This window comes from Poecilia mexicana, unplaced genomic scaffold (assembly GCF_051168715.1).
Source record: "Poecilia mexicana isolate PSO_F unplaced genomic scaffold, ASM5116871v1 scaffold_14, whole genome shotgun sequence".
Lineage (NCBI taxonomy): Eukaryota > Metazoa > Chordata > Actinopteri > Cyprinodontiformes > Poeciliidae > Poecilia > Poecilia mexicana.
Window position 1 is genome coordinate 20,933,759 of NW_028263383.1, and position 72,089 is coordinate 21,005,847.

Sequence of the window (72,089 nt, forward strand, 5' to 3'; positions counted from 1 at the left end):
ATGCTCCAGAGCAAGAATCTTGGCAATGCTTCTGCCTTCAAGCCCACATGCTCATCTCACTAACCCGTTGGCTTGAACAATGAGCTTATTCTGATATCCATGGGCTTCCTTCCTGTGTGGGAAAATTCAGCTGTTTGCCTTTATGACTCCTGTAAAGTCCAGGAGATTTTTTTTTGAGTGTTTTTCTATCTAAATCTACCTCTTCTAACGGCAACATCCTGTGAAAATAACAACACAAAGCACAGCAATATTTTGCTCCTCACTAAATTCACGTTTTGTACATTTTTGTAATTCCATTTGAGTTTCTGCTGCTTCTAGAAACAGTCTAACAAATCATCCAGCCATTTTCTGGTAAAGTTAAGGTTCTTTATGGAAGTTAGTGCTTGCCTGAAAAACAAACCGATTCAAAAACCTCCCAATTATGAAGTCACAATCAGCAGGCATAGACCACTCCAGCATGTTTGGTCAGCTGGTTTAACCACTGTACGTACAATGGCTGCTGAAAAAAGACAAGTGTTTTGTTGTTGACTTATCATCCAGAAACCACTTTCTGAATTCTTCTCGGTTGTGCTGGAGGCTCTTCCTCTCCTGCTTCTGGATATGATTCAGTGTCAAAGATGTTTGTTGTACAATCAGTTTGTCACCATTTTCACATAGATAAAGGCTGACATTGAGTTGGGGGATTTTTGTGCAAACAAAGTAAACAAACTAACAGTGCTATGAACTGAACCACCATGAAGTCCACAGTAACAATTCCTGATATGGATCATTCCTTTTGAAGAGTGTATTGTTATGTTACTTGTGTTTCAATATAAGTTGTCAACCTGCCTGATTTTTTTCCTTGCCTGTTCTTTTCTGTCTTTATCTTTATTTTTATCTTGTACTTAAAACTGCTTTAAACTTTGCTCTCCAGTCTGTTGCGTTTCAGAGCCAACTAAGCTTTTATTACACTGAAATGACTTTAAACCCTTTCTGAAATGTTGCAACTTGTATTTGTATCTTCTTCTTTATCTCACTAAGGATTTGATGTTAAAGCCCACAGCACATAATTTGCAGGCAGTGAAGAATAACAAAACAAACACAAAGAGCAGCAAAGTCAACTTTTGTGATTAGGTTTCTTTATTACATATTAGAAAAAAAAAACATTTTTACTGTAAAGATGAATATAAACAAGATGTTGCTCCTTTAAAAAAAAAAAAGGATACTCTGATTCACTGGGCAGGAATGAATCAATTTTTCAGTTTCTGCTTTCACAAGCTGTTTAGCACCATAAATGACAAACATGCCAGCAATAGAAAAATACAAGACCAAGGAATGCAAAAGAACAAATCACCCCTCCAATCCACCAGTGTGTGCAGACAGATGCACCCTGTCAATGAAAGGAGCGCGCCTCTCAGCAAATATTTGCCGTCTTTGAAAGTCTCTGAAAGCTTTTCAGGTTTCCCGCAGGTCAAACAGATCTCACTGCGGTCCTCCCACCCTGGAGAAGGACAGAATACAATTCAGATATTTTTTTTTAATTTTTTTTATTGAATCAATTTTTATCTTTATTTCTTGGCAAGTGAATTTCAGTGGGCAGAAGATAGACTGAGTGAGGAGTAGCTGGTGTTCAGGGAAGCGTGTCTCTCTTTTACCTCCTTCCACATCACAAGCTTGAGCTGCATGATTGGATTCTGGGTGTCGAGGCGTTTGGTCTGAACAACGCTTCAGCTGTCAGCCGGGGCGCTGGATCTCTGCTGTACCACGGGAAATGATCGGGAAGCAGCAAACTTCTGTCTTGGAACTTCCAGTCTTATCTTGGAAACAGACAAGGAACAAAGATAGATTTTTTTCTATATTTCTCATATTGAAACAAACTTTCAAAAATGTCCTTCTTACCAAATTAAAAATACATTAAGAATTGATTCTCCAAGTATTTATGTTAATCTTACAATGTGTGCATAAAAAACTAATTATCTAAGGGAGAACAGGTGCTGAAACTGGAGAAATAATTAAGAATAAAATGTTGCTGTAAATGTAGGAAAAAAAAAATATTTTCTCTAATTTTCTCTTTCTTGTTTATTTTTTACCTGATGGCCTGGAGTGATATAAATATAAAATAATAATAGCTAATACTTAAATTAATTCAGTAGATTTAACCAATTTAAATCATTGTGGTTTAAAATGATTACACCTTAGTTATACATTTTGTTTATCCACTATATTTATTTCCATTTTTATTTAAGTGGTGTAAATTTATTGGTATTTATTTAAAGTCTTATTGGACTATGGGACTTTTGTCCCTCTATGTCTGCTGGTGGTGCTGTGTGTGAACAGCCTGGTCTCACTGTTACAATCAGTTATCTGCTTTCTGCCACTTCTAATTTCCTATTTCAGACCATTGTGTGTTTAATCGCAGCCAAATTACTATTGACGAACGATATATCAGCATTAACATCAGTTTGTTGATTTAACTGTCATTTGTTTACATATCCGTATCGCTCCAGTGAGTGAAATTGAGCCTATAATAATAACTGATGGAGGTTTTTGTTTGTGACAGTGATTGTGGATATTTAGCTGAAGCAGAATTTTAAGGGGTTGTTTTAAAAAGTGTGAAAAGGGTAGAGAAATATATGTAATATAGATTAATATTGGTAGCGTCCATAAGAGCAAAATAAAAATCCGATATCAATATCACTTATACTGATATCTGATATTAAATATTGCTTTTTTAATTATGATTCGAGACACTTGATGCCACAAAGATGCTTTAATTGGCCAAGTTTATGCAAGGGGCAGGAATCCTCTAAACAGACAGAGATTTGAATATATTAAGTTTCATACAAATTGTATAGATTTTGTAACTTCTGGATACATAGTTTTTTTTGTTTTGACACTCACTTGAACAAAGGCGATCACAGTTTCATGATCTTTTCCTTGGAAGATGCCTCGTCTCGCTGCCCCCTGACCTCAGTCGGTGCCCCGGTTGAAGTGCTCCAGCACGGTGGCGTTGGTTCGCTCAAACAGCCACTGCTGGCTCAGAGAGGTGGGGTCACACGTGTTCATGAACACTCGGCGCTCACTGGTACTGCTGTCGATGCAGCTGTTACTAACGGGATGGTAGAGACTCTTATCCTGGAGAACAGGAAACAACCACAGATCTTAAAATACTTTGTTCCTTCTTCTCAAACTACAGCCAGTAGGAATGCATGCTTAAGCAGTTAAATTTAGCATCAAAGCCGATACTCAGATATCTGGATTCAATTTTGGTTCTTTATAGAAAATCAAGAGCAGTTTTGGAGCTCTGTACCTTTCTGTAGCGCCAAAGCTGATTCCCCTTCATGCCATGACAGTCGTACAGAGTAACAGGGCTGTTGTGTGAGACGGCATCAAAGCAGACCTTCCTCGTGTGATTGGGTTCACCCACCCGGATGTCTTCCCTCCAACCAAATGTCAAGACCTGTGCAAAACAAAAACACTGAAGCCGTTGAGCATTTCCTCACTGCATAAGTGAGTGCTTATTCAGTGATAATAAGCATTTGCTTATTATCACTGAATAAGTGATAATACAAACAACTTTGCAAACAACTTTTTCCCTAAGTTGTTTGTAGGAAAAAAAATTTCTAAATTTGACCACCAACATAAAGTTTATTGGATTTATAAATAGCAACGCATATCGACAGCATCAGTTCAAGCAATAAGCCCCAAACTTTTCACACACACAGCCGACATCAGCTGTACCTTGTCTGTGGGTGATGCTCCAAATATTGCTGGACACTAAATGACCCATGTACTTAATGTGATAAACAATGATCGTGTTGTACTGAAACCATTTTCAAATAATATCTTGATAATGGTGAAATAATGCAAGCTAGTCCTCTAAAAGACCAACAAACTTACATTTTATTAATTATATTAAGTGACACTGACATGTCACTTAAAGATTATTTCTTGGATTTGCATAAGCAGACAGTTTTAAGTGATTCAACTTTAAATTTAAAAGCTAACAACACACATTATATCCAAGATGATGTAAATGTTTGGTTAATGGACAGCTACCTGTCCGTGGCTCCAGCTGATCTCCCCTCGACTTTTCACACAGGTCTCCAGCCGGATGGGACTCCCAGACACAAAGTGTTTGATCTCCATACACATCCCACTTCCCACATTTCTTATCTAAACACAAACAAATAGAAAAATATAGAATATGATTTGCACAAAATGACAGTCTTTTTACTTACTTGTCTGACATTTCTAGAAATACATAAAATGTGGAATAAGCCCTCGTTCTGCTGTTTTGAAGTTTAGTTTTAATTCATTTCACATGTGAGGGGTCTGGGCTTTCCTTTGGATCCTGGCTGTGCAGCTCAGAGTCCCTGATGGGAGCCACAGCTTGTGGGTGAGAGGTCAGGAATTCATGTTATTGCAAACAAATGTCATCACTATATCGCCCATGCAATTAAAAGCTTGAATTTGACTAACACTCAATCTAAACAGCAGCAGGTGTTTTTTCTGGAGCAGTTAAAGCTGTGGCTGCCTTATTATGCAGGAAAATGATTGAAGAAGGAGATTAAACACAGAACATGGTCAGCAGCGATCCCCCTCCAGGCTTTGGGGTTTGCATTACATTTCTGAGCTTCTGGGGTTCAATGGATAACTTTTATCACAATGATTTATGTTGGGTAGTTAGCTATGTAGATGTTTAAATATCAGGTTTGCTTTGTGAATATTTTAAAGAACCACTGTTTGAAGGAAATTAAAAACAGAAATCATATTTCATATTTCTCCCTCTAGTGCTTCCCTTCATTGGCTTTTGGTTAAATCCAGAAAAGAAGTTCAAATTCTTCTTCACATTCATAAAGTGTTTGATAATAATCAAACCCCTTCAGCATGCTGTGTAATGATGTGCTGTTGTGTGCATCTGATGTTAGCCTGTTTGTGATCGTAAAGATTTCAGATGGGAATAAATTGTCCTAATTTTAAAGGGGCAGTAGTATGTAAAATTCACTTTTTGAATTGTAATGTTATAATCTTATTCCTTCATCAGACCTGGAGTCTGATGAAGGAATAAGATTCCAGGTCTTATTCCAATTCAGGTGTGCAAAAAGCCTGGTTGGCCCTAGGTCCGCCTCCAAGGATGGAGCTCCTCTTCTGTGTTTCAGTTTCCAAACTTCTGAGCTTCAGCCCCACAGATCAGCCCTTCCCCGTTACTCCACCACTCAACTCCTTCAGACTAGCCAGCAAGAATTAGCAAACACCTGATGGAACTGTACATCTGTTTAGCTACATCTCAGTGCAACACTGGCAAAAATGTTGTTAAAGGGTTAATAAGAGGAGGGACGTTGTGATGACTTCCTGAAGGTGGTGTTTCAGAAAGAGCATGAGTTTTTAAAGAAACAGAGACCCAATTTCAAGGCGTTAAATTACCAAGTAAAATTTCATTTAAGTCATATTTGATAGATATAATAAATGAAGGCAAAGTAGTTACTTGATTTTTCTATGAAATGTCATTATGTGTTTGGAAAATACACAACACTGCCCGTTTAATCATCAAGCTACACTTCCCTTTAAAAGTTGCTCTTCTGGTTTTCCTTAATTCATCTTTCTTGAAATTTGAAGCATAATTAAAGTTGATGTGAAATATAAATAATTCCATAAATGTTAGTACAATTATTAACTTAATGCCTTTTTCATGGCATTGAGTCATTATGGACTCTCAATATGGATGCAGTGATGCAACTTTAAAAGACATCTTTGCCTTTACCTCCCCCCATGCAGCGGCGGGGGGCTCCACCGGTGGGTAATGTCTTGGCAGGTCCCAGGCCACCTCGCTCATGAACCACCTGAAGTTTTTGCAGCCCAGTCGGCTCCGCAGCTCCTTCTGTGCCGTCATGTCTCCGGCCGACAGGTGGCGGTACTCGGGCCGATGCTGGTAGACGTACTCGGCGTACTCGTCCATCCACACCTCCGCCACCCGTTTGAGATTCTGCAATCCATCGAATCGCTCCGTGTTAACACTATATTAAAGTCATATCATCATACAAACGCAACAATTCATTGATTTTTTAAAATTCTACCAGCATGTTTTGCTTTATTGAATCTTATGATACTGAAAGCAGTCAGCATTGAACCAAAGTGAGCCTTTAAAAAGGAGAAAATCACTTAAAGCTGTGAGAAACAACAAGACAAGGCCAAAGTTTTCTGCATTACAAATAGTGACATCACAATTTCATGTTAAAAAGGCCGACTGCTAACACCATTGGTTGGAATAAAACAACAGAGCTGAACCTTCAGCTGCATTCCAGCCTGAGAGGCGAAGGGCATACATAATGAATGGTGCTCGGCTGAATATCAGATGATTTAGCTCTTTAGGAGAATTATCCATTCTGTGGCGGTGCTTTAAAAACAAAGGAACTGAAGCACATTCTTCATCGCTGCACCTGCGTAGGCCCACAGAGAAGATCTCACAAATGAAAGACCACCGAGAGAGAGAGAGAGAGAGAGAGAGAGAGAGAGAGAATAATGCAAACCGCACTGCATTCTTTATCTAACTCCTCTGCAACCGATCACACTTTCCACCGTCTTTTTCCTGTTGCAGAGTATTTACAGCCTGTTTTAAATCTGTTTGCTTAATTTAAGGCAAAAGCACAAAAGTTTGTCCAGTTTGGTTCATGGATTCATTTATCTCTGTGGAGAAACTCAGATGTTGTTTGAGTATTTATGTAAAATCATTTTTTTTATGTGATGGTTTTGCACCTAGAACACAAAAACTCTCAGGTAATATTCACATTTCCAAGTTCAACAGATACATATGCTGATTTGTAGCTGTATTGTAAACATAAATTGTGTAAAAACAGCTTTTGAACTTGGTTTTATTTTTGCCGTGGATGAATCTTATTTCCTATATTCCAACAGACTAACATTTTACTTATGTTTAATGAACCAAATTCAAGTAATAATTGAAGGGAAATGGATTAGGAGCACAGGTTATGTATTTAAAGAAACCCTGCATTAATAAAATATGCACAGGCTTAATTTAACAAGAAAGTGGACATTTGATGATGCAATAAAAATAATTTTAAATCTTATTTCCGTTACATGTTTATTCTTTTTTTCTTTGAAAAGTTTTGATCTGCTGAAACAAATTTTGACTCACATTAAAATAAAAATAATGGAAGATTATTATGAAAACAACATTAAAATATATCCTGTATAATCTATATCTTCACCTTCCTAAAATGATGTATTTTTTTTGCCAAAAGTAACTTGTTTTACTTAAATCATGACATTTTATGCGGTCTCTAGCATCTTATCTCCCCACTTAGTACAGTTAATCTCTGCCCTCAGACCTAATATCTATAAAATGAACATTTTATTAGAAAATGTGCTGCACTACCTTTGCCAAGCTGATCCCGCCGGGAATCTTATAGGGGACATATTTCCGGTAGATGTGCCCCACCCTGGAGCAAGGGATGTCCTCCATCCGGCCACCACACATCCACACCTACAAAAACACACACATGGGCGTGTTGACTGAAAAAAGCTAAAATAAGGTGTGAAATTGATGTTAAGGTTTTATCTGACTGGCTTGAAAATCTCTGCTGATGAGACGCAACTTCAAGGCAACAAAAGAAGGCAGGTAGTTTACACAACACAAGCAAAAGCTGCAGAATCTGTTAGGAGTAAAATTCCTGAAATATCTTTCAAATTCTTCAACAAAGGTTTAAATTCCTTTTAAATCACAATAATGCAAAAACAATTCTCCCTTTTAGAAATTGTTCTTGGTTTGTTTTTTGTGACTCATTATGTGACATAGCAGACACTGAAGTGCGCTTTCTGACTTTAATCCTCCTTCAACGTAAAGAAAAGAGTCATTCTTCTCCCGCTTGGCTCCTGATGCTGAAAATAAACCAGGAGAAACAAAAAGGATGAGAAAGAAAAGACGACTTAACCAAAGCAGGCAAACTGGAAAAAGGGGCTTTGTCTTTCACAACAAAAGCAAAATGGAAGAAAGAGAAGCTGGAGGGCAAAGAGAACATGGAGAGAGTCAGAAGGAAGGAAGGACAGAAGGAAGGACGGAAGGAAGAAGACAGACAATGAAACAGAGTATTGTGGATTAGATTCCATACTTTTCAACCCTTTTCCAGATGGAGTAGAAACCCTGAACTCTGAGGAGGTTTGCACTGCAATACAAATAAAAAAGATCTTGAATTTTGAGCTTTTACGTAATTGCTGAGGTCATCTGCTGAGGTTAAATTGAGCTTTTAGAAGCTTTTCTTCTCATTCACTAAATAAACACATTTTTGGATCTTTAATGTTAGTTTAATAAATCGTGTCTGAAGAGCGGCTCTGTGTGTGTGTGTGTGTGTGTGTGTGTGTGTGTGTGTGTGTGTGTGTGTGTGTGTGAGATGCGTGAATTGTGAAAATGTCTTATCCCTCTACTATGCATGCAAGTCTGTAATATGTTCAGACATTAGCTCGCTGTGTGAGCTGGAGACATTCAGCGCTCCCACACCAGTGTTTCCAGTATGGAACTCCAGATTAACCAACTAAACGATTGTGTTCCACACACAAGCAGGGCCTGGTTTGTCGGTGGGAGCAGCAGTTTGCTTGTAGGGATTAGTATGAGAGCCTGTTAATCTCCTCACCTCAGGAGACTGGCTGTCTGTGGCGTATCAGCTAATGGGGATCTTAATAAAGACGAAACCAAATTGAATATCTGAGCACATAAAGTAGACCTAGGAGGCACAGCAAGGCATGTGCTGATAGAATAATTTCTTACCATGATAATCCTGGCTGAAATAATAACCTTGGTGTGGGATATTATCTCACTAATTACTTAAATAAGATGAAAAGCTTCAGATGAGAGTTAAAAACATCAGAGCCTTTCTGGCTGTGCCCGTCGCTGGGTCAGGAGGAGGTTTGTCATTCATTTCACACTCAAAGCTACAAATAGAAGGAATTTTCACTTCTTACAGAGCGCTTAGCTCCAAGGCAGACTTATTTGGATTACATGTGTGTAATACAGATATTTTCCATCTAATTTTAACTGATAATCAATGCCAGTACAGACATTTAATTATGAAACCACTGCTTGAGTAATGTGTCATTTCAATTTTTATGCTATTTCACCAAAATTAAGAGACATTTAAGGGTGTGTGTGTGGGAGGGGGTGGGGAGAAGGGGGCAATTATATTTAAAACACAAGTTCATATTTTTGCTTATTCAACATTTTTAGGGAAAATTGTGACCATCATCTGATTTTAACAGTTGAATAAGTCCTTGTAATTGGTCGCAGCAAGGAAAAAGATTAACTTTATCTATATCCTCTTGGTAAATAATAAAAAAAGGGCAGACAATCACTAACAGTCAGTTTGACAATAAGTCAAATGAGTGGCTTCCAAACCGTTCAGCTTATGACCCAAACAGACTGAAAGTGATTTGATCTTTTTACCTTAATGCTTACTCAGAACTTTTTGTACGGCGTAAAAACACAAAATACCACAAAGTATTTTCTGTCTAGTTTATAGTGGAAACATCTTAGTACAGTTGAAATAAGACAAACCTAACTCACAATAACTTTTCAGCAGGATATACTTGGTCAATACTTTTATAATATTGATGAAAAAGTATTTGTTCCACAGAGAGATTATTTCACTTTCATCACGGGAAAAATGTATTTTATATGTGGAATATTCTGTTACTCCAGCTAGTACTTTTTTAAGCATTAATATTAAGGAATTATTTATTTAAAACAAGGTACTATCTTGCTGAAAAGTTATTTGTAAGCTAGTTTTGTCTTATATCAAATGTGCTAGGATATTTGCAGTAGAAACTACACAAAAATATTAGTCTCAGTTTTGTGTGTTTGCTTATTTTAGTTGACCTAAAACCAGAAAGATTTTGTCTGGTTTATCTGGTGGCAAAACGGCTTACTCTAGAGATTTTTGTTTTGTTTTCAAACATATGTAAATATCTGTTTTCAGTTGAACACATTTATCCTTTTCACCTTGAAGGAAATCTCGTACTGCTCTCCTCCCCAGATCTCCAGCCCGGTGTCGTATCCTCCCAGTTCCCAGAACCACTTCCTGTCCACAGCAAACAGTCCACCTGCCATCACCGGAGACCTGGAAGATGAAGTAAAGCAGGAACAGTTACACATTGCTTTGACGACGGGAGGTGCTACTGGACTATGAAAGGTATATTTTCTGAGTCTTGGATAAGAACCGGAGCATATGAGCCTGTTGAGTTTATACTGTACATCATTTTGGGTTGTGTGCATTTTAAATACAGATCTTATTTCCTAGCAGAAACACCCTTTTTGGTTGAATGAAAACAACATTACTAAATCTGCAAAGGTTAGAACTAATTTGAGGCTTAACTGTATTGACCTACTTGCTATATTAAGTATGTTTTAAGTAATAGATCCTTGTTTTGCTTCCAGGAAAACAAGAATCCAATAACTAAATATTCCTTAAGCATCTTCTCAATATCAACAAGATGGTTGTTCAAGCAATTAGAGAATATTTGGTACACAAACTAGGCTTTAATAAGTTGTAACTAAGTTAACTATAAATTACTACACTACTTGGAGAGTCTCCTTTATTTGCTTTGCTTAAACCTGTAGACGGTTCTAAGGAGATTGTGCATTTATAGCGACACGACTTCCTAGCACATAACGATGTACGGAGAGTACCACTCAGAGAGCTATAGACTCTGTGAGCTGCAGAGTGGAGGGTTGTTAGCGGCTGCTGAACCTGACTGTTGCTGCTGCACACCTGAGGCAAAGAATTAGGGCAGCAAGTGAAGCAACAAACACTTGTTTGTGTCAGCCTTCGATGAAATCTCCTTCTGGCAAATGCATTACTTAAACAAGCTGATCTGTCTTGTCTACCCATCAACAACTGTATTATCCAGTGCAAGAAATACACAAACTGCGCATAAATGTGCTCAACGTTGCTATAGCTACTGGGCTTTGATTAAATAGAAGATCGGAGGCAGCATCCCTAAAGGTGGTCTTTTCTTGCCAAATTTGTCCCTGAGGAAGATCAATTAACCAGATTTTGTACAGTCAGCCAAGAGAAAACCTCTGGGGCTTTCTTCACACCACAGGACCACTAAGCAGAAAAGATCCCCACTGTGAAAAACCGACAGGTCTTTGCAGTTTTTACAAGACATGAACACAATCAAAGCAACACAGCAGATACTGAAGATATTCATGGGAGTCTTTTGAACACCAGAGTCAGTACAATGTTATATTTTTAACTTCTTGTTTTAGTAAGAAGAGCTAAGGAGATAAAAACCTTTAATCCACAATACAAATAGTCATAGCATGATAACTTCTGGCTGATGACATATTATTCTTGTATAGGCAGCAAGAACCTTACCAGGTTTTAGGTAGGATGTTTATACTATGAACATGCAGCCCAAACAATATTTATCAAACACTAAATTACTATTAAAAATGATGAAGGAAAATGCAAAAACTTGTGTGAAAAGAATCTGAATAAACCACAAAACTCAACGGTTTTTGAAAATATTTTTTAGCAGTAATACATCTTAATTGTTTTCTGTACATCTTTTCTTAAATTATAGTTGAGCAATTTTTACTCTTCTTTCCAAGATTGCTTCATTGTTTCCATGTACAGCTGTGTATTTAGTAATTTTGTCTTTTTTATTATATTCTGATATTCAAAACATTAAAGTTTAAACTGTAATTTATTTTTGTAATGTCCACAGTGAAGCACTGCTCTCAATCTAAGCAGATGAGACAAAGTTCATTGTTTCATTCTGCATTTGCTCTTTTTCAGTTAATTTTCATTAAGTCATCAGGATCATTTCTTGTTTTCACCTTTCAAAAACATTTCTTTCTGTAAAAATATATGCTATATTAAAAAAAAAATTACATTGCTTCAGTTGCATCACCTTTTTAAATTCAACTTCAAAATGTCCAACAAAACTGTAGAGAGAAATCTACCAAACTAAGTATTTTAGTATAAGGCATTATACTAACCCTAGGGTTAGTATAATGCCCGGTCAAACCCTAACCCTACATTATAACAGTGGAGTCATTACTCCACTGTTTATGGTACAATGCCACCACATTTCTGAAGATTGCTGCTACTCACTCAAACGGCTCAGTGGGATCATCCCTCTTCATCTCTGGAGGAATGGGGATCCGTTTGTAGTACATTTCCCAATCAAAGGCCCCCCGCATGGCGTCCCCCGCCTGTGTGTCGTACCCAAAATGGTCGTGGTCGATGACGTCTATCATGGGACACACAATGGTCTTCCGGTTCTGGGCAATCCGGTCTAAAAAGCACAGAGGGACACATTTCATTGTGTCTAAAAAATTACAGCAGGGGAATATTCTGAATAATATGCAAATATGTTTTCAAGTCATTTGACAGATAATTGAAGGGACTGGATTATTTCCCTTTTTTTTTTTTCAAAAAGGACATTCAGAGTGTTTTCTGTGAGGTTTACTTTCTCCCATCTTAGCTGAGTAAGAAGTCAACTATGATGTTTTCTCTTTCAGTTACTGCACTTTGGTTTCAACTAGTTACATTTACTTACTCACCTGCATGAAGTATAAATATGTTTAAAAAGTAACTTTTTGGGAAAACATACTTGTAGGCATATTTTTACTATGCTATGCTTTCTATTTTTATGGAAGTAATTTTATAGTGAAGTATCGCTTGAGTAAAGTGTTTGGATTCTCTACTGTGACTCACGTCCCTGACTGAACAGGCTTGTTTTGACACTTGCAGTTTTTCCTATAGTTTCATAAGTATTCTACTGCAAGAAGTTGATTTGGATGTTCTTTTCTTTTGCTTGATTTTACTATTTTGTAGTTATATTATATGAGTCATTTACATTGTGGTCCTTAAAATACCAAAATTCCCACGTAACTTTATATTTTCGTCTGTCTGATTATGTCATTTCTAAATATTAAATGACTGATGTTTTGATCCATTACTGAGCTTTTGAGTAACTTTTTTTACCAGATAGTTTCTAGAATACTGTAGCTGCATTACCCCAATCCAAGTGACAGACTTTCATCTGATCCCAACTTGATTTGGAAAGAGTTCGATGTGGCGGTAACCTGGGTTAAACGTTTTGTTGTGAAATTAGTTGGAGTCGTGCTGAGCTGAACACTCGTCCTTAATGGCAAAAAGGGTCATTGAGAAAGTGAGAATGTGTTTGTGAGCAAATCCATGAGGCAGGGGAAGAGGCACTCAGCCTCTCAGTGGGGGTTATGTGCCTGTAAACGTCTCTGTCATTTAGTGTGCCACTTGATTGGTTCAACTTTCAAGAAAGGAGTTTCAAAGCATGATCAACACCAGGAGTTATGAAATTTTAGGAAAATCACAACTTTTTATAATTCTATGCAAGTTTTTTATGACCTGATATAATTTCTGATGTGTCAAATTGGGCTGCTGCCTTGAGAACTGAAAGTGTATTTCTGATGGAATTGAAAAAATCAGCCTAGTGGCCTGGCAGAGTTGGGCACAATGAAAACTATGTGGAAATCAGTATTTTTAGAGGATTAGGCCAACCTTTTACATTTGCTTTAAATCAACCTATAACCACCTATGAAAGGTTAACATGTATAATTTAAAAGCTAGTATTCTTTAGAACCAAAAAAGCCAGCAGTATACTTTGCAATTAAAAGTACCAAAATTTATGAATTTATTTTGCTGTAAATGTGGCTATATTTAGGCAGATTGTTACTCTTTGAAAAACAGTCTTGTTAAAATTTGTTTGCTTTATTATGTTTTGCCTGCGTTCTACTCAGCAGTAGTGACAGACCATGTATCAATACAAAGTTAAAGTATCAATGTCTAACACTGTGGAAACACAAGAAAGATTATAATCTTTTGTGATTTATGGCCTCATTTGTTCTTAGATTTTCAAAAGGAAACATTGCTGTAAATGTCATCAAATGTCAAATGTTAGGCAATAAACATATTATGTTTACTACATGTACTTTTCTAAAATTATTAAACAGGTATTGTTTGGAAACAAAAAAATGTGATACTTAAAACCCTAAAGTTTAGGGACAAAATACATCAGAATAGGAAATCAGAAAACAAATAACTTTCTAGAAAACTGTTCTAGACACGTTTAACATAAAATGCTCCCTACCTATAAGATAATCAATAAAACTGAAGTTTTTGAGAGGAGGGGAAACAGCCCCCCACTGATATCTAAAGAAACAAACTTACAAGTAGTTTAAGTGAGTCGCTTTGAGAAATGTGCATGATTGGAAGATTTCCAAACACATTTGAGACACTGAGATAAAATGGATATTTGTGGTTGTGCCTTCCAGTTACAAGCTGCAAGGTGGATGTGAAACTGGAACAATGCTAATCATCATGCCAAAACTGCCATGATTATATCCTTTGAAGAAAATCAGAAGGGGATGCAAAATTCACATTTTGCACTTTTTTTTTTTTTTACTTCCACTTGCGTGTCTACTGCTTCTAAAAATAGCTCAGGTGCTTAAGAAAGAACAACAGCTTTTGTCACTAAGTTCATGATTTTTGGTGTCTGGAAAATGAGCCCTTTCAAAAACCTCTCGCATGTTAAGTCAACTGAGCTGCAGTATGTTTGACCAGCTGATTTCACCACTGTACAATGGCTGCTGGAAAAGATACGTTTTTTGTTGTTGACTTACAATCTAGAAACCACTTGGCAGTGCTAAGCAGACTAAAATCTCATTATCTCAGAATGAATTTGTGCAAAAAAAAAAAATGAACCTGCCGTATAGCCCATAGACCTATTCTAACCTGTTCAATGAAGCATAATAGATCAGCTTTAAATTAAAATGTGCATCCTTGTGCGATATAAATGGCAGACATTTTTGAATTCCTTTGTGTGTTCCTCACCCAGCAGAGGCGGCAGCCAGTTGACGTTGGCCTCACAGTGAGAGTCCAGGAAGGTGATGACCTCCCCTTTAGCAGCGGCGGCTCCCAGCAGCCGAGTCCTGATCAGACCCTCCCTCTTCTTCGTCCTCAGGATGCGAACCTTGGGTATTCTCGTCATGTAATCCTCCAGGGCCACCTTCAGGTGTTCTGCACAGAAGAAAAGGGAATGATGGGGATGGGGTCAATACTTTTTTCCATTTTTCTGGCTACAGTAATTGCTTTAAAAAACTTGTATTTTATACACCCATTATTTGCTTTCAGCTCGACTTTCTTCCCCACTAAACCCCAGACCAACCCCATCATTACTGCAGACGAAGCCCCAATGTATCTGTCAATCTGAGCTGTATATATTAACCAGGTTAAACTGCTTTTAACTAATATTAATGCAATATTGAACACACAGCCTCGGCAGTACACTCTATATCAGTGTATACAGTATATATATTTAACGCTTATTCTTGCAGGTAAGAGGGATAATTCAGGTTTTCATTTTTTATTCTCTTCTTTGGATTGAATGCTGAAGGATGATAAGAACGTTGGCTCTCAGAGCTCTCAGTGGTTTAAAGCAGTCAAAACATGACATATGACTTTGACAGCTTCTTTACAAACAGCCACAATGCCGCCTGTCTGAAATGTTGACCTTTTCAATTTATCTTTGAAAAACTTTTATTTGCTTCCCTGCCAAGTACAGAGCTATCTGTGCTGCATTTCTGCACTGCACAGCGGGAATTATAAATGTTCCCTGACCTGCAGTAAAAGAAAAAGAAATCAGAAGGAGTTCTAATCCTTTTAGCTTTTTGTATGAGTGGAAACGATGAAAGCAGTAGGGAAGTTATTTCTACAGCTTTCATAATGCTATTTGTAAAAACTACAGACTGTAAAGACGTACTGTCTTTACAGCCTTTACCACCCTTAGTTAATATGACTGTTTTTGGTAAATCATTTCTACCTCTCCTTGAAAACATTGACTGAACTGTACTGGATTGAAATTGGACATAACCAGTTATGAATTGAAAACAGATTTCACGAAACAGATTTAATGAATTCAAACACCACAATGACTCAAGTGTCTCCAGGCACCCAAAAAACCTGATTCTTGTTGTTTCAACAGGTCTAACCACTCTGCTTCTGACACAACTTTCTGCCAAGATGGAAGGCAATGCAGCGTTAAATTCAGTTTAACAAACATCTGCTGCCTTTTTGAGCTAATCCTTTCATTCTGAAAGCATACTGTTGTAAAAAAAATAAAAAAAAACCCTGCTTGGTTATGAGTGCATCCAAAGCTAATCCCAAATCAAATCCTTTCAGCCTTTTTGGAGTGATTTCAAGTTACAGCCTTTTCTCCCTTTTTTGCAGATTCCATCTGAACCTACTGAGGGTCAGCTATGTTTACTGAGAACATCTTTACTTTCTTCATCACTGTCTGACCTGCAAAGCACTGTGAAATGTGACTTTGCAGCAAGGACAGAGGGTGTCCCAGAGGTCAGCCTCCTACGCCAAGGAACGCTGTCCTCTGCATGCGCTCCCGCACTCCCATTAAAAACGGACCATTACACGGAGGGCTGTGTGTCTTTATGAACGCAACGCCTTACAAAGAGGCTTACATCATCCTGGTAGCGACAGAAAACGAGGAAAAATTAATCAGAGCACATTTGGCCCTTGTGTGAAAAGGCTCTGTTCATGGAGAGGTGAGGGAATACGATCGAGGCATTTAATTATGATTGGTTAATTTCCCTGAATGAAATGGAATACAGCTCATACTGTTTACCAAACGCAAGGAGGCCATTAATCAATGTAATGAGAGTGAGCTGATGTCGGCAAACACATTAGTCTTTATTAAAACGTGCCGGGGAGGACCAAAGAGGGATGAGAATGCTGAGGTCACTTCAGAGCTTTGAAAAGATTCTGGAATGACCCAAAGGACATCATACTATCCATCATTCTATCCATCCATCATTCTATCCATCCATCCATTGTTTTCCACCATTTTCTCTCCCGCTGCTCTTGGGGGATCGTAGGCCCTATCAAACCCAGAAGTTAAAAAACCCAAATGGAAGTCATCATCAAGCGCCTGAATCACTTTTGCTGACTTCTTTTGATTCAGAGGAGCAGCATCAAAACTCTCAATTCCACCCAGTAATCATTTTAGCCGCTAATAACTGGGACCTCATTCTGCTTATCATCCTTATGAACGAATCACCAAGACATTCTAACTCTGCAAAATCCTCACTTACAGCACAGTAGAGTATGATTGTTTCAGGAAAGCTGGTCTTAGGATACAGAGTCTACTGGACAGTTGAGCTTAAATTTTATGCAAAATTCACATTTTGAATTCTTTATGCTTACATTTGAGTCTCAACTTGAAAGATTTGACAGCATTTTCTAATGTATTTGAATTCACTGAAATAGGTGTTCAAGAGAACTCCCTCTGGCCGCAGCCAGCCTGAGGCATTTCACCAAAATTCAATTAGTCTTGGAATCAACGTTGTATGTAGTGAATTAATCCCCAGACTCTGGCACATCACCAGTAACCAGAGCTGCTCATTTATTCTCCCAAACTATCCCCTCGTCCTTGAGAACTTCATTACTCTCTTAATTTTCCTCCTGAGTCCAACGTCGTTGTTCACTTGACTCACATTCTGGACACAGGGTTAAATTCAAACATCTTCATGCATTTTTTGGATGTTTTTCAAAATATTTATCTTTTAAAGTCATAGAACACCTTTGGTGAATCTTGATAGGAACAACCTATCAAGTCATACAAAAACATTATCTAGAGAAAATGAATAAAAAGGAAAGACCTGATATGAGAAGCAATCCCACTTGACATGCTATTGAAACTAATCTATTAATTTCCCTTGGAGTTGATTTGCTGGACCCCTAAGAGACACGGAAGACCATGGATGTTATAGCTTCTGCAGTAGTGCTGCCTATTTTAAACTACTACAATAGGCATTTGTAAGTGCTTTTAAAGGGAGTCTCAAGTATAGATTCCAGCTATTCACGAATGCTTGTGTTATCTAACCTCTGTGGATATCAGGGCTCCACCATGAATCAACACCCAGAGCCACTAAGTTGTACAGCATGATGTATCAAACATTACCAAAAATAAATAAAGAAGAAAAAAGTGCATCTGATAACATGAAGGCATTGACTTTTTGGGTAGAGGTCAAACAGTTTAGGAACAAATGTTTCTTTCTTTTTTTTGTTGTTTTTTTTTGTTGCTATAACCAGAATTTTTCTTCTATTTATGAACTGTATCTCCAATTGTATAAAGACAACACAAGATGTGGAAATTTCAGCTGTTTTAATTTCAGTCAAGAGTTTAAATTTTTCTTGAAAGTGAATCTATATTAATTTTCTGTGCCATTACCTCTGATTTAAATGTCATATATTCTATGAAGACAGAGTTGATTGAATAACAGACATCTGCTGCCTGTGGCTCATTATGATGTGATGTGGCGAATCATCAATCCTGTAAATGTCTATATACTTTAGATAATATATTAGCTAGCCCACACAGCTAATAATGTCGGCATGTAAACAAACCAGCTTTACATGTGCTGATTCACAAGATTTATACTTTTAAGTTTAGAAGTATGACAAAAAACAGAAAGTACAATTCCATACATTCATGCCAAATAGTGGAGAAACTGAACTACATTCTCATAGAAAATACACATTGATTGACAAAGATTAGTTTTTTGCAACCATTTGGTTGTACAGTATATTAACCAATAGAAATGCATGTTTTTATTTTTTATGAAGTCTACAAATATCTGCTTTGTAATCTTAGAGGGAAAAGACCTAACTGTCACTAGGATGTGTCCATTTTGTTCAATACATAATTAGCTTCATTAGGTGATAAAGCAAATCACTGAATTTTATAATCTAAATAATTAGTTTAATATTTGGTGTGGTATTTTAAAAATCAGTTTTGAGGTGCTGTCCTGAAGTTTGGTCAATTGTTGGCTGCTGTCCCACCTGAAGGTTAAACCCAAACTTTGCAGAACAGTTTGGGTTACATTGTATTTGCTTTTGCACACCGTTATGCTAAGACTTTCTAAACCACGCTAAATACCGACTGATGCTGTTCATGAAGGCAAGGGATTCACTGATATGGTGCAAAGACAGTGAGTTTTCTGCCACTCAGCCTTTGCTAAAGCTGAGAAGAGAGAAGATACCAAGAAGCACCAAAGCGAGCCCACGGCAGGTGCAATGGAAACTGTAGCAATTACATTTTTAATGTGCTTATTGTTAAAACCACTGAATCCTTGAAGAAGAGCTTTCAAAACCAGGCGATGTGAGTTTGGAGAACTGCTCAGCTTCCAAAACCTGAATGGTGGGGAATTGCACAGCCAGTGTGACAGACTGCACACTGAGTACTGGACATGAATTCGACATTGATGGAACAGAGCTGGCTGTGGAAATCAGCAATCTGCCAACCCTGCCTTCTGATAACATGGCTGCACTGGAGCTTTTCTCTTTCATCCAAAAAAAAAAGAAACATTTTAAGAAACTGTATCCAAATCAATGTATTGTCCAGCAGCTTGCCTGCACTCTCCTTCACCCCTCTGGTCTTTGCCATAATCAGATTTAGTCAAGAAAGCAACAATGTGTTTTGCAGTATTGGAATAAGGTTAATTCATAATATTTTTGTTGTAGTTTTTGTATTCAAATTTTGGTGGTATTTAAGTGTTGTTCAATTTTATTTCTGCTCATTTGCAAAATGAACCAGTTTATTATCATTATTGTTTTTTTTTATTATAGTTAAATTCTATTTTGTTCTTAATACATTCTTTGTTAAAGATTCACATCAGCAATCATGACTGAGCATAAAACAGAGAGACTGCTAAAAGTTTAAATGTGTCAATGAAGTGGGTAGCAGTGAAAAGTCCTTAGAAAATGCAGAAATGTGATGCAACTTTTAACATAAAGGAACTGCGACCATGGAGAGACGTTGGGTATTTTGTGCCTGGAAATAACATACTCAGTTCAATACAATGAAAATGTTTGTCTGTTTGCTGCAGTCTCAAACATGGTATTTAGTTTTGAATATTCATTAGTATAAAGTTTGAATTGATATTATCATAACATAACTATTCAGTATCAAACACCCTTAGATGATCCACTTTTGAGTGCATGTTTTCAATGCATGAATACCAAATTGTGATCAAAACAGAATATTCTTCCTGGAGCTCAAATGGTTTTGTTTGTGAGTGTATCTGTCATTCCAGTGGTAAGTGTCTCACATTCAGATTGTATTGATGAGTTCACAGAATATAAAACCAAGCATCAAAAGGAAGAAAACAAAACAATGTGAAAGTGTTTTCCAGTATGTCTGCCTTGAAGAACATTCTTGCTTTGTGTGTGTCATTTTATTTGCTTTAACAAAGTAAAAATTGCATTCTAGAATCAGTGTCATGAACATTGAAAGAGCTGCATTGTCTCTAAAAACGCTGAATGTGCTAAATGGTTTTTAAACAAAGCTTTACACTCCACCGTTCTGTAAATATTTCACTGGAGCTACAGTGGATGCTGTTCATGTTGTTTTCTGACAGTAAGTTTGACTCATATTGTTTTATGCTCTCCAGGAAGATGTCTGAATACACACACACACACACAGACACACACACATGCATGCACACACATCTTACCACTGATGGCTCTACATCTCTAAATGGCAACTCTCAATTAGCTGCTTTTGTCCTCCGTCGTTTGTCTCCCGCTTCATATCCGCCGTCTCTCCGTCACACTTCGCTGAGCACCATTACCTCATTATCTCCCTTCGTTCTCAGTCAGGAGCAGAAACGCACACACCGACCAGAATGAATAAACATGTCGAACTTTGTTCAGTGTTTCTGCACTGCCGCCTCGCTCCCTGTCTTCCTTTCCCTTCGCCTGTCTCACAAATCATTCCCTATCTCCCCCATCGCCGAGGCTTCCTCTCCCCACCACTCCATCATTCTGATGGTAAGGCTGCATGTGTTGATAAGAAGCTTCAAAGTAGCTCTGCAGTGCTGACAGCAGCCCTCTCAGGCAGCCAGTGGAGCTAAATTATTTAGAAAATATGTCCTGAAACTTAAACACACTGTTTATTCAATGAAGGCATGACGTCTGTTCTAAACTGGCCAGAAAGTCATCAAATTAGGACATTTTTGTCAAGTATATATATATATATATATATATATATATATATATATATATATATATATATATATATATATATATATATATATATATATATTTTTTTTTTTTTTACCAGAACATGTATGTGGCCACAAGCTTAAACGTGTGCTGGTAACTCTTGTGTTGCCAAAACTATCCTGACCTCAGTGATCATCCTACAAATGTTGGGGAGATCTGAGGAATCTGGAGACCAAGTCAACACTTCGAACTCATTGCTGTGCTCCTTTAACCATTCCTGAACAATTCCTGTGTTGTAACATCCTACATGATCTTTCTGAGAGAATCCAGAGAAATAGGAAATACTGTTCATTTCTCAATCCCTCCTCGTTAGGCATCAACGCAACATCTTCCAAAGTAGCAGGATCTCAGGTTTCTCTAGTTAAACAACACACACATATTTGGCTGGCCTTGTGATGTAGCAAAAAATATAATTCATCAGACCCCACCGTCTTCCATTGCACCATGGTCAAGTTCTGGTGATCATATGCCCATTATTTGGACATTTTTGCTGATCTGTGGTCATGCTTTACCAGACACATTTTTCTTGAGAGCAAACAACGCCCAGCCTTTGTCCTCCACTTGCGTTAGAGAACATTTTGCTGCCTATCCCAATCATCTGTTAACACTTTTTCCATTTTTGGAAAGCCTTTGATAGATGCTGGTCACTGCAGACGCAGAACCAGTAGCACAAAAAATGGGTATGCACTGTATGTGGCACACAGGGGCACCACGTGAAAGGGGGCGCTAAAATGATGGAGAAAAATGTATTTCTAGTGGCATTTTTTGTATTTAACAACTGTTTATGGTTTGAAAACAGACTAATGTGTTGGTATACATGTCAACCCAAAAGAGCAGGAGTTTTATGGCATTTGTCAACTCACACAAATATTTTCCCATTTCCAAACATCAACTGGAAATGGTTTGGAAATGGCCCGATACCTACCAACAAGAACCAGAACCCATTATGAAGAGATGATCATTGTTATTCCTTTTGCCTTTTACTTGTCAAAAAGTCTGTATGTTCAGTGTATTTATCTCTAACTTACTAAAAAGCAACAGCAAACCAGAACAAGCAGTTGTGAAAGGGGTTCCTGTCTGGCAGGTCAATAATTCACCCTGTGTCCTAATGTTCCAGGAAATGTTGAATTATGCCAAAACTAAATGAATAAATGTGCCACTGACTAAGAAAAACACACAGCAGCTTGTTAAACAGGATAGATATGTCGGGCAGAATAGTTTATAGTCAGCTGTTTCAGACTCTGAATGACGGTGATATCTGGAAATGTTCACTACAGAAGAAATATGACAGAAAAGATGCCTGAAAGTGCACTTTCTGGGTTTTAGAGGTTTCCCATTAACTAAAAGCAATTTTCTTCAAAACTATAAGAGCTGCTAGCTTCCTGCTTTTAACCCAGCATACAGTCCAAACTGCACTGATCTTAGAAAATTACCCTTGTGTTACATTCCAAAGAAATAAGTAAAACTTCAAAGTAATAGGACTCTCCAGTAAGAAAGACATTCAAGACGACTTATAATAGCTAAAACAGACAGTATTATCCCAAATTTAAAAGCCACTATGATGATTCTTCAAATATTAGTAGATAATCGGAAGTCTGTGTGGGGAAAAATCAGACTTCTTTTTCATGCCTCCACATCAAAAGTATTTCAAAGAAAAAAAAAATCATTAGCATCAATATTTCAAATATACATGGAAAAAAATATTCAGATGACCTTGGGATCGGGGGCAAGTTTGTTCAGACATTAGATGGTAATCTGCACTATGCGTGTTTGATTTTTATCTTTTAGGTCTAAATGTTCAGATGTTTCTTCATGTAACTGTGGGAGTTTTGTTTTGTGGTTCTCTTTCTCCAACAAAACACTTTTGTACCCAATCTAGACCTTGTCTCTTTGGTTGTACATTATAAATTAAATTAAATTTAAAACCACACTGCAAAAGGTCTAAATATTGTCAAGACAAACAGAAATGACTCATATAAAAGGTTTTCTTTTTGACAGATACGGGACAGTATAGGCCATTTTTTTATTTCCAACTGATGAATAAATGCAGCAACTCGAGGGATATATTTCTTTCAGAAATGGCAAAAATCTGTCAGAGCTCAGACTCCATTAGTGTCATTCTTATCTTGAATTGTGGCGTAAGAAGAAAAGCCTTGTTCAGGAAAAGCTTTTCTCCTATTGATGTGGTCATTCCAACTGACTGATTGAATTTCAGCCTGAAAAAGGGGGGATTATTTCCTCACTGCTGCATCCATTGCCCTGACTGTACACCTGCAGTGGAAGAAGTCAGTTATTTTCCTCCACAATACCATAAAAATCTGCTCCTGATATATTTCCACACACGTAGCAGCAGACCTCCTGCACGGAGCGCTGCAGTGGTTTGAGACTAAAGGCAGCACTGGTTCCTGCTGGGAGCCATTCTGTGTCCCCACAAAACTGCCTTTACATCCAGACTGGAAATACATCAAACGTTCCTTTGCATACATCCATCCCACACTCTTATTTGAAATGAAGTATGGCAGCCATTTGCTGAACTGATCCCATCGGGAAGCAGAAAGTGGGAAAGTAATTGGACAATCAATCTGCAGATGGCAGGTTTCCTTCACACAGGATGATGGTGCAGCGTGCCAGAGCTGTCCTGCTGAATAAATATGGGCTTTGTTTCTGGCTCTGATTACATGACACATCCTTTTTCACTCCTGAATGAGCATTCAGTGAGATTGACAAATGAGACAGAAGTATTTACACATGAGTCAAATGAAATAACAGGAGAAGCAGTTCTGTTTTCCAGGCTGTGGGCAAACATAAGAATGCTTATGTCCAAAAAGGAGACAAAGCACCAGCTTTATATATTTGGCACAATTAATAAGGACATATGAGAAAAACCTACTATGCATGAGATTTTTATTCCTACACAGACTGTGATAATATCATTCATCTATAGTACAATAGCCCAATAGTCAATAATTCTAATGATTAAATTCATTATGAACTTAGTCACGGTTCAAAATTTAAAGCAAGGATTTTAATTCATATTTTGTTAGTCACAAGGTTTTCTTTACTGTGAAATTAATTATTCTTTTTCACACTCCAACAACTAAAAGTTGGAGCCATCTTGAAGATATTGACAAACAGGAGGGATATATTTCTTTCAGAAATGGCAAAAATCTGTCAGATTTTATATATATATATATATATATATATATATATATATATATATATATATATATATATATATATATATATATATATATATATATATATATATATATATATACATGTCGTTAGCATTCAACTTGTTTTTTTGTGTGTGTTTTGTTTATTTTGCAATATTAATCTTCCAGAGAATTTGTGACTTGGTTCAGCACAATGGCAGCCAGACTACCTGGCATCTCCTCTCAACTTCTACACTTTGAGTCCCTGCTGTGCCTCGACCAGGGGAGATGAATGAATAATTCTTTTCCCTGCATCATTAAATCCTGAGCAAAGTTTTCTGCCTCGACTTGATCTAATGCGCCAGCAGAGTTGCAGGTGGTCCCGCTGGCAGACTGCCAGGTGTGAGGGTTTCACCCAGCAAGACTTTCACCTGCTGTTGCATCTATAAACGTTTTTTTTATGAGTTAGTTAACGAGCTGAAACATTACCTTGTGAATATTCATGTGTGGTAAAATGCTACATGTGGTTTTGTAAGTAAATATATCTGGCTTATCATCCTTTGATGAAAACATAGTTGAATAAGATCAATTAACAAGAGGCAACAGTTGAAGCAAAGGGGAGAAGTTATAAATTATGATCACCCAACAGCAGGAATACACTTTCAAGTCTTGACTGTTAAAAAAAGGGACCCAAACTGTCACCCTGTAGGTGTTATCTGGATGCTATGTGACACTGAAGGTGACCTATTACGCCTCATTGAACAGGTTAGGGTCGGTCTATGTTCTATACAGAACATGTATTACATCTTCTCGGTTCTGCTGATTTTGAGCTTTCAGAATGAACTGTTTTAGGACTGTTTGTCACTTGAAATCCAATTAAGTTGCTGCTGGCTACACTCCCAAACTCAACGTTTTACACTCACATGAAAATGTCTGCAAGCAGATGAATAATCAAAGATGTATAACTGTACATCTTTGAAAAGCAGAAGTGGAGCCTCCTGTAAAAAAATCAATAGCATAGCTAATGGTTTCTAGATGGTAAGTAAACAACAAAACGTGTCATTTCCAGCATATCTGCATGAAAATGCAGTTGTTTTTTTTATTTTTTTATTTATTTAATTTTTTTTTGTAAACTACAAGACTCTGTTGACATGAGCAGGCAGGAGAAGCAGACAGAGTGAGAAGGGGGCAGATATGCAGAAAAGGTCCCAGCCATCCAGGTTTTCCCTCTGGAACTTCTGAAATCCAGCAAAACTTGAAATTTCCTTTCAAAACACTTGTAACTCCCTACTTTATGGTTCCAATGCCAAATATACCTTAAGATGCATTAATTAACGCAGTAAAATCCTTCTTAGCATCACTACAGACGCTGACAATAGCATATGTCAAGTAGAATTCCATATAGGTACTTCAGCTTCCCAAGCTCAATTTATTTTGAATATCTTAGATGTGCTCTATAAAACAAATCAGCTAATTTCCCATAAATGCATTAGAGCAATGTTCCAAAGAAAAAAAATGCAAATAGCTGAACACATGAACGCTGAACTGTGATTGGGTGACACTGTATATACCACTACCTCACATGTCACCCTGTCCTTGGGTGCATGTTTTCTACTCCAGGCACTTTGCTGTCAGAAAGCATTTTAAGGTCTCCAGAGGATTGTGCACTGATTAAGAACATCATCCAAAGTAAAAACCAAGGATGTCTGTTCTTTCAAAACTGGTGTCCTGCATGTTTTAGATTCCAGATTTATTTGACACAGCTGAATTAATGGCTAAATTACCTCCTTTACCATCTTTAGCCTGGTAATGACTAACTTATTTGATTTAGGGATATTAAGTAAGGGGGAAGATCTAAACTTGACAAGACACCCATTCTTGAGAGAGTGAACTTCGCTATTCAAAACTGTTGTCCACTCAGCGCTTTCTTAGGAGCCCCATTTACATAAAAAATAGGTGATCCAAATGGAATTACAAAATAGCCTTATATTAACTGTCAAAATAGACTTTACGAAAGACAATTCTGCACGAAAAGTGGGACCCATATGGTTGTTAGACATGTCACATGATCTGAACTCACTATCTTACTACCCTTTGTCCCACAATCTTGATTTATTTAGTAAATCTAACTCGGTTGCATACCAGAACCCCATTGTTAGTCCTGATTCATTCTATACTAACCAGCCTGCTCAAAATCTACACATTCCCTATAAGTGTGAGAAGTCAGAAGGAGATGGTAGATGAAGCCAGACTCCCTCTGCAGTAGAGAGATTGCACCTTTGATCTATGTAAAGAAACAGCTTCGCTGAAGGGCAAAAGTCTTGATTTATTGGTCAATTGATGCTGGGACGTTCCAAGACCCAGCTAAGGTAGTTAAAAGGTATTTGATTCGACTATCTACTGGATAGCTTCGTTTTGAAGTTTTGAGGCATCTCCCACTGGGAGGAGTAGCAGGGGCTGAACCCTGGAAGTGCTAAACCTTCCTTCTGACCAGGGGATGCCTTGAGGTTCACCAAAAGAAAGTTGTGACAGGGAGAGCGAATTATTTTGGCTTCAGTGTTGGACCTTACCTCCATGACCAGAGATGGATGGATGGAAACATGAACTTATAGGAAAACAGATAAGAAATCAAAGCAAGAGGTTTTACTAAGAATGTTGATCTTTTGGCACTAATATCATGATTAGTTCAGGATTTTAAGTATTTTGAAATCCATTTGCTCTTTACACATGGTTTGCTTCTCTTTACCTTTTACAGATGTATCTATCTTTACTAACGCAGACACGATGAAATCATTTTTCAGTTTTTCTTCCCACCATATGTGTGAAGTTATAGCAACTTCTGCTATCCTGTTTAGTCATAAATCCGTGAAATGACTTGGGCTCCACCAGCATAATTTATCACTCATGCTCAAAAGCAAATGCTAAGCTAAGATGAGGAATTGATCTACTGCTATGAAGCCAGAAGCATATATTCTTCCACCTCAGCATCTTTCAGACAATTCGATTTGTCCAAAATCACTGTTACGGCCTAGCGAAAGTAAAAGTTAAAGTAATGTAAAGGACAACAGCCACAACCACAAAGAAGGAAAACCAAGTTGAACCAGGACAACATAAAAAGTGTTTTCAGCTCTGATCACATAACATGTAAGCTGTCCGTCACTCAGCGTCACAGTTGAAGTGTTGGCTCTATGATTGAGCTGGCTGCTGGCCAGATGTGGCAAAAGGTTGGGAATGGAAAGAGCAAAACATGAACTGAGAATCAGAAGCCAATAAGAAATGTTTGTCCCCCCCCCCCTAAACTGTTATATTAAAGTGTTTAAACCAAAGGTGTGAAAAGGTTACCATTTTGAAATCTTTATTTATGATAAGGAATCTAAAGAAGTACATAGCAGGTGTTAACATAAACTCATTTTTAAAATGAATTTTAAAATTATTCGTCTCCAATCGATTGAAATTTCAATTTATTCTTATGGATCTGCCTTTTAACCCTTGTATGTAGAAATGGGGTCCAACCGACACCACACACGTAAAACTTGTATCATTTGCCATAGTCCTCTACGTTTGCCTCAGTCTTCGCACGCACAAGGGATACGTAAGGTTTGCAAATGTCCTTTTGAACTGAGGTTAACGTTACCCTGTCTTGTCCATTACAATTCCAGTTTTAATGTGTGCCAGGTATCATTGTACTGTCAGAACACCCAAATGTGACAACATTTGAACCCTCTTATCTGTACGGCCCTCCTTAGATGAAAGAACATGTTAGAATGTTCTGAAACAAACCACAAAGGCCAAAGCCATCCATGACCTGGAACAACTGGAACAGCCCTGTCAATGTCAGTAGATACTGTTACATCACCATGTTCTCAGAGCAGCAACCAAAAAAGAAGCCCTGCCCCAAAATTGACACCTTGAGTTGATTGAAATTTGCAGCCAATCACAAACCCAAACCAAATATCTTCTAGGGAAAAGCATTGTGGTCAGGCAAAATGAAGAGTGAGCTGTTTGACCACAATAACAAGCGTACTTGGAGAACTCTGTCCTGTTTGAGATTTAGTTTTAATTTGTGTCAACAAAGCTATTTATCATATTCAGTTCATTTTTCTGTGCTCTGCTCTTCCATAGTTATTCATAATCCCATGATTTACTCACTTGCATCCACTGTCATTCTACACTCTTCCCCCAGTGTGTAAGCTCACTGGTTTTCATTGTTCCTTGCTGGATTCTACTGTTGTTCTTGTGTGTTTCACATGAGTTTTTTCTTAAGTTTTTAAATCCATCAGTCCACACTCCATTATGTATGTCATTGTCCTGCGGCTATTTGGGTCCTCCTCAACAATACCGAAGGACGACAGACTCAAAGTAAGACTTTTAAGCCTAACATCTCTATGTCAACTGTTATGTATGCTGTTGACACTATAATGCCATGCAGGAGTGCCTCAAAATTCTTCAACTTCACTTTCAATCAACTGTGTTTCAATATTAAGCTTCTAGAATTGCCTTAGCAAACCTCTGACCTCAAGTCAGAGACACTTTGATAAACAGTAGTTGGTTTGTATGGACATATTATGTCATGTTGCAAATATGATGGGACCCAAGTGCAGACAAAACTGAGGACAGCTGATGAAAGACAAGGATAATAATAAGAGGAACAATTAAAACACAATGAGAACCGATAAGCTTTTATTCTGCGCGAGAAATGGAAATATCAAAGCCACCTAAAGGACTAATCAGAGCCAAATGGGAACAGCTGAGGTAGAGTGCAAGCAGAGGGGAATTAGGTAATGAGAAACAGCTGTGGAAAGGATAAAAAATAAAGCTAAAAATAAAAAAAACAGGCTGAGGAAAGGTGAATGATAAACAGAGAGCTGAACTGGGAATCAGAGAAGTTAAAAATCAACAGCAAACAAAGTGAGTAAAATACAAAAGCCTAGAGAGCAGAAGTAATGAATAAATCAACTAACACCAAGTAATGAACCATATGTCAAGATCTAAGAAAGTAAATATACAAGGAGGTGATAAAAGGACAAACACAAATGAAACCCAAGACTCTGACATAAATGAGCCTTAGTGTATAATTATGACCCTTTGTGGATAAAGAAAAATCAACAATTCATATTTCAAGGCTTGATTTATGTTGAATTATTTATTATTCCATTGAAATTGAGCAGTTCAAATGAATAATTAAAATAAAACAAAATAACTAACAATAGGTCCATCACTCCAGTGATAAAATGTTTATTAAATTCTCACCCAAACTTATATCTGAGTTGACCTCCAGTCAGATGAGACAAAAATGTTAGAATGTCTGCCAAAAATGTCAGAAGCTGTGAATTCCTTCTGTAGTGATTCTTCATATATTTTAAGCCGTGTTTCCATTGTATCATAATTTGAATATGTTGAATATGTTTTGGTGATTGATAACATCCAAATTATATTTCTCTATTCTTTATGTGCATTAGATGTGATGCTGTTTGTGTTTTAAAATTTAATTTGCAATCGTGTTTGATTGAAAGACAGCAACACGTACTGAGAGGCAGATGGAAAAGAAGTGTGGGGACAAGAAGTATGAAAAAGATGAAACACAATCTCATGATGCTTCTAGGGGTTGTGGGATATTGAGAGAAGAGTATAGGTTCTGGATCGAAATCTGCCACAAGGCAGACACGCTTTAAAAAATAAAGATGTATTCTTCACTTTCAGACAGTAAGAGGTGATTTCACTGAAACTCGTCTTTCAGCAGAAGGCTGAAAGGTTCAATCATGCCATGAGACATGAAGGGTGCTGTCAACCCAGCAACAGAGAGACCTTGAATCTAAACAGACATCCCCAATGTTTAAATAGAAGGAAAATATAAAGCCGTAGTCAGTTGATGCTGAAAGGGAAGAAACTTCAGTCTCCACTTCACAACTGAACACTGTAGAGTAACAGAAACTAGAGTAGTAGAGCAAAACTAAAACAACTGAAACTTTTTGATGTGTTCATCACTGACAATCTGTGATCTGAACAAGACTCATTCCAACTGATGTGCATTAATATTTTTTTAAAACGTTTAATTGCCTAAGCCATTAATACAGAATTCTAAATTTACCATTTCATGTTATCAGTTGTTACCATGGTTGTTTGTACCACACTGGCTGACATCCTGTTATGTGACCTGTGTTACCCTCTTTTGATTCCCACTTCTAGCAGGAAGATGCATCATGCCACAAAGCACAATTTATCTCAGACTGGTTTCCTCAGTGAACAATGACTTCACTGTTCTGCAACAGCTTCCATAGTCACTAAATCGTAATACATCAGAGCACCTTTGGAATGTGGTGAAATATTGATGTGAAGCCAACAAATTGCTCCAGGTATATGATGCTATCATGTCGAAATGAACCAAAGTGTTCATAAGAAGTCATAATCAAGCCCAAAGAAAATCTAAAAAGCAAAATAGTTTTTTTTTTTTTTTTTTTTTTCCAAACTAACATTTTGTAGCATATTTTTAAGTAAACAGATTCAATTGCAGCATGTGTTTGCCAGCATTTTTGTTTCTGCTTCGCTTGGCAGTGGGATGGTTTTGTCTCACAGCTCTTGATGTTTGTTAACCTCTAAATGAGCCTTAGGCAGTGGAACATTTCATTACAGTCGACAGGACGGGCACTAAACATATCCTTCAGTAAGGGATGGTGACGGTAAGCGGTAATTAACAAGGTGTAAAACACTTCATTTAGTGCTCTAAGGAATAATAACTGAGAAAATTCAAGGAGGTGTTAATCGGATATGTAGGTTTATTCTGTAAGGGCACAATATTTCAACACTGAGACAGTTTAGAGGGCAAATTTATTATTGGTCTTTAGTTTAATTTTTAAAGCATATATCTCAAGCTATAGCATGCTTTGCAAAACTACTCACTGTTTGAATTTCTCACATTTTGTCAAGGTACAACCAAAACGTCAATTGTATTTTCTCGGAGGCAGCTAAAGCTGACAGAGGCTCTGCCACGTTTTAATTTCAGCCTTGATGGAAGGACAGATAAGCCCTGATCTGCCAAACTCAGGGACTTGGTAAAGACATATGACTGAACAGATTAGAAATGTATGAAGGTGCACCACAGTACAGCTGTATATATCATAATCTTTATTAAACAGAAGTCGAATGCTGAATGATCCGTAATGGTATATCTTGGGAGCACTTAGAACCCTAGCAGCTGCATTTTAAACAAGCTGTGGATGATCCAGGAAGGTTGTACTGACATAAGTGTAGATAAAATTACAGTTAGCAATGACAACTGTGATAAATCACCATCAAAAGTAATCTCCAAATTTTAACGGTGGGTTTAATGTATGTAGAAAGCAAGTCTAGCTGTCAAACATTCTGCTGCACCAAGATATTCAGACCACAAAATAGAACTTTGGTTTCCTTCTGCATAAATTGAAGAAAATTGTCCAGGAACTTAGATTTTAAGCTATTCAAACTGTTCTCTAGAACCAAAACATTCACACATTTTATTAAAAGTGTTTAATAAAAAAAAATATATATATATAACATCATCATTCATCATATTGATGAATGATCTGAAAAGATATGACAATCAAATAATAAAACATGACCAAGGAAACAACTGAGTGGAGTTCCATGCTTAGGAGTAACAAATGTGAAATTAAAGTTGGATTTTGCGACAGAAATCCTTTGTATTGATATATAAGAAGTGCAAATGCAGAGATCCATCGCATGCACCTGCCTAAGTCCTTAGAATCTAAAGATGCACAATTTCCTGCATCCATGCACAAGTGATTGGTGGAGTGAGTGAAACAAAAACCTGACAGAAACTTGTCCATGTAAAATAATTGAACAGATTCAAAATATTTTTAGCATACATTTATATGAATTACATTGATATAGCAAAGTTTTCACTCCTGAGGTTCATAACTGCTAAGACCTGACTAATGTAAGTTAATCTAACTGAAAATAAAACTATTAGAGGTTCTGAAAGTCTTGAGACTAAGTCTGAGGTTTTCTTTCCCATATCTTCGAATTATTCAAGGTACAAGCCTAAATCGGATCTGTGGCAAGACTTAAAAAGTTATGTTAACCCTTGTGCGTGCGTGCGAAGACTGAGGCAAATGTCTCTACTATGACAAATGATACAAGTTTTACGTGTGTGGAGTCGGTTGGACCCCATTTCTACATACAAGGGTTAAAGACTTTGGACTCAATATGGATGAGACAATCTGACTTCAGAAGAAGACGGGGCAAACATTTCAGTCTCTAGATATGCAAGCCTGGGAGAAACACCACAAAAGCCCTGGCATTGTAATTGCTTTAAAAGTATTTTCTCAAAAGATTCATACAGATGCACAATAACCTTTTCAGATTTTCATTTGAACAGAATTGTGAGAACTATCAATTCATCCATAGTCCATCCTTGCAAGGTCTCACAGGGGCCTGGGGCCTATCTCCATCAGTCAATGAGTGTGAGAAGAGAAAATAGAGAAAAAGCAGACACACAGGACAAAAACCCATGAACACACAGACACAGTCACTACTATGGGCAACTTATAGAAACCAATTAACATAACAGATTTTGTTGTAAAAGAACCCAATAATGAACAAGGACAACATGCAAACTCAACATGCAAGACCTTCCTGGTCCAAGGCAGCAGACCTACCAACTGCAAATCCTGCAGCCCATTTCTAAAACCTTGAATCATTCATTTCACAATAATTCATTAGATAGTGCATAGCCTATAAAATACACTTTATCATAATAAAATGTACCTTTGTCACTGAAGTCATCAACCAGGATGATTTCTGCGATGAGCTCTGGAGGAGAACGGTTGATGACGCTGTGAACCGTCCTCAGCAGAGATGACCAGCCCTCATTATGAAACGGGATGATGATGCTGGTGTTGGGCAGCTTCTCTGCATACAGCGTCTGTTTGCAGCTGCAGACACAAACACAAACAAAATAAAAATACTCATTTTAGTGTGTTTTTTTTTTCTTTTTCTACAAAATGGACAATGTCTCATTCATTTCTCTCAGACATCCAGCAAAGGTGTTTTTGCTGCTCAGTCAGCTCTCCAGCAGATCTCGGGTCACAAAGGTGATGTATTATTCAGAGTTTAAATGAATGTGCTTGGCTCATTCACATCAGCTCTACTCACCAGGCTGGAATCCAGATGCAAACTTCTAAGAAAACTTTATGCAGCCCATTTCTCTAAAATGCCATTTCAGAGAAAATAGTTCTTGCAAGGAAACCAGTGGATCACCAAAATAATTCATTTAAAAAGATATGGATTTATTCTGCATAACATTCATTTAAATATGCAAAAAATATTTTAACACTGCTAGCAATAACTGAGGATTATGTCCTGTGTTTCTATCCACAGCTGACTGAGAAAATAACTGAACGTTTAATTGTACAGAACACATGTACCATATATATGCCTGCAATGATTCTGTTCGGACATAACTGGTAAAGAAACAGTTCAGAGATGGATATTATAAATTATTTGCTTTGCAAGTGAATGGCATGTCTACAATAGGACAATAAGATAGAAAAACAATGTCCCTTATTAAAAATGACCCATTCAAAAAGGACCCAGATCCAGTTTTTGTTACAGAAAAAGTTTTTAATATTTTTCCAGTTATTGTCATGGTTTTAGCAATATGCATGGTAACGACAGAGGTAATATATCACAAGATGTTTTGATAAATTACACTTTCAGATGGTAACTAAAGAAAGAGAAAAGAATTAGGCCATTGTTGAAATAAACAGTTGAAACATTACAACATTATAGATCAGAAAGTCAATCAAATCTCTGACTATAACCAACAACTTAGAAAAATGCCTCAAGTGTTAATGATAGTCAATTCTAAATATTTTTAGGTTAAATTTTTAGGTTAAATTTTGGTGACTTTTAGGGGGCTTTGAGTTTTAAGTTCAGAGTTTATTAACATCAGTTCTAAAATGTGAACAATCTAAAAACTTAAACAGATGCAGTAATTGGTAACACTTTATTTGAAGGGGGGTGAATAAGACTGACATGACACTGTCATAAACATGTCATAAACATGTCATGAACATGAATAAGCCTTCATGAATATTTATGACTGTTGTCATAAAGCATCATTCGGTAAATTGACACTTTTAATACAAAGTTGACATTATTCAAAATGTCTTTATGACAACTTGACATTAACCAAGAAATCATTACTGATATAAATTTGTTATAAAAGTATTACTGATTGCACTTTAAAAATAAGGTAACTTTATGTTATTAAAGGTAAAGTTTAAACAGTAATGATTTCCTGGTTAATGTCAAGTTGTCATAACAAAGACACTTTGAATAATGTCAACTTTGTATTAAAAGTGTCATAATTTACCGAATGACGCTTTATGACAACAGTCATAAATATTCATGAAGGCTCATTCATGTTCATGACAGGTGTTATGTCATGTTTATGAAAGTGTCATGTCAGTCTTATTCACCCCCTTTCAAATAAAGTGTTACCCAGTAATTAAATAGAGACGACAACAATTAGCAAACCAAAGGCCTTCTGAGTGCTGCACAAAAAGAGCTTAGTGATGCCGCAAACGTATTACGACACAGACAGCTTTAATTTCATTACTAGCAGCATGTACAGAGGTTATCAGCCCCAACATGTGCTCCAAACGATGAGAGACGGCGATCTCCTCATAAATTACCCCAGCAGGTGGCTCAACCCCTGCAGAGGCGTTAATCACTGGAGGTGAGTTATGTCCCCCCGGAGAAAGTGTCTAGTGAGCTGTGTCAGTCGATAAATACAGGTGTTGAATATCAGCCAGCATGTTCATTCACATACAAACACTAAGAGCTGCAGTGATGGACAGCTCACTGGGTGGTTTACTTTAACAAACCTCGTCCAATTCCACGGGGTAACGGTTAGCGAGTGTGCTTCCAGTAAAAATCATCAGTTTGCAGAACTCAGATGTGCCAGGTGCAGGTTTGTGTCTGATTGCCTCTGAGTCACCAACAATGAGCTAATCGCAGCGAAGCAGACGGCACCCGCAGGGCAAGCCAGGTGAGATACGGATGTGTGAAAGGTGCAAGGCGACAGCAGATGTTTTTATTTAAAATGTGTTCGCTTTTTATAATGCCATCAGAGCAGCGATAAAACAGAACTGTGGTCGCTACGTCTAATACGGAAAAAGGAACATTTTGCATGGTTGTCAGTGAGAATTCATGTTTGTTCAAGTAATTATAAATAATGTGGTCCTTATCAGTCGACGAAGCAGGTAGTGACAGGAAGGAGCAAACTCAGGCTGAAAACAGGCAGGTCAGCAAAGGATGCTAAAGATGTTCATTTGAAAAGCACAACTAAAAACAAAGAGAGGTGTTCATGGAGAAAATGACTCACATCTGGCCAGCACAGTTACTAATAATGCTGCAGGGTGTCAGTTTTTATAGGGGGCGAGAAAATAAACAGGGGAATGGACCAGATTGTGACTCTGCAGCAAAACTGAAGACAACTTAGAGATTATCTATGCATTAGCTTTTTTTGTTTCTCTGGAGCATTCAAGTGTTTGTCAACATACCAATGCAGACAAATATCAGCAATGAACCAGCAAATGTTGTTTCCTATCAATTTGCTAAAAGGTCATTGCTATTTTTAAACCTTCATTCTTTAGAGAGAGAGATTGCTACCAACAGGAAAACATTTAAGATACCAACCAAATCTTCTCCTAGCAAAGTCATCCAAGACCAAACTTCACAATGCTGAGAGAACTGACAGAAAACCCGAAAGCTCAATCTTAGTCTCTCTCAGGATGATAAATGTTAAAGCTCAAAACAGAAAATGAAAAAAAACAGTTAACAATTCTGGCTTGTTTGGACAGATTAGATTAATGTCTGGTTCACATGGCAATATTTCAGATTTGTTGGTTAATTTTCAAAACTTGAGAGGCCATACACAATGATAAAAAATCCATAGATATTACTGGTTTGGTTGTGTGCAGTCAAACTACAAAAGCATCACTCTCAAAACAGATTTCACTCAAGAACATTTAGATGTTAGATGGGAAATCTCTCAAAACCTCTAGATATCAAACGTGACTTCGGAGTAAACAAACATGGCAGGCGAGGAAGAAGCAGTGGAGATTTTTAACAAAGAAAAAAACAAAAAAAAAATTCCTTTGATGTCCACCAGACATTCTGGTGGACCGTGGCAGTTATTTTATATTTTCTGTTTTGGATTCCCCTCCGTGTTTCCGTCTTCTCGCTTTCTGATTAGCTTCAACATTCAACAGGCTGTGTAATCGTTTGTCCTCAGAGAACTTACAGGCCAAGATACCAGGCCAAGACTTGGAGGTCGCAGCATTGTTTCTAGACTAGATCGCTCTTATAAAACCCACCCAGAATGAACATCTTCTAAGATAATCTTTAGAGGTATCACAGTAATTGGAGCGTCAGAAGGACAAAATCAGGCCAAAAATCAGCAAAATATCCTACTGTGTGAACCAAACATTAGTAGAGGTGCATGGTTCACACTTGAGGCAACACTGTTACTGAGCAAACAACAAATACAAATACATCTGATGCATTGCAGTTTGTGCAACCTCCAGTGTATAAAATGAAGATCATTTGAGCATACATTTCCATGGCAACCACTGCCAATTTGAACGTAATTTGCTGGAAGCTCACCTTCTCTTCATGCATCCAAACACATCACTCTTCCCCCTTCAGAACATGCGGGAATTTATGAAGCGCACAGATTGTTTGCCAGGTGAGCTGAGGGGGGTGGCGACACCGTTCAAGTGTTACAGAGTTTTCCATGTCGGAGATGTTTGATTAATAGACAGACGACTTGTTTATAAAGGAAAACAGCTCTGAATCAAGGAGAGGCGATGAAGAACAGACGTTTTAGCACAAAGTCTGCTCCTCTCCATCAAAACAGTTCAGGTTTAATGGATGCTACAGTTTACCTGAAAACCTGACAAAAAGAGGATGGACCGTAAAATCACTGCCTATGTCAAAGAGAGAATAATTTGATCGTATATAATTTGCTCAGCTGTGTAATACAGCGATTATTCTAAATACACTGTGCTGTTTTTTGGCAGATCGTAAGAGTTTATTTGAAACAGTTGTCATGACTTATGATGCTCTAATACATGGTATTTATCTAAGCTCCCTGGAACAATCTATACTATTTACTTTAAACCTAAAAAGTGATACTTTCATTTCTGTCTATAGTCATCAGGATATACAACGTCCAACTCTGAAAGACATTAAACTTAAACTTTCATGCACATACTTGTTTTTCTCTCTTGCCTGGTATTATTTCAGCCCTTTCTCTTAGCAGGCCTTCATTCTTCAGATGGGCATCATGATATCATGAAAACCCCTCTATCAATCAAATTTGATTCCTCCTACCAGCTTCTCACCTTCTAGACTTCTGCACTCCTTTGGCTGACTACCTGTACTGTATTTTTCTCTCCGCATCCTCAAGTCAGCTCCCAAGTTGTAGGTCTCGCTTTTCCTCAAGCCTCGGCCCCGGCCTCAGCCCTTTCTTTGGGGGAGAGCATCCCTAATCAGATATCGGGATGTTCATTGAGTTCACATCAAATCTCAGCTCAAATCAGCTGCCGGGCTCCAAGCGCCAAAGAACTCTTATTCATTCCTGTCATTAAACCTTTTAATTGTTCTTTTTTCTCTGTCTGAGTCTTTCCAGATTGAAATATTATTGTAGGGGATCTCAGGTCAAGAAAACTCTGCTTTCATGAATACAAATAAAAATAAAAAAAACAGTGATATGGAAGCAGCTACAGTTGCTTTCAAATGAAAGCTGATGTGAGGTGAACTGTCAGAGAAAAGGCCTTACAAGAAAAACTGAAAATTGTGCTACAGCAGCATTCAAAGACAGAAGGTTCATACAAGAGTCTAGATAAATTCGTCTTTGTGATGGAAACATTTTTAGTTATTTTATCTACGCATAAACACATTACCAAACGTCCTCCAGATGAGTGGCTGTCATTATAAAGGTGAACCTGTCAGAAAGATTCCTCTGTTAAAAACATCATTAGAATGGGAACAAAAAACAAACGGAAAGCATTTCAGTGATTCAGTTACTTTGATGCACACCCACTCATACTCTTCACTTTTTATTGATAAGACACTCACTTTTCGTGGCGGATGTCAGGCAGGGAGCGGTTCAGAGAGATCCGGTTGCTGACATAAATGTTGAAGCCGTTTTCCCGGTAGGCCTGGTCGACCCGGTCAGTTTCTGTCAGAGGAAACGGCTTCCCCTGCTCACCATTACCTGCAGAACACGTTTTCAGCTTTAAATTTTCATAATTTTCCATTATGATAATTTTCCATGAAATTCTTTTTTTTTTCTTTTGCCCCTTTTGACCCTCATAGTGCATCAGAATAACCATATTCCTCAGGATTGTATTTGTTCTTTTCAGTATGTTGCTCTTATACAAAATATTTATTTTACATCCCTTTACATTTTCTTCATTAGAAGTCTAATTGGTCTACATTTTAATTTTAAGTAAGATTTTGTGATTTTTTTTTTTCCCGTTGAAATTGTCTGAGTCATTATCAGTTCATAAAGCAAAGAAATTCACTCTTAATGTGAAGCAAATTAACTCTGACATATGAATTATTTGAGTGAAGTAAGTTTCCTAAACCACAGCTCTGTCCTTTTTACTGTTCAACTGCTTAAGATTTTAGTTAAATCTGACTTATGTATTCTTCATTTTTAAATTCACACTTCCCAATATATCGTGGTGTGAAATGACTCAGAAAAGCCATCAACAAAACGAAGTCTGTAGAATGATTTATCGGGCTTCAAATACAGTATGTAAAAAATGAGTAAAAGGGAATATCTGTGTTTTGGTTTTTTTGTTTGTTTTTTTTAAGTATACATAATTTGTTTAACCTGAAAATATTGTTATTGTTCTGGTGTTTAGTAAGTCTGCATGGTGATATACAGTTTGTTGTATTTTAAACTAATCCAAAAGATCCAAACTGTGGTACAGTAGAATACTGGAAAGTACTGTAACAAACACAAACCAAACTTGACATCTTTTTAACTGTTTTTCTCAAAGTCCTGTGAAGTCTGAACTCAAGTTATAATTCTGGTATTTTTAGGACTTCACTGAAAACAATAATACAAATGAGTAAGATTTTAAAGTTGTTCATTGTAAATCATATGATACTAATACTTGCAGCAGGTAATGCAGGCGTATGTTACAACAGAGTAAAGCAATATGTAGTGTTTACTGTAAACAGAAACAACAGTAGAACAACATAGCTTGTGTGAAAACATGATGTCTCACTTTAACATAAAACCATACATTTGAGTCTGGTGTATTTTTGGTTAAAACATGTCTGTTCTTTATTCATTGAAGTTTTTTTTTTTTTTTTTTTTCAAAATGCAGAGATTTGTAAATTTTACTAAAAAAGATTTGGAAAAATTTATAAGAATATTACTCAAGTAAAAATGAAATGTACAATGTAGTAACACTACACTTATGTGGTTTTTTTTTATTATTATTATTATTTATTTTTTTTTTTAAGTTACTCAAGTTATTATCCACTTCTAGTTCCAACCTGTGTTTCTTAGTTTTACAAAATTCTGAAAAAAAAGTAATATTTAGTCATTATTTAATTTTTAAAGCAATTTCTAGTCAAAATAACAGCCATTTATGATGAAAAGCTATTATATTTTAGAACTATTTTCTATTTTTTTTGTGAATATGTATACAGTGGATCCTCTGTAATCAAGAGGATTAGCATCACAGCAGCCTGCAAATATCTTGATTGATACCTCCAGTAGTTGAGTTATAAATATTGCAACTACCTATTTGAATAGTTATGAACTCCAAATATTCCTTACCACAGAAGGCAACTTTCTGAGTCTTCTTTATGTCCTTTTTTGGAGCTACAGCCAATCAGTGCGCAGGAAAATGAAAGCTGTTCCTGGACTGGTTGTTGTGCAAATGCCAGCATAGCATTTGCACAACAACCAAGCTATTTCAGCTTCCCAAACTGCATTTTCTTTTGAACATAATAAAACTGTGAATAGGAAAATTTTCTGTGAATAATTTGGAGCTGTTTACTGAACCGAGAATTATTCTTGAAGTTGGCAGGAATTACAGAATAAGATACTTGAATTTTTTGTTCAAGGTTGCATCTCTTGAGTTTTAGACGTTCCCCTGTTTTGACATAACATTAAAATGTTTTAATTTTTTCCTCAGCTACTTGCATATCTCTGTAGGAGCCTGCTGATTACACTTATTTTTTTCTTCAAATTGGATGTATTCAAGCTGGAAAATATCAAAAACATGAAAAATTTTCCCCTAGCAGAATTGGCTAATTTTTCTACAGCTGCCTTTTGTCAAATTTCTGAGTACTGACTTATTGAAAGGAAGCACTGTACGATCTTTTAGTCTTGGACCTTACCCTTCAAAAGTCCAGGTAATTTTCCATCCAAAGTTTCTCTCAAAACTACACAAAAGCCAATTAAATCCTTTCACTTGTTTCTAACTCAACGCCAGGGGCAGAATCAATGCTTATTGTAGAAGATTAAGTGTGTTTAATTATGAACTCAGGGCGCTACAAGCCATATTGATTCATGCTGGTTATGTGGTAGAAAATCCACTTGGAGGAAATTAAGGAAAGAAGTCGGGGAAAAAATAGAAAAGCAGTGAATGTCTGTGTGGCCTGAACAGATTCAGCAATGAGTTTGGCCCTACCGATCCGAGCCGCATCTCTCCTTATTGCTTCATGGTCGTGCCAGTCGACTCGCCGCACACCGTCAACTCCTACCTGAACCACCTTCTGGCTGAGCCCCTAAAGGAGCAGAAACAAGAACAAAGAAACACCAAGATATAGACTGAAATGAATTAATTATTTCAGGTTACATTATCTGTTTCAGATGTTGAAAAGTTCTTTGAACAAAACAGGCACATCTGCAGACACACTTTCAATCCTCATCAGCTTTCTTTTCTGGCTGCCATCCAGAACCCTCCATTATTTTTTCTGTTACTGACAGCTGTGGATTTACACAAAGGAAAGGCAAAGAATTTCTGCTCTTTATTTGTTTGACACACAGCAAAATGACATTCACTCTCATCTCTGTGGTGAACACACTCATCACCACGAGCCATTATTCTCCGCCGTGCATTAAAATGCACAAGCAGCCGTTTATGAAATTCTCTCCCGCCTGCTTTAGAAATGACTTTCGGTGGCTCGAGATGTTATAGGATCACAGCACAATGGTAAATTAATTAGCTCCATGGGAGGACGCAATTAGAGGAACGTTGTTAATACAAGAAACACGGCTGACTGTGTGGAATACTGTTAACCGGGCTGCTGGCTGATAGCGTTGCACAGTCAAACAAACGGCGCTGGCGAGCCGTGGGACCGTGTAAAGTGTCTGCAGCAGCTGTTCTGCAATTTTTCTCAGTTTGCTTCTGTTCTGCCTCACAATGGCTTCAGGAGAAAGACCAATCAGTGAAGGAGGGAGACACTCCATAGAACAATGAATCATTTAGTCAGTGGTGCGTTCCACATTTTATGAAAACATTTTATACTCAGGAGAAATTATATATTAACTGAGAGATGGTTGTTGATGATTGTGCAAATTGATCAATTGTAGATTCATTCATCACAAAATGCTCTAACACAAAAAAGAATAGGAACCAGAATATACTTTATTGATCCCCAAGGAAAAACTACTTTTTTTATTTTTTTAAACAACCTACTCTCATTCAGTAGTGACATCGGCAACCAACCAGGGCGACAACTCGTTGGGGATGCTAAGCCAAACCAAACCCTATTCTTGCACAAGTAGAATATCTTCATGGCCATTAACTATGAAATAGTCCATCTGAAATTGCTCAAGCAAGTCTAATTCTTAGGCTTTATTATTAGTCATTGCTTTGTTGTTTACCTTCAAAGACAAACATACAGGCATTATTGCTTTCTATCAAAACAGTTTTTCAAATGGAGTGTTGCTTAGAGTACCACTGCTAAAAGAGCAGTTTTCAGGATCATCATAATCTTTGGGGTGAAAGGTCAGTCAAAGAGAGCCCAGCAGGCTCCAGAACTGCCTCATCCCGAGCCCACCCGCTACATAATTGTGTAGCGGACTCAGAGCTTTGCACAGCTTTGGGTGTGAGAGCCTCTCTACACACAGAGAGACAAAGAATTTTAGAAAAGCCAGTTCTGTTTAAGAAAAACATCAAGGGCAGTCAAACCTGAATAGGTGAGAACAAGCACAAAGTTACTTTCTCTGAAAGAATCCTCTCTCTGATTGCTTGTGTCTCTTCCAAGAGAGGCCGATTTACCAATTCTGGTCAAGAGCAACTCCTTGAATGAGGAGAGTGATCAAAACTTCCTGAGAGAGGAATTTCTTCCAACATCCCCTAATCATTCGGTATTGAGCTGTGTATCTCCAAGCATGGTGGCCCAACGTGTAACAAAGCTCCAACACTGATCAACTCCATGCCGGGTCTTTATTGTTAACAAAATCAACACCTTTAGAGAAATTGCAGTATTCTGTAAGTATTTAAGTAACAAAATCAAAACCCATTAAGTTGTGCGCATCAGTCTCCACTGAGGTAAAATCCAAAAAGCAAGTGAGAGAAAATTAAATGTCACCACAACATGCAGTCAAACATGTTCCCACTAAGTTACACCACCTGTCTATGATGCTGCTATTATGCAACCTCCCTCTGGTGCCACATTGACTCAGTAATGCCAACCTTAAAAAATGTTTTCAAAGCACAATTCTAACAATATTCAACAAATCCATCCATCCATCCATCCATTTTCTTTACACCCTTGTCCCTTAGTGGGGTCGGGAGGTGCCGGTGCCTATCTCCAGCTAAGGTTCCGGGCGAGAGGCGGGGTACACCTGGACAGGTCGCCAGTCTGTCGCAGATATTCAACAAATGTAGAAATCAAATCAACACCTAAAGCTTGATTTTGTTTCATAAATATTTTTGAAATCTTTTAGAAGCAGCTCAGGGTAAAACTAGAGGACTGCGAGAAATGTGCAGCTAATAGTTAATATTTCAACAAAACAATCAAAATGAGCAGCTTTTCTTGCATTGATTCATTTTTATTCTACACAGTTGACAGTCTGTGACATTTGAGAATAAACATTCCCTTCTTTATGTCTGGCCTGCACCACATTCCTAACAAACTAGGGACATTTTGGGACCCAATGAAGCATTTTGGTTGTTAAATTTCTTGTTTTCCTTTTGCAAACTAGTCTCAAGGTGTGAAGCTGCTGTTGGTCGATTTTTGTAAAGCTGACACAGATTTTGCTCATTCAGATGAGTCAGTTCTCTTTTTCAAATTTGTGCCTTTGAAACTGGAGTAGAGTCCTCTGATATCTCTTCTGAACTGCAACAATGCGGCCATTATAGCAAAAGAAATTAGCTTTGCCAAGGGCACTGATCCAGCGCCACATCATCTCAGAAGCTTGGTGCATTGAGTACTTGCTGACAACAATGTTTTATTGACTAAGATTTTCAAAATTATCTTCTTTTTCTTTCCAAGTAGTACAGTAATTCTTGTTTCTGTTTGGTCTGAGGCATCGTAAATAACAGTAGTCTCTCCTAACTTTAGTTCTCTTCCCATATAATTCCTAATGTTTTTTATTCATATAACTTTCATCCAGAAGCCAAAGAAATCAGTTTCGCACTTCTTTAAAGAACTGAGCTAAAAACATCACCTGCAGTAGGACCTGCCTTTGTAAAAAAAGAAAGAAGAAAAACATGATTACAACAACTCAAATGCAGGAAAGGATTTATATCAATAGGTAAAGAAGACTTTGATCTTCCCTTTCTGCTGCTCCCCCTTGCTTCTCCAGCCTTGGTATTAGCAGGTCTTCCCAGGAGAACTCTCCATCTCATCATGGAGGTTTTTCTAGGCCAGAAGGGACAGTCTGGAGCAATAGAAAGTTTTCATGACAGTAGGAACAGAAAGAATATTGCTACTGCTTCCATATTTTTAAGAGCAACAGCCAGGTGCTACCATAAAAGCAGGATATTTTCCCTGGTTTTCCCTCGTTTTCCCTGGTGAAGGTCTGAAAACCTTCAGCATAGGGCATAAAGAAGCAACACATTCTATCCTAAATCTCAACATTTATTACATGTTCAGCTGGTGCGGTTTGGTTTTACACTGCAGTGTGTCAAATGAACCAAACCCTTTGAAAAACGTTTTCCTTCCTTCACCTGTGGCGGTGCTGCACCAAGAACCACTGAAGGAAACAACATTGAAACTTCTGAAGAAGAAACTGAGCTCAACTTCCTTCTTTATAAAATGCAAACAAAAATACATGAGATTTTAATGGTTGTACGTTTTCTCTTTTGTCTTTGGCAAAAGTCATTCCTCCAACTACCACTAGTCTTGCACATTTGTTTTGGTGGTATTAACCAATGTTGCCTTTTCTTGCCTTTTCTTGCTTCTGGAGGGGTTTCTGATCTGCCTGTCATTCAAATTGCAGCAGAGATGACTTTGACCGAACCATGACCTGGGTTTTTAGGCAGACCAGAATTCGACACCAATTGAAGCAAACCGTACTGTCAAGAAAATGAACTGCAGTAAGATCAAAGTGGACTTAGTAAGGCTAGGGTGAATGCACCTTAAAGCACATCATCTTACAGAGAGAGAGATTATATACAAGTGGAAAACATGAAGGACAGTGAAAAATCTTCCAGTGGACATCCCGGTAGATTAATCTTTAGTGCAGTGTTTAGAAAACAAGCAAACAAAAACAAAACACAATGAATCCAACAATGAATCCAGATCGACGTTAACATGGTAAATGTTACCGTTCAGGACAAAGGATGGGACAACTGAAAGAGACAAACAATTATATTAAAAACACCTCTCTGGGAATTCTTATCTGTATAACTTACAGCTTTTCACCTTTTAGAGCAGATTCATCACTTCAAATGCAAGTGATGAAGTCGATCAATCTCCCAAATATATCACCAGTAGATCACTAAAAACCCAAAACTGAAAACTCGCTTTCTGCAAGAGAGACGACGACGACCTCAGACGTGTTGATCTAATCCTCATCCAGGAAACAAAGCAAACGTACTTACTTAAACTTTTTATTGTTCCACTGCCAGAACACAAAGACAGTTAGGAATTTATTTTAGATAAACTTTTTTTTGCTGCTTTCGGTGGGTCAAGTAGAGTGTGAGTCCATCTGTGTATTTTCCAAATGAATGGAAGTGATGCTACGCCAACACATTTGCTTCTAATTAAAATTTCAGCCACTGTGGATGTTTTATTCCACTGAGGCTTTCCGCTCCAACGAGACCTTGAGCAACAGAACACAGAGAATAAAAGACTATAGCTGATTCTGAAAGCTTCAGAGTAACTCTTATTTTTATACTGTTTTTTGCACAAGTCTCTATACTTTGCGCGAGTGGGCCGAGGCTGTGAAAAACAGCATGAGAGAAAAGATGCTGGTGATTAAAACAGAGAGTCTTTTTTTCCCCGTCTGGCCCAACGTACCCCCTCCACAGCCCCACCCGCCTCTCTCACACATACAGTCACACAAGTGAGTAGCCAGCAGTTGTAGAGGACCTTGCAGAGAACAAACAGCCAAGGGAATATAACTCCCAGAAAAGCTGTCTTAATAACTCAACACTAATATGCAAGAAATGAAGCCGGACACCGCATTAACCCAGCTTTCTGCTGGAACATCCATTTCTTTCCTACCACATAGACCCGTGTATTCACTTTATTTTACTTTTTTTCCAGTTCCACTGAATTCTGCTCTGTTCAGTTTAGATTTAAGATGAAGCTTAAAGCTGAAAGTTTTAAGGGTTATTAAATCATGGACACATATATTGCCAAGTTTTTTCAATGCCAGCATAAAAACACCAATTTAATGGAGCACACCTCTGCAGTACGGTGAGAACAATAAATACTGTGCGCAAAGAGCTGGAACTTACACTTTTTAATATTTCCATAATACATTGAAAAATGTCATTTTTGGACTTGTTTAGCTCCTTTCCTCTCTTTACGGCTTCATAAATTAATTATAAACTCGTCTTTGTTTAAACCTTTGTTTTCTGAAATCAGTCTCAGTATGTAAAATTATGGAAGGAAAAATTGAATATTTTGTGTTTTAAAATGTATTTTCCACCTCAATCAGTGGATTTAGTCAAAAATATACGATTTTATATGGAATAAATTTTCCTGCCAACATAAAGTTGTTTTTCTTAATATACAATAAAGCTGCAGAACTGCTGCATTCACAAGTTTTTCCTAAGAAAAACTCATTTATGTTAATTAATGTTTTTGAAACTGCAAGATAGAAAAATATCACATTTAAAGCTCTAGTTAAAAGTACATTTTGAATATGTATTTACCCATAACGATTATCCACCAGTAACTTAAAAGGTCAAAATTTTCACTTTATTGGTTGTTGGAAGAGGAACCATCCAAATGTCAACTTCACAGCAACAGCACTCTGATGGGAGAAAATGAGAAACAAATTAAGCTCTATTATGAGAAGTTACATTTAAAAGCAAATAACATGTAGAAATATTTATCAACTTTTAACTTTAGAAAAGATTCTGACTCAATAACCTTATAAATATAAATAAAAAACTCTTCTTTGTCACTTTTAATATTAATGTCAAATAACTATAATACGTGAGGCTTCCCAAAAGGAGAAAGAAAACATGTTCCCTGAGCCAGCCCTACCTGTCGCACAGGAACAGATTTGAAAAGGTCTTCAGTGCCCAGAAATAAAAAGAACTCCCTGTACAATGAGTGGAAATGCCACGTTAACATCTACGATGGCACCTTTTCAGCAGAGACTTGCCACATTTTGCTTTGAGACCTTAACTTTGTTTCCCTTCCTTCTTTTGACGTGTTCCAGCTTAAAAGAGACATCTTTCTCCAGGGAAATACAAGAAGACGATGTGATCAGTGACAAATGGCAGCAACCCTCACAGGTCAAATTTGTCCTTTTTAAACTTTTTGCTGCACCACCTGACCAACTTTAACAAAGGAGGTTAAAATATTGAAAACTGTCCTTTTTATATCTTTTGCTATGGTTAAATGAAATAATTTATGTAAATGCTATCACTTTTCTGCCTGCCTTTATATCTGTCTTGTCCTCGTTGTGATATAGTACATTGTTATAGTACATTGTGAGCAAAACATTATACAGGCCATACTTCTCAATAACTGATAGATTACTTATGAACTGACATGTATTGTTTCATTTATAAGTGTACAAATGAAATTATATAAGGTCCAGAAAGTAACCTGCAAGCTTCATGAAAAAAATAAAAATAAAAAACATAAGTTGCAAAATGTAGCAAGTTGGTTCTATGAAATAGGTCTTGGAAAATAACCTCCAACTTTTGAAAAAGATGTAGACTCTGCTAAGTCATGTAAATCTTCTCACAAGCTCCCAGGAAGTAATCATTTAGCTCCAGAAAGTTCTGTACTGTAATGTATATTTTCTGGAATGAACCCTGTAGGTTCTTGAAGGAAATCTGAAAGTTCTGTAATAAAACTGAGTTTTGAAAAGTTCTAAAAAGCAACTTGCAAATTAAATGCAAGATCTATTGCTATCCACATGTATTTTATCATTTGTGACTTGTTTTTTTTATTGTGACCATTGATAAATTTGATCAAATTGAATGTTTTGTTGTTGCAAACCTCAACCAAAGCAACTCTAACATCACGGTTCTACCATGGAAAGAGGTGGAATGTTTCCTCTGAGATTCTCCTCCTGAAGTACGGTATCATTCATATAGCAGTAACGATTAGATAAATCACAGGTTCAACTGCAAAAATGAGAGCTTCACTCCAGTGTGTGGTGAAGATGGCCTAAAATCAAGCTCTTCTATAACTATTTACTTTCCAACCTTCATATTTGGTCAAGAATCATGGATCACGACAAACAGAACCAGAATTGAGCTCTGCCTTAGAGTTGAAATGCTCCATCATCAGTAGCTTGGAGTACAAGTTCTGCTTCTCCACATCTACAGGAATCAGCTGTGGTGGTTTGGGCATCTGACCAGGATCTCACTGGGAGGACAGCCCGGGGCAGACCCAGGTCTCATCAATGACAAGGTATCTACTTTAGCCTCTGAACACCTTAGATGGGTGCTTCACAGCCCCGGTCCTCTTCCATCTCTTACATGTTTTACATGTTTCCTTTCTGCCTGAGATACTTCTGCCTTTTGCAGCACTTGGTTTCAAGCTGGAGGTAGAGCAATCATTTGAATCAGGTGTGCTGGAGAAGAATCCATCTCAAACATGAAGGACTGTGGGCACCAAGGTCCAGGAGTGAGAAACATTGCCTTAGGTGTTAGAGCAGGAGAAGGATATGATGCCTGGCTGGATGGATGGATGTAAAATAAGAAAACGACACAAGCTAAAGAAAGAAAGAGAGATGTCTACATTTTACCCTGCTTTGCTTGGCAGGGGGAGAAGAGCAAAGCCGTGCATTTGATAAAAAACAGATCTGAGCATTTGTTCTCTGCGGACCAACGAGTTCGACCACCTTGGGTCAACACCACCTGTCTGTTTTCTTTTTTCCATGCTAAAAGTGAAAGCCTTCAGAAGGTTGGACTCAAGAGGAGATTTTTTTCCCCTCCATCTTCTTCTTCTTCTTTTCTGTTTTTCGTTATATCACAGAACCCCAGGGAGACAATTACCTGCTTTTCCTGTTTTTATCTCACCTTCTGCTCCCCGCCTTCCTCCACTTTCCGATACTTCACAGACAAGTCAATTTGTGCTGGGAGCTGAGAGCATCCTTTTGCTTTGTCCAGGAATGCAAAAACTTGTGTGCACAAAAATACCCATTTCTACCTCAGTCCAGGGAATGAATCCACATTCTATCTGAATGAGAGCAGCAGCTGCGACTCCAACATTAAATTTAGTCCTTATTTTTAGTTGAGGACTAAGAATGATGTTCATAAATTATAAATATCATAGTTTATATGACATTTACTCCAAATGATTTAGTATTTATTTCAAACTTATTTAGCACAAAATCTGCAGAAACTATATTAGACGTAAATTATAAATTGCTGAAAAAATTTTAAAATATAAAGAGTGCCAAAGAAATAGTCGCTTAGTTCAACCATTGGTACTGAATGTTCTAGAATATTTTTTACTTGCCAACACCACTGGCAATAACGTTCTAGTCAGTTTTCATGATTCACTGCAACTGGGGTCTAAAACTTGGTTATTCATAAGACTTTTACTAAACTCTGTTTGACCACAATGACAAAAAATCAGCATGGATGACTTGAGATGAGACTGTCAAAGATGGTGGTGGCAGCATCAGGTAAAGGTAATTCTTTCTTATCAGTGTCACTTGCACCCTGCATGAAATGGATTTAATATTGAAGAAGGGGACTGATGGAAGTTGGACTTGGTTTTATCATTTAAAAGTAGGAACCAATTCAATTCTCCCAAGGAGAAAGGCCAAATATCCAGTCACATTTACCCCAGAATGCTGTTGATAGCTTCAAATAGCATAAATATGGAATGCAACTTCCCAAGGGACATTTGAAAACACAAATTCTAAAGTTGGAACACCATTTGCAAGCTTATAAAACACCACAATCAGTAACATTTGGCTACTTTTTCTTTCCCTGTGATTTATGAACAGCAGGGAAGATCCTTTAAAAATTATGATCATAAGTTAAGTCATCCAGCTTGTTTTATCTAAACACATACATCAAAGCTAAATACAAATTCTGAAAGATGATATATGATGTTTTTAAATCTTTTGCTTCGAGGCCAAGCACAGCCTAACATTTCTGTGGGTTGTTTTCACAAGTTCTCAACCCTGAATATGCAGACCGAGTCACTTCAAGTTGACAAAACAGCTAACAAGTTCGAAACACGTCCCATCTCTACAAGAATCGGAGCAACAGTCTGGCTGGCTGCGGAGCAAAACCTCTAAACCCAGCTCACAGCTGCACAAACCCGTCACAATGTGTGTAAACCCCACAAAGATTTCCATTTTCTTCCTAACTCCAGGCTGCAAAAGACCCTGCAGAGAAAAACAGTGCAGTAACTCCACTGTAAGGCCCATTATTTCCAAAAAGGAGCCATTATGCAGAATCCTGCTGAGCTGCAGAGTGGACAGAGGACCCGACACAGACTGCAACTTGTGAAAACTGAAACCTCTCTCCCAGAAAGTGATGGATTAAAACCTAACCTATCAGTTTCAGAAAACATGCAAAAACACAAAGCAAGTGGGAGGTTTTGATGCCTCTTATATGAAATAAGCAAGCTCAGATTGGGAGAAACTTTCACAGAAAAATTCTCTTTACCATCATCAGAGGGAACACCGCAAAGTTACAACCTGTTACTAAATCCATTAGACAGCTTAAAATAATTGTATTGTGTTACATTTTTTGTTATTTAGATTATCTTCTCTGACAGCCACATGTACAGTAAACAAGTATCCACTGAGATGACTTGACTGAAAGTCTGCGCAAACAAATGCAACAAACACGCCGCTGGCTAAAACAAGCAGGATCTCTTCTGGTACTGGAGAGTATCAACACTGAATGATATCAAGGTTTACTGCTTATAAAAGATGGTTAGAGAGATGTAATAATCTAGAGCAGCGCCGCAGCCAATAAAAACACAAATAAAATGCACAAATGCCCTACAATTTTCATTTAGGAAATATTTATTATTAAATCCCACTGCTAAGCAGTTTTCATGTGCAGAAATGTGAAATATTACCTGAAACCTTGTGTGAAATAAGAGATGGTATGCAAGAAAACTGTCACATTTAATATGTTTAAAGTAAGAGATTCCTGTCAGAAGTTTCCTTTGACTCATCATGGGCATCATGTCGTATTTGTTTTGGATTTTTGTTCTTTTTTTTTTTTTTAAACCATTACTTTTCCAGGCTGAAATGACACAAAATACAAACATTTTAATTTAGAGTGAATTTTTATAATTGCATAATTAGGCTAAAATATTCACATATCATGAATTTTATTGCTTGTTAGCACAAATTCTACATCTAATCAATCACATGACAGCAACTGAGTACATTCAGGCATCTAGAGGTTGTCACCTGCTGAGCCTCAGAATGGGGAGGAAAAAGAGGATATAAGTGACTTTGAACATGACAGGGTTGTTAGTGCCAGAAGAACCAACAGACCAACAGTGTTTCAAACACTGTTGGTCTGTTGGGATTTTCAAACACAACCATCCCTCACCAGTCTCCAGAGACAAAGAAAGCCAAGTGAGTAGCAGGTGTGTTGCCTGAAATGCCTTGTTGGTGTCAAAGGTCAGAGAAAAAAGGGAGTCTGGTTACAGATGACAGAAAGGCCACAACAGCTTTTTAAACCAGTTTATGCAGAATATCTGCTGTTTTCAACGTATGTTTTGAATTTATGCCATAAGCAATGAAAGTGGTTCTGAGGGCAAAACGAGAGTCCAACATAACAATGTGTACCTAATAAAGTGCCCAGTACATTCATCCTTAAAAGTTCTAATTAAAGTTCATTTGATTTGGGTGGTTACCTGTACATAGAGCCATGCTGCACATCTAATTATCCATTTCCCTTATGATTAATTAAAGAACTGAATTGATATTAAAATGTAATTGATTGCACCCTGCCTCTCGTCAGGAACGTTAGCTGGAGATAGGCACCAGCAACCCTCCCAACCCCACTAAGGGACAAGGGTGTTAGAAAGTGGATGGATGTAATTGATTGCAAAATGTGTCAGAATGTTGCTTTGGACCGTTTTCTGTGTCCAAAGCTGTTGATTTGAGGTGAAATTCAAGAGTTTAAAATGTATCTCACCCCTTCATCGTTCCCCTCACTTTGTGCATATACAACAGCACCTCAGCACTATGCTGCCACCACCATGCTTGACAGAATGCCGAGATTGGGCCCTCCAAACATAGCTATAAGCATGGCAAATTTACATCAAGCTTAAAGGTGCCAATAAAATACTTTCTACGTTAAAGATTTAGTAAGTATATAATCGATTAGATAACATCAAGATTCAATTCAAACTTCTGCCTCTAACTTGATTATTAGATTCTAAAATCCACAGGATGCCCAATGATGACTGGATGTTTATGATTGTGTTCTTTGTAGTAGAGATGTGAATGGAGAAAATTGTTTATTCACCGTTAGTCAAAGCTGAAAAGATCCATTCTTCTCGCTAATTCAAACTACTGCAATCTATATTCTGCAACAATTAGAACAAACCAGATTAAAAGTCCCATTTTAAGCAATTTTCTTTGTGAAAATAAATCTGAATCTTTTTTAATTCTGCTTTATCTAACACATCAGTGAGTGTGTAAGTGAGCTCAGCAGTTTCAGCAGCAGCTGCAGAGAAAACCAGCTACAAATGTCTCTAACTAGACTGTATGTGGGAAAACCAGAATGGGATTACGGTACTGACTTTTATGTGCTTCAGTGAAGCAACAGGAGGCAGAGAAGCAGCTCCGATGGAAGGCAAGTCTTCCCAACATCATCCAAGCAGCCTGTCACTGACTTTTGTCCCACAATCAAAAACCTCCTCCATTAGTCTGATAAAACATTTCCCTCTTTGTCCTTTTCTCATCTTAAGCAAACAAAGCACAAATGAAATGAAGACTTGACATAATTTTATGGTTTATCGTAACAAAGAAGAAGCTGAGCTCTAAACAGACGTAGTCAAGTTTTATTTTTACTTACGCAAAACAAAGATTGAAATCATGAAAACTGTTGGTTTGTTTTGCTCTGTTTAGACTTTTTCTAACAGTATGTCTGGTTTGTTTTTACAGAGCATGTCTGATATTACATGCTGACAGTCAGTTTTGCAAAAGAAGATGCTGCAGATGGCATTTGACTGCAATAGTTAATGTATTTTTCATACTCTATGATCTGCTGAACTGGTTATAATTAATAGCACATCTCTACCTGGATGTTTTAGAACTGATTTATGATGCATTTATTAAATATTGACATATTAATAGTTTTAGTTGAACCTCTTTTTAAGATCTGCTTTCAGGCTACAGACTTCAGTCGAGAAAGAAAGGAGGTATTATTGATTAGAACAAGTTTTTTTGAAGACAGCTGAGAGTGCTGACAATTTTAAAAGCATAAACATCTTTCTACTCCGGTTTCAAAAAACATTTGTCCGATTTTAAGTAAGTTTGCCTTCGTCTGGTTGTATTTCATTCCTATGGTGAAAGTTTATTTTTACAGAGAATTCTAGCATCCAAATGGTTCTTATCTTTCTGTATGATGTATGACATTTTATTATATTTATCTACTAAAATTGTTGTGTATCAAGTTCAGTTTTTTATTTGTTCTTTTTTTTTTATTTTTTTTTTTTATTTATTTTTTGCTGATTCCTCATTGTTAATGTGCTTGTTCCTTTGCTTTAACTTCTATAAAAGTGATTTGTGTTACATATAAATATATGCGAAATGGTAAACAGATCTGACTGATTGACATTATTATAGTTAGAAATGTTCAAGCTCGAACCCTGGGGGAAACCGGATCTAATCCCCTGTCTGGGTCTGAGAATCGTGCTTAAAATGAATGATGAGTGAAGTTGTGCTTTTATCATTTCTCAGTATACAGAAGCAAATCCTGCTGAATATTCGTGTCTGGACATGCTGGTTCTTCTATGAAACTCATTGCGCTCTCCAACGTGCTGAAACTGTACCGACAACTTTCCAAAGTCCCAATTCTGCATTTCTTAGCTCTAGTCTTTCAGGTGCTCGGTTAAAAAAATTCAGCTGTGGTTTCTATTTGCTTTCAGTCGCAGATGTGTGGATTTTCTCAGCCAGTTTGTTATTATGGTTATTTTAACAGAAAACCGCCGCCTTACCTGAAGCAGCGCTGAGATTCGGCTCGGTCCGTCCGCTGAGCCCGCTGAGCCGCTGTCCAGCACGCGGTCCCGGTACAAAGACCATAGGCCGACGTTCGGGAAGAAAAGAGCCGCGGCGAGCAGCAGCCCGGTGACCTGCAGCAGCCTCTTCTCCTTCCGCCGCATGTCGCTCTCTCTGTCCGGGGAGGAAGAACTAAACAAGCTGCCGGGATCCTGACGGACCTCCGCTCCAGCCGGAGACAACTTTCACTCCGACTGACGCAGGAGCCGCTGCTCTAAAAGCTCCGTTAATATTATGAATGACGTCAGACCCGGATCAGACTTTCAAAGTAAAACACTGAAAGTGCTCATGACTTAAGTCAAAAACTTTATGTTTCGGCAATAACAAACAAATCATTGAATGACTGGGTAAGTTTTAAAATTGTTATTATTATTAATATGTGATTAAGTTTATAATTATTAAGTCGGCACGTGGCGCAGTCCGTAGCACTGTTGCCTTGCAGCAAGAACTGCCCTGGGCTCAAATCTCAGCGTAGAGACTTCCTCCCACAGTCCAAAAACATGATTATTAGGTTGTTGGTCTCTGCAAATTGTGACCCTCCAAAGGTCACATTACTTTCATATTATGGAAGTAAAACAGTTTAAAGGGGCAATGATGTGCTTACCAGGCACATAGTGCCATTTCATAGCACAATCAAGTGTTACCTTTAGTCAGGGGCGCCGTTAAGGGGGGGTGGACGTTAGGACAATTCCAAGGCCCTCTGACCGACAGGGGGCCCTCCACAAAATAGTCTTGTTTTTGTTTTCTTCATGGAAATAGAAAAAAAAATTGGGGCCTTACAAAATTAATAACATCGTGCTTTTTAAATTATTTTTATCAGTAAAAAATAAATGTTACCACTCCCAGTCCAAAATGCACACATTCAAATTTACATTGAAGCCCCCCCTTGAATCTGCATGAAATGGTTCCTTCATGCTTAGGTGACGGTGTTCAGACGGTGTGCAAGAACAACTGTTAGTTACTATGCTGCCAAGAAAAATAATAAAGTTATATTTTTAGAAGGAGAGAGAGAAAAAGACAAGACTGTCAATTTGTTCCCCAGTTTTTCTCCAAGAGAGGGGGGTTACTGTGTGAGATTATCAACCATTTAGGAAAGTTGGCTCTACAGACTTTGTCTCCATTTCACAAGCATTTAAAGAAAGAAGGGGAAAAAATCTACCAACATATTCATATATTTAAGTACAAAAAGTACATATTTGTTAAGACTGTCAATATGTTGAGAGATTATTTGACAATAATTTCATTCCTCTGCTTTCTCCCAGTGCTCTCTAGAAACAACCAATCAGAGGTATGAGGTGAGTTTTAGCGCTGTCAATCACAATCTTTTGCCGTCAGTCAGGGTCAGGGAGGAGGTAGAGGAGATTCATCTTTTCACAGATTATCTGTCTCATAACAAACTGTCATGACAAGAAAGCAAGGCAGCTACATGCCTGTAAAAGTGTGCCGCTTTTTATGGGTCAAATAGACTCAAGAAATTGTAACAGCAGGGGGGCCCGATTAAATTTTTTGTCATGGGGCCCAAGTTTCCTGGCGCCGCCCCTGGCTGTGGAATGCAGTGCTCTTTGTTTCAGTTGCAATATAAAGGTGACCCACAGACATGTGCATCCATCTTGGTTTGTGCTGAAACAGATTGGCGATGGACTGTTTTTAACTTTGAGGTCTCTGGTAAATCTGTCTGTGTTTGAACAGAGACCATTTTCTTCTTCTTGTCTTCTTGTTGTGAGATTTTCTTCAGCATGTTTTCTTGGTGTTTCAATTTAGCATTTAGCTGAAGATTGGTTTTGTGTATCTCATTTTGAAGTTTCATCAGATATTCCTGTACTGCATTATGTCCCAATTTAGACTCTTCAGATCTGGTTTCACACTTTGCTTTATTTGTTTGCCATTCTGAGGACTTGGGCAAATTTGCAATTTCTTCCAAGTCTTTAAACAATCATATCTTTTCATAGAGGTGGAGCTGTGTCAAGCAGCACTCATAATTTTCCTCCAAGAAAGTTTTCTTTTCAATTCCCTCAGGTAGACATGCTGTGGTTTTCCACAGTTCTTCAAAAAGAAAGTGTAAATGCTGTTGAAGGTGGACAATCAGTCTAAGTAAAGTTTGTGGTTCTGTCGGACGAGGGTAAAGCAAAGGGATGGGAATTTGAGCGTTATGACTTTGATTTTTGCAGCCTGCAGCTTCGGAGGTTTGATTGTCAGGGACCTCAGGGACATTCTGTACCTGGACATTTTCTTGGGTTTGTTCATCATAGACATTGTGCACTTGAACATTCTCTGGGTTTGTTCGTCAGGGACATTTTATACTTGAACATTTATTTGGGTTTGTTCATCAGACCACTCTGGGACATTTTCCACCTGAATGTGTACTGGTTCAGAGAAAGTTAGACACTGGATTGTTTTGTTCATGTCCTTACATGTCAATGGCTCTTTCTCCCTCTTCGAGAAGATAGTTTCCTTGCTACAAGCCTCCTTTTCTAAGGAGTCTGCCAGATCACATTGTTTTTCCAGAAGAGAGCTATCACGTTTTTCATCCACATTTCCAGTGGATGATAAAAAATATGTTTCGGTCTTCTTCAAGATTCCATCAAGACATGTTCTTCTGTACTGTGAGAGTCACATTTGTTAGGCTAATCAATTTGTCATTGCAAGCTTTGGGGAAAAAAATCAAACCTTCCATTATTTCCTGGATTCATTGTATAAATTTGCTTTGTGTGGCACTGCTTTTATTTTGAAAAGATACCGGAGCCATTTTCCAGTAAGATGTGATTCTCTCAAACTTGAGGCAGTTTTAAAGAGACTTGCAGGATAAATTTGAGGATCACATGAGAAGCTGTGTTCTCAGTCTATACATGTGTTTTCTGACGAAACAATTGAAGAATAAATTAAATATTCAAACAGAGAAGCTGTCTGCTTCACATGGCTGATGTGACAACAATCAATAAAAGGAACAAATTGTCAGTAAAATGCACAATCACACCCTGGAGTGACACATTAATGCATTCAGACACACAGAGATTCAGGCTTTAATGGATCAAACCAACTTATTTCTCACGTATCATGGTGTTTACACATTTCAATATTCCCTACAGGATCAAAATCACTAGTATGCCATTGACCTTCTTACTCTGAACACAAAGAAATTATTTTCTGCCTCTTGCTAGGGTTTCTTCTGACAAGGGTCAGTGCACAGTTTAGATAAGGTTAAATTATCTAAAGATTATCTAAAGATAACTTAACCTTTGTTAACAGGCCTGAAAGTCAGGGGAACCATGATCCAACACCTGAATCAAAGTAATTGGTCAATAGCATCCTGCTATGGATGGTTGGATGGATGGATGGATTAATGCCTCTAAAACATACATTGTGATTTGTGGTTCTAGAGTGAGCAATAGTGATAATACTTAAGGTGTATGAACATACTTAAAAGACATTGTATTTGTATCTTTTGGAATTAGAAAGCAGGGCTACATTTAAAAATTAGTCCAGCTGGACCAAAAAACTGAATATAGCACAAACATTTCCTGCTACACTCCGGTTTCCAAGCATCTTGCTGTATTTTTGTTGCTCTTCCTTGGTGAGCGTTGATTAAAACTTTCTGTTTATGTGACCTGGAGGAGCAGATTTCACGGCTCACTTCGTCGGGACAGAATGACACCTCGGTAATTGCTTATCAGTAAAGTCATGGCCCAGTCCTCTCTGAATCAGCTCTGCTAATGGCTTTCAGCAAGAAGGAGTCAATCAGCGCTCTGCTATCAGAGGATAATGATACTAGCATTTCCTTGAGCTTTGATGCTCTCTAAATTACCTTGCTGATTTTTTTCCCTACCCCCGCAAGTGTTTTGCAGATTGACGCTTTGACATAAGAGGAAGATTTTGAAGCCTCAGTCCCTGAAACACACTATTCCACAATTCACACAGAAACAGACTTCGTAAGCTTGGCCTCCTATGAACAGAGAGAATGAGAGAGGAATGGGATGTTCTTTTGTTGCTACGCAAGATAAAAGAGATAAAGGCTCCAACACACTACATTTTACATGGTCAGAAAATTCCCCTCCCTCCTTCTTTCTGCTTTAATATGCAAGACTACCAGATTCAAGGCTTTAGAGGAGATTAGTGTGATGCTTCACTGGTTCAGAAACGAGGGTTTGTTCATCGTGTGTCAGAGGTTAAAGAGGCCGAATCAGTTGCAACTGAACAATGAAGACACATCAGTCAGTGAAAAGAGAAAAAAAATTACAAACAGGAAATTGAACATATGTCTGCGGAACAGTAAAATGAATGTAAATGAGGGATAGAGAGCATGGATCCGATGGCTGTGAAGTGTTTGATTTGGTGCCTGGAGGGTAACTGCATCAAAGAGCAAACATCAAATATGTGCTTAGTCTTTCTGTAAGTGAACTTGCCAGGAAAGATTCAACCATCTACTGTCTGTTAGCTTGTAATCCGGTTAGCAACGAGCTTGTGGTTTACATTAGCGCTCATTAAATTTTGAGAAATGTTTTTACCATGCTTTGGTTTTTACCGACTTTATTAGAATCTTTTGTTTATTTCACAGATAAATCATGAAACTGAAGATGAATTTAGTAAAGCACAAGGGGAAAAAAGAAAGCAATTCTGAACACTGAAAACTACTGTTAATAAGGCAAGAGGAACAAAGGGAACCTCATAAACAAAGGGAGCTGAACTATGACACAAAATGAATCGTTAACCAGAGGACAAAGGCAGATCCAAGAGAAAGAAATCCAAACAGTAATGGGAACTGAAGTTGTGCATGTAGATGTTTTAAATACAGGTTCAAAAGTGTTATACAGTAAGTAAATTCAATAAAAAAACAGCTGTTGCACTGAAAACAGAAAACAAATTAATTAATCTGCTACAAGACAAAAATTAAGTTTGTCCAAGTAAACACATTGTATTTATCAAGTTGTCATGTTAGTTAAACAAAAGTAAATAAATTAAATTTAAAAAACATAATTCAATTGCATGTAACAAATCAACAATTTATTTTAAATTGGAGCTAAATTCTTTTTTTCAGTGTGAGTGTGACATTATACATAGACCTAGTACTGAATGGGGTTTTTGACATTCTTTCTGTTCAGTAAGTTCAGTGCAGTTGGTTTATCAGAGCTAAACATGGTGCTCAAAACATTTACATTTTTTGTTAATCATTATGAGCCTTCATTTGGAAGAAATATGTGTCCCTTTCATTCTGCTTAATGTGTTTTCAGGTAGCTACTTGAGCCATGAGCTCTATAAATGTGAAAGAACAAGCCTTAAATTACTATTCTTTGCTGTTGGTAGACTGATAGTAAGAACACCCATGTCAAAATAATGTGTTAATCACAATTATTTCCAATAAAAACTGCACTGATGAAACACCCTTGCTGTGTTTGTTTTCCTTCGTTTGCCGTTAAAGAGGCTGGAGGAAGTCTCCACACACAGTTTATGTGTGAAAGTGCCCTTTCTTAATGCCATGAAAGGTCAAGAAGTGGTAATTCACCAGAGAAATTACCGCAGCACATTGCAAGACTGAGAAGAATAATATAAGGCATGACTGGGACCCGGGGTAGAGCGATGGAACGGAGGCAGAATTGTTTTATGGTTCCACTTTACTGTTCTCATAAGATGCTTCCCATATAAATGCTCTGCTTTTCTGGCTATGTCTGTACAGCACAGCAATCAATCATGAGGGCTAAACTCAGGAGAGTTCAATAGGTGAAATTCATCTAACAAAGGAAGAAATAAAACCTTCCACATGCTTTAAACATATTGGGAAGTGTTAAGTACAGCACTGTGCAAAGATCTTAACCAACTTTAATTTTTCCATATTTTTCTTCCAAGCAGACTGACTTTCTTGTGCGTCTCTTTTCTAGATGTGTTCATGAATAGATTTGTGGGCTTGTTTAAAACAGTATCTGAATATTTTCTTTAAAGGAAACTGAAAACACTTGATAGGGCCTTGGAGATGCTTCATCTTTCAGCTTCAGGTTTTCACCTTAAATCTTTGTCAGGATTCAATTTAGTGGTATCAAAGTAATATAGTCTATTGAACTGTTACCTTTTGTATGTTTCAATGATTAAGCAAATATAAATTAAATTCCTGAAAGTTATTTGAAATGGTGTGGCACAAAACAAAGTATGAGCAACACAAAGAACCAAAATCCTTCAAAATTTCAAGAAGCATATAGTTGATATCAAAATAACAGGGTAAAATAATGAGCCTAATGTTGTTGAACCATAGCATTCATTTAAAATCAAGGTGAAAGCTCAGTTTTTATCGATTTAGCTTTGAATAAGGGGGAAACTTTGAGAAACCTTCAGAAAACCCGAAGCACAATCAGTTGAGACCACTTTAAAAGATTACAGAACAATATGATGGATGAGTCAACGCTCTGTTCACAGCACTTACATAATCCTTATAGAGAAACAAAGTGATTCAAATGATTCAAGCTGTTAGCAGAAAACCGAACAAGAGATACAAAAAGATAGAATTAAATATTGTTGGCAGTATAAAGGATAAATTACTGGAAAACTGGGTGACTTTAAAATAATGTCTTAAAAATTCCTAAGGGAATAGGAAGTATTGCATATGGCAATAATTCACGTCACGACAGTTTGCCCTAAAGCCAATCTCAGTTCAACCAGTCTTATTTTGGGAACATAAAATAAGATATAATAACAATAACATGGTTAGTTTTGAATTTGATAAAAATGTGACATTTTTTTCTCATTAGGTTTGAAATTGTTTTTTTTTAACATCAATTTCCACAAATATCATCGTTCTACAGAAGAAATTGTATCCATCCTCTTTCTATGCATCTTGTGGTTTAGTTTTTTTTTAAAACCTGAGAATGGAAATTACATTTTAATTTCCATATTTCAAAAATTCCATACATTTTTGAAATATGAAAAGTGAAAATCTACAGGAGACATTTGTTAAAAATTAGAAGTTGTATCTGCTATTATTTACTTTGCCTATTTCTCCAGTAATCAAGCTGCCCAGACTGAATGATTCATCCCGTTACTTTCCACCTGCCCCTGTTGCCTTAGTGTTTAAGTTATTTAATTTACTTTTTTTAAACTAAAACTGTTTATTTTCACTTGTCTCCTATTTCCTCTCTGCATTTGGATCCTCCTTTCAACTATTCCACGACAGGACGTTTGTATAACATTTCAAACATGATAAAGCAAATAAAAAAAGAAACTAAATACAGATACCAAAAAAAAAAAAAAAACTATTTAAAAAAAAAAAGATTAAGGAAAGCATGTAAGCATGTTTGAATGTCTTCAGCTTGTGTTTAAATGAGCCAGGACTCTGGAGACGAGTCAAAACAAAAGAAACTCATTTCAGAGTCGAGGTGCAGCAGTCTGAAAAGAATGATCCCCTCGGTCTTTGACTCTTTTTAACAATAGCAATCTAAAACTGCCTTTGACTACATTCTCTTTTGATAAGACAAAATTGGAATGTGTGAAACCGAATTTGAATATGTCTATGATTGGACAGATTTGCTTCTGTTTCTCAACATAAATAGCAGTTGTGTGTTATGTAAAGTACTTCGAGGTCGTATCCAAGGTCATCTCCTCTTCAACATTTACATACTTCCTCTCATTCAGATGCTACGTAACAATAAGACAGAGTTCCACAGTTATGCTGATGATACACAGTTGTACATTAGTCTTTCACCAAGTGATTTCAAACAGGCTCAATTACTTACTGAATGTACTGAACAAAATAATAGTTGGATGTGTCAAAATTTTAGCTAAATAAAGGGGAAAAAGATGAAGTTTTATGTCATGGACCAAAATAGCACAGACTAGAAATCAGTGTCCACCTTCAGTCTGTTGATTTATAAAGCCAGAAATCTTGGGGTGATCATGGATTATGATCGGAATCTTCACAACAGGGTAAAATGTTTCATCAAGACAGCATATGACTGTGTAAAATATTGTCAAAGTTAAGCGATGATGTTCCGACAAGATTCAGAAAAAAACAGTACATGCTTTTGGTTTTAGCAGATTTGATCAGTGTTTTTGAAAGTTGAGGCATGGGAATGTTGGGAACCCATGGACTAAAATTATTGTAACACTGTTTTCACAGGACTATAGAAAATATGTGGACCATTTTAAATTTATATTTTCTTTAGTCCTAGTGGTACCACTAATCTGATATCTTATGTTGTGTTTGTGGCATTAGCCTGCTCTCAGGGCAAACAAGATACATATTTTAATGCGAGCTCAGAGCAGAAAATGAGCGGGTGGATCTGGGTGTGGAAGCCCATTTTTAGAATCATTTTCAGTACCAGCTGTAGTTCAACACCTGAACAGCCTTGGCTAAAAGAAATAAATAAATGAAAATCAAAACACAAACTGTGAGGCTAGAAGACTCTGAAGAGCAGCGTTCCAGCTGAACGTGTTTATGAAATCCATGCCACTCTATTCGATGGTGCCCGTACCGTCCAAAGCCAACATTTTGCTGTTCTGGGAGCGGTCTGAACTGCCAATAGCGGAGCCCACTCCGGATTTCTGTTAAAATAATTATTCGCTGGGAGAATTCCCTCAGACTCGTGGCATTACTGGCAGTGAAAAGAGATTAGGTTGTTATATTCCCCGAGCTGTTTCTGAACCAGTGCCATCTGTTAATGTGTCATCTCTGGTCCCACGGTAATTACATCTCCTACATCACATTAACACTCCTGGTGTTTATTTATTTACCCTGACAGCTTTGGCTGCACGCTTAAAGAAGAAAAAAAATCCCAATCGCTACCTGATGGTCATATGTGGTAATCTCTATTCTTCCCAAGCCGCTTACCTATGAGAGTAAAAAAAAAGCAACTTGTCTAGATACATGTAGCTTGTACCAAGGTCGTTATTTATACTGTTGGCACAATTCCTTATCTTTTTATTTGATCAGTAGACTTCATCTGATTCAGATTCAAGTGTGTTCCACGCCAAATTGTTGACATTGTTTGCTTGATTAATTTTCCTTGCATGTTGAAGTCATAGTCTTCTTCTATATCAGCTGATATATTTTCTTACTGAAGGCCATCCAAAGTCCATGTGTCACCACCTCCATGCTTGAAAATCTGCAACTACAAAATGCTCTAAAAACAACACAAGGATGAAAAAAAATCCACATGAGATCTTAAACCCCTGGCTTTTATTTGCAGGGAGTTTTGTTTCTTCTTTATGTTAATAAATGTTACAATAAAACTGTTTAGGTTTGTGGTGGACAATTACCATAAGTTAACATCTGCTGATCATGCTAACTGAAATGCTTGTGAACTCTCACCAAAAGAACTATTTGGGTTACATGAACAAGGTTGGAAGTTGCTTCTACAGCTGCTTGAGAACCAGACTGTCTCACCCATTTGTTTTGAATTCTTTATCCGTGGTATAAAACTCACGCGTTGTCTCTGCCTGGCAGAGCTTTCCATCCAGAATTGCTTCATGATTGATTGTCCTACGAGCTCTCTGAGTTGTGCATAATTCATAAATAAACTTGACTGAGTTATTTTAACTGAACAGTGCTTGGTAATAATTTTTTCCACAACAGGTTTCATTCAACAAATCTCCTGTTTTAGCCAGGAGGTTCTGCAGGGCAAAAGCCCTCCAAGTCCCAGTCAGGGAAGAGTATTTGGTTATTTTATTTACTTTTAAGCCTATAAATTAATTAGTGTACTTATTGGTTTAGTTTTGCTCCTTATTTATTCCATCTCAGAGAAGACCTGATTATAAACTTGAAGAGCTAGAAATTGATTAGCCCATTTCATCAAAAGGAGCACAAAAACATATGAAAAATGTTTTCATTCTTCACAAAATTGTCCTTCACATATTTATAAGTCTAGTTATTTCATGCTTTGTTGATTAAAATCTTGGCAAATACCATCTACATAGAAAATCCAATTTATTGAGACGATGACAAGAACATGTAAAATGTTTATTAAGTCATTTTTCAGTTCATGTATTTATTCCAGTCACTGGAAGATGAAATAAAAGAGTAAAAAAAAAAAAAAAAAAAAAAAACATATAACAGACTTAAGACACACAAGTTATAGTAAACAAGTGGTTCTTTAACTAGCTTTAAAAACCTTCAGAGAGCCGGCCTAATACCTTGAACGAGATTGTTGTACAAAAGTAGAGAAAAGAAGGAGCTTGTGCACCAGCAGAGTATTTTTTTTATAGCTTTAGGAATCTTTAAAAAAACCAGTGGCCTGAGATTGGAGAGCACAGGGGAGGACATAAAGGTGCAGAAGGTCAGCGATATGAAAGAGCTGAGCCATTTAGAGCTCAGCAACACCTTCAAATCTGCTCTAGCCTGACAAAGAAACCAGAGAAATGTCAGTGCTGAAGGAATGTGCTCATATTTCTCTGTTTGGGTTAGAATGCGGGCTGTACAGTGGCACAGTTGGTAGGACTGTTGCTTTGCAGCAAGAAGGTCTTTTTGCATGTTCTGCGTGGGTTTTCTCCGGGTACTCCGGTTTCCTCCCACAGTCCAAAAACATGACTGTCAGGTTAATTGGCCTCTCCAAATTGCCCCTAGGTGGGAGTGTGTGTGTGTGTGCATGGTTGTGTGTCTCTGTGTTGCCCTGCGACAGACTGGCGACCTGTCCAGGGTGACCCCGCCTCTCACCCGGAACGTCAGCTGGAGATGGACACCAGCAACCCTCCTGACCCCACTAAGGGACAAGGGTGTAAAGAAAATGGATGGATGGGTTAGAATGCGACCAGATGCAGTTTCTATCAACTGCAGACTTATAAAACCTGTTTTCAACCCAGAGAGTAGAACATTGTAGAACAATCAATGAGAACCTCCTGTCTAATCTTATGTTCCTAAGATGATAAGAAAAATGGTGTGTGTTGCTGCTGATGTAAGCAGCAACACACACAAAGTTATTTACTTTTTCCCTGTAATTTATGACACAGTTGGAAATTTTTTAAGTGCTTTGGGGAAAATATTAATATTTCTGAGGTCTAGTGACCAGTAACTCCGTCTTCTAAACATTAAGAAGCAGGAACTTATAGAATAACCAGCCCCAAATTGCATAAAAAATGATTAACTAGCCAATAAAACAGAATATGATTCTTTATCTTTCTCTTATATGTTAATCCAGAATGAAATCTCTGAGATCTTTTATTCAATTGTTTTTTGTGACCAAGAGGTTGCATCTTTTCAACAATGCAACAAACAGAGAACAATGCAGATAAAAGTAAATACGCGTTCACTCAGATTTAAACTAAAAAAAACACATTGGATAAGAGCATCAATGCAACTTTCAAGCTGTATCTAAAACCAGTTTTATCTGGAGAACTATTACCTCTAAAAGGTTCTGAACCTTTTAGTTTCATGTAAATTAGTTCATTCTTCCTTATTTGACAGAATAATCTAATCCAGCATGTTTTTTTTTCTCTGCAGTTCTGTTCCTCACTGCTGTTTTGCTCTAAATGCTAATTCACTTTCCACCAACCCTTTCCAATTTTCCGACTTATAAACATGCTGTATTTTCATTCCCACCACTCTAATACTTTGATCTTTCTCTGTTTGTGGATTTTTATTTCTCTGCCTGTGTTTGTCCATCTCCGTCTTCGCAGTTTGTCTCTTTCCGATGCCTCATCATCCCCTCTCAGCGCCGACGATCACACCCAGCGAGCCGGACGTGTTTGTCTGTATTTTGTTGCACTCTAAACATCCTCACAAAACCCTCCGTCTCTCTGCTATATAAACAAAGCACAGCCATCCACTTTTCCACCCATTTCCTAATTTATCATCTCCCCTCTGCTGCCGTAATACTTTCATCAGCCTCTAAATAAACAGTGCAGCCTTAATGAGTTTGGCAGATGGTGCTGCCTATTTATCTGCTTGAGAGCTGTGCATTTACCTGCGATTGAAAGATGAAGGCATTTTCAAACGGTTTACATTTAGATGACCTCCAACGGCCAAAAGGTGACACAGCTAAAATGCTCATTAATATTCTTATCTTGCCTTTGACATTTTATAGCTTTAATCAGAAGTTTTCTCCACTCATCAAAGGTATAAATGTCATATTATGGAGGGTTTTAATTATTTAAATCAATCTTTTCCAGGAAGGAATGATTATATATCATGCTGCAATGAATTTTAACAACATGATCTGGATACATTTATAGGAATTGTAGATATTTATAGTTTATCTTATTCTGATGCACAAAATAATTCACCCAACCTAAACTATATTCACCACTAGTATTTAGTAATATGTAATTGTGATCAGGTCACTTGACTTCCCTTCTTGGTAAAACAAGTAGCATGCATTGCTTTGTTCCATGATGTACTTCCTAACTTTTGAACATGGTTGAACAGATTTTTTTTTCTATCAAATTCACAGTTATACAAACACGAATACGGAGTAAGACGTATAGAAAGATGTGATATTTTTTAAATACCTGGAACCACTTAAAAGGGAACCAGCTGAATATGTAACAAATGTTACAGTTTTGGTCCCAAGTCAAACCAAGTCTTCTAGACCAGTGGTCCCCAACCTTTTTATTACCACAGACCGGTCAAGACTTGGAAAATTTTGCTGCGGACCGGTGGGGGGGGCGGGTCATCGTGAACCGTCAGATAAGGTTCTGCATGTTGGTGTTCCCGCTAAATACTGCATATACCCAATTTGGGTTGTCTTGGCCTTTTTATCGCAGCCTGTGGGGTTTACCCTGACTGGGAACGAGAATACAACCTGTTGAATGTGACAGGTAGCCAATCAGAAAGCGTGGTGACGTAAGAACAGAGGGGAATCCCAAACAGCTGACATATCACGCAACTGAGAGTCCGGTGGATATCGGAGATATGTGAAAATGTTTATTATATGTAAAGGTCATTATTATATATGTTTATGTTTATTCAGTTAAAAATGTTAACTATGAAAAAACAGTCACCTCCAAATCATAGTGCGGCAAATAGAGCGGCTGCTCCCGCTGTCTTTTATCTACCGCCTTTTCTTTTTATTACGTCTTTTATCTCTTAAAATGACTCCACAAACTGTCACTATTGCTTCTACATCGTCATCCGTGTTTGGTCATTCTAAATTCCCGTATGCTATGTTGGGGGTTTTGTGGATTTTCTTCTGGAATCGCGATGTTTGTGACTGGAATCGGTTCGTGTGGTTTGTTGCTTCTGCCTTGTGGCTGGAGACACGAACCGATCGAACCTGTTGTACTTTTATCAGCTCTGTGATCACAGAGGTTTGGAAAATCGGCCGACAATCCTTAAATCTTGCCGTATAAACCAGACTTAAGACTCACAAGCTCTACTCATCTCCTCTCGACCACTGCCCAAACACTCTCTGACTCTGGTCGCTATGGTAACGTTTACATATCCCTTCAAAATAAGATACAGATGCGCCACAAAAATGAACATTTTACTTTCGTGAAAATTTTAACTCACGATAATAACTAACGGGAGCTCTGAGCTTGTTTCTCTGCAACGAGACGGTCCCATCTGGGGGTGATGGGAGACAATGACACCCGAAGTGTTGCTTATATCCACAGCCTGCTTTTCTCTACGTGGCGAAGCAGTTTGAAGCTTCATTGCCTCATTAGCAGCCGGTCGCCGCATGTTACACAGAGCGGCTTGATGTGGGACTCACCTACCGGTCCGGGATAAATCCATCCTCCTGTCTCTTCTCTGGGCCTTTTCCCCTTTGCAAAGAAACTTTCCAAAGACATCTGATCCGTTTCTTACTCATTTTGCTGCTTGTGGGCTCAGTGTTGGCGCGCAAGTAACTGAGAGAATCCGGTTAAAGAATTTTCAAAATAAAAGATCCTCCAGACTCAAATAATACATAAAACGGAAATATTTAATTATTTCTTTCGCGGCCCGGTACCAATTGGTCCACGGACCGGTACCGGTCCACGGACCGGGGTTTGGGGACCACTGTTCTAGACTATCAAGTGTGAAAACACTCTAAGAATATATTTCTTTCCACAATTGGTTAATTCTGTCAGGACTGAAACATTTTTGCTCATCTTTATATGCCAGTAGGACAATCCAGTCTGAACCAAATACTAAGCAGAATATCCCTACAAAACACACCCAGGCAGCTGGGTTAGAAGTCTATCATGGAGAAGTCTGTCTTCACAGATTAGTTGCATCTCAAGGTCATAAAATATGTATAATCCTGCCAAAATATTGTTTTATATATGTTTTAAGGCACTGAATAAGAATTCTGGTCTCAAACACATTAATTCTTTCACACTATTAAAATATGCAAATACAAGTCTCGAGGAAGCTTTTAATCCAAAGACGAGGCCAACAAGATTCCCCTAAGTTTTAAAGTCTAAATGTCATAGAAAGTTGGAACAGACTGGTGGAATAAAAACATGAAGGAAAAGATCACTCAGACACACTTCAGTACTTTCTCCATCTAGTCCTCCAACCAGTACTTTGCCCTTGTAGCTTAATAGACATACACAATGTTCTGAGTCAAAGAGAATAAAGTCCTTTTTTGCTGGAACAATGATCTTTTATTCATTCTAGTCAAATAATACAACATCAATGAGGCCAAATGCTTTGACAGGAGTCAAAAAAAATGAAATTCAAGCTGACTTTTGGAGTTTTAAGCTCATTAAAATAAAAAGTTACACGTTCATGTCAGAATTTCTATGTTGAATGAAAGTCATGTGTCAGTCAGAGGTTAAAGGCAGAGGGGTCTAAATACAGGGTAAACCATTAACAAGCAGCAAAGACAGAATGAATGAACCACAGATCAGACATGATTTAAACTTGTGGAGCTCATCAATCAGAAACTAAAACCAGGAGTCACAAAGGCAAATTTGGTCATTCAGAAACCAAACAGTCACAATGATAAACCAGAAAATTAAGTCCTAAGCAAAATTTATCAAACCCACTCTATCACAATAAAAATAACAATAACACATAAAGTTTTCCTTCTTGAAGGAAGAACAGTGGATTAATAGGTTTGGTAAGTGATCAGTAGAGTTAATTATGTGATGGAGAGAATTACTTTACCTTTCTTGGTTCTTGAGATGTTGCTGCGATGGAGGAATGAGTGATGCTGAACTGAATGGGCCTGAGCCGGAGGGAAGAGAAGCTGTGTGTCCTTAATGCTTGGAGTTTTCTCTAATGAAAGCTGAGAGCGGTGGGAGACAGAAGAGGTGGTGGAGTCAGCCGCACATTGTCCAAAACCCCCCAAAACAAATTATCCTCCTTCTGACATCTTCTTCTTCATTTTCACCAATAGTAACATTCGGCTGTTGATCTGGTGATTCGTTTGATGTGAAAAAAGTGTTTCCTTTTAAGTTTTGCAAAATATATCCATTTCAACACCACCGAAAAACAACTTAAACTTTTTATTGAAAAGCGCAAGTTTTTATTTTTTTAATTGGTGTCTTTTAATATTTGCTTAATTTAATTTAATTTATGTTCAGAATTTCAATTTGTGCATTTTTATGGTTAATGGAAACACAGTTAGTGACATGGAGAAAGAAGTGGTGACAGACAAACAAAGATGACATTTGCAGCGTTTAAATTCCAATCATCCCAACGCTTGAAAAGTAGAACTATAGCTTGTCAGAGCATCACCAAACAGAACTATGAGCTGTGACAACAGGGTTGGTCCAACAGGGCATTCTTCAATCCAGGTTTCAAAGTTTCAAGGCAACTTTCTTCCTCTCACAGCGTGGGTGTTTGGCTACGTTTGCGCTCTAGTTGTCAACAGGTTTGACGGAACAGCTGGGAAATGCAGCAGTGAGGCTTCGAAATGACAGGTGCATGTGTGTGATATGAACCCTCACGGGGCAGATGAATCAGACAGCAATAAGTGTTGCACACTCAGACACAGACAGAAGAAATGGCATGTTTAGAAAATGAGGTGGAAATGCTGAAACTCTCTGCAGGAGTTATGCATCCATTTTGAATAACCTGCGTAACCTGTCATGGCTAAAGTAAGGTTGGAACATTTCTAAACCGGTGTTGTGCAAGTACATCTTTTAAGCATTTTTTAAAAATTATCTACCTCCCAAAATGTCTAGAACAAGAATAAAAGAATCCTTGAAGATGAACTTAAGAACTCCTTTCTATTATAAGAAGAAAAAGAAATCTAGTGTCCTTGTTGCCAAACTCCAACAGTTAAAAGCAAACATTCATGTTTAAATGACGTCCTGACTAATTTGTCTGACACTGAATCAGAATTAACTTTTTCTAGCTTCCAAGAATTGCCTGCATTTTAGGAGGGCCAAAAGTAATCATCTGAACCTAACAATTGACTGAAGACAAATACTGGCCATCAAGCATTTTACTAATTTAACACAATTGAGAATGAGATGAACATTAGATTGGTTTTTGAGACTACAGGGTATGTAAATCTGAGTGTCATCTGCATAACAGTCAGATGAAATTCTGTGTTTACAGAACATATTACCCAAGGGAAATATGTAAAGCTTGAATAAAACTGGATCCAAGATTAATCCTTGAGGAACTATATGACTATCAAAAGCAGTACAGGAAGAAAAATTACCAAATTCCACTGATAAAGATATACTAGATAAATAGGCAGTGAGCTACTGAAGGACCAACCGAACCCTGAAGGGCACAAAGTTCAAGCTAAAATAAAACAGCACATTCACCATTGTCTAGGGACAGGACCAGGTCAGTTCAAAGTTTTGATAAAGCAGGTTCAGTGCTGAGACTGAGTCTGAAAACTGAGGAAGTACACATAATGATGTTGCATGTTTACTGTAAGTGGACGTACGGATGTCAAATGAAAGTCAAAGTCAGGTTCATGTTTTAAACTGGGAGAGGAACGTCCATGAACACGACTGCTACTGTATTTATCAGCTGGGTTATTAATGGTCTTGGACAGCTTCTTAAAACTTCTCTTAAAAAATATTTAGCAAGTAGAATCTCAACTGAACTGGTGGTTGATTTTATACTTAAAACAATAGTGATAATGTCAGATGAGGCCATCTTTTAAAAAATCTTTCAAAACGGCAGTGCAATCTGGGCAGAAATTCAAAAAGCAAAATGTTGAATATTTGAATATCAAATAAATCTTTGAAGAAAAATTAGAGTTCTCACAGGCAGCAGTAGACGACTCAGGGAAGAGAAGGCTTGAGGACCGAAATGATGAGAACCTTGGGGCAGTGGGAATTCTTTGAAATAATGTGTGCAAAATAATTGGCCCTCATCATAGATGGCACAGGGTCTATAATTGGAAAGTTTCTTTTGTATTTACTAACTGTAGATCCTTGTCTGCCCAAAACCACATTAAGCAGGAATATGAAAAACTCAGGCACAGGGAATAGGTAGAAAATGAACTTATGCAATTTTACCTCTCCTTTTTCTTCTTTCCTCTTATTTCTTCCCTTCCTTATTTCCCATGTGTCTTTTTCTTCGTGAAGGATGAGCAAAGCGATCATTTCCATATTGACTGACGAAGATATTCTGCAAATGCTGTTTAAACCTTATTCCTGAATCTTTCACAAGAAAATGGAGAAACTCTAGAATAAATTTATCCTTTCAGTGTTTCAGCAATAAAACACAAAAACCTTTAAACTCTTTTTATAAAGAATGATGACTGAACTAGACATAAATATAAAACCATTGGGTGACCATGTCTTTACATTTTTATGTAAAAAAAAAAACAACTGATTTCTGTAACTGCATTTTTTGAAGAAAAAAACACATTTATTTACACAGGATTATCTAAAAGTTAAATAAAAATCCAATATGTTTTAGCCTTTTTGAAAGTTAAATATGTTACAAGCAGTCATTACTCCTTTTAAAACAGGAGTGATGAATCTTTTCTCTTTTATGTGCAATTTAAATGTTCAGCTTCAAACTAAATACTTAGCTTCCTAAATAAATATTTAGTTAGAAATTGTGACATTGATGAATTAATAAAAAACAAAATAACTTCTCAA

The 72,089-nt window shown here is 37.5% G+C and overlaps 1 protein-coding gene across 1 annotated transcript; it reads right to left on the minus strand.

The window, feature by feature from the left end:
* Positions 1-1,101: 1,101 nt before the first annotated feature.
* On the minus strand, positions 1,102-54,479 carry LOC106916508 (polypeptide N-acetylgalactosaminyltransferase 10-like). Its single transcript, XM_088012335.1, has 13 exons — positions 54,116-54,479; positions 40,999-41,095; positions 38,417-38,555; positions 33,035-33,201; positions 14,871-15,056; positions 12,108-12,291; positions 9,989-10,106; positions 7,376-7,483; positions 5,744-5,965; positions 4,039-4,155; positions 3,290-3,439; positions 2,881-3,114; positions 1,102-1,796 (listed from the first exon to the last, which is right to left on the minus strand). The coding sequence occupies exons 1-12, from the start codon at positions 54,278-54,280 to the stop codon at positions 2,950-2,952; spliced, it is 1,818 nt and encodes a 605-aa protein (XP_087868461.1). The 5' UTR covers positions 54,281-54,479; the 3' UTR covers positions 1,102-1,796; positions 2,881-2,949.
* Positions 54,480-72,089: the final 17,610 nt, after the last annotated feature.

Excerpts from the sequence above, each read along its gene's own strand:
- LOC106916508 (XM_088012335.1), bottom strand. The coding sequence starts at position 54,280 with ATGCGGCGGAAGGAGAAGAGGCTGCTGCAGGTCACCGGGCTGCTGCTC. Across the intron at positions 41,096-54,115 it reads GAATCTCAGCGCTGCTTCAG|GGGCTCAGCCAGAAGGTGGT; the intron begins GTAAGGCGGCGG and ends CTGCTCCTTTAG. Across the intron at positions 3,440-4,038 it reads TCAGCTGGAGCCACGGACAG|GTCTTGACATTTGGTTGGAG; the intron begins GTAGCTGTCCAT and ends TGTTTTGCACAG.